The sequence below is a fragment of the Choristoneura fumiferana genome, chromosome Z, assembly GCF_025370935.1.
Source record: "Choristoneura fumiferana chromosome Z, NRCan_CFum_1, whole genome shotgun sequence".
NCBI lineage: Eukaryota > Metazoa > Arthropoda > Insecta > Lepidoptera > Tortricidae > Choristoneura > Choristoneura fumiferana.
In genome coordinates, this window is record NC_133472.1 from 469,027 (window position 1) to 541,115 (window position 72,089).

The 72,089-nt window shown below is 39.5% G+C and overlaps 3 protein-coding genes across 3 annotated transcripts; 1 reads left to right on the top strand and 2 right to left on the bottom strand.

The window, feature by feature from the left end:
- Nucleotides 1–7,070: 7,070 nt before the first annotated feature.
- LOC141434005 (casein kinase II subunit beta) lies at nucleotides 7,071–17,097 on the bottom strand. Its single transcript, XM_074096242.1, has 7 exons — nucleotides 16,996–17,097; nucleotides 16,692–16,767; nucleotides 16,515–16,617; nucleotides 13,765–13,864; nucleotides 11,919–12,010; nucleotides 10,142–10,331; nucleotides 7,071–9,453 (listed from the first exon to the last, which is right to left on the bottom strand). Exons 1-7 carry the CDS (start codon nucleotides 17,067–17,069, stop codon nucleotides 9,345–9,347), a joined length of 744 nt encoding a protein of 247 aa, XP_073952343.1. The 5' UTR covers nucleotides 17,070–17,097; the 3' UTR covers nucleotides 7,071–9,344.
- Nucleotides 17,098–22,062: 4,965 nt separating this feature from the next.
- On the bottom strand, nucleotides 22,063–41,042 carry LOC141433717 (autophagy-related protein 13 homolog). Its single transcript, XM_074095836.1, has 6 exons — nucleotides 40,590–41,042; nucleotides 38,338–38,686; nucleotides 36,798–36,981; nucleotides 33,091–33,253; nucleotides 31,807–31,929; nucleotides 22,063–30,303 (listed from the first exon to the last, which is right to left on the bottom strand). The coding sequence occupies exons 1-6, from the start codon at nucleotides 40,770–40,772 to the stop codon at nucleotides 30,079–30,081; spliced, it is 1,227 nt and encodes a 408-aa protein (XP_073951937.1). The 5' UTR covers nucleotides 40,773–41,042; the 3' UTR covers nucleotides 22,063–30,078.
- Nucleotides 41,043–44,214: 3,172 nt separating this feature from the next.
- On the top strand, nucleotides 44,215–66,421 carry LOC141430346 (uncharacterized). The gene is made up of 7 exons (XM_074091042.1): nucleotides 44,215–44,378; nucleotides 46,003–46,143; nucleotides 49,560–49,638; nucleotides 63,065–63,214; nucleotides 63,691–63,820; nucleotides 64,459–64,548; nucleotides 64,954–66,421. Exons 1-7 carry the CDS (start codon nucleotides 44,233–44,235, stop codon nucleotides 65,148–65,150), a joined length of 933 nt encoding a protein of 310 aa, XP_073947143.1. The 5' UTR covers nucleotides 44,215–44,232; the 3' UTR covers nucleotides 65,151–66,421.
- The last annotated feature ends 5,668 nt before the right edge of the window (nucleotides 66,422–72,089 follow it).

Below are 72,089 nucleotides of genomic sequence, written 5' to 3' on the forward strand. Positions count from 1 at the left end.
GTGCTATACCGCTACACCACTGCTGGTTGACCAGCAGTGACCAGCAGTGTTGACCAGCAGTGGTGTAGCGCTATAGCACGCGGTACGGAATACCGAGGACCTGGGTTCGATTCCCAGTGCTGGTCTTATTTTTCTGGTTTTTCTGTGCATCTTTATTTAAGTTTATTTTCAATTTAGGTTTTACGGGATGACCGTAAAAGTAAAAAATTTGGAATTGAAATAAAAAATACAAAAAGTTTCCAAAAAACCAATCTTAAGCGGATCTGAGACTCCGGAATCTAGGGCTCTTCAAGGCTAGAGTGAATAGGCTGTTACTGAACTAGTGAGATGCACCTTTGGCCTCATCTGTACTTTACATCAGGTGAGTTTTATGTAAAAAAAAAAAAACACTGAACATCGATCAATGTAAACATGTACATTTCAATAAAACAATATCACGGGTCACTTGAACCAATAACACCAATGAGGGCTATCGCGAATGAATTCGCCGCTAGAGGCGCTAGTGTAGCGTGAGGTCTCCGAAATGTCAAATCTCATAGTTTTTGGGTGAGCTACGCGGGTTTATTTATAATTAGAATAATTTTGTGAATATTTTGCAATATCTGAAATTAATTATGGCAAATATGCGTTCCGGGGCAATGAATGTCTGTGTTTTGAGACAGTTTTGTCTTTCGGAAACCTTTGTCCTCCCTTTTTTCCGAACAAAACGGGGACTATGCAACACTGTGGCATGCTCGATATTTTTATGGTACGGTTTTAAGGTGTATTAAATATGATTTTAATCTAAACTTTGTTTTCACGCCCGTAATAACAGACTTTGAAAGCCATACTTAAAAACCTCACGCAACAGTGCGCCATCTAGTGAGACAAAAAACGATAGCCCTCATTGGCCCTCTGGACCCAAAGTAAGCAAAGTTGGGTTACGTGTACTAGGCAACGGATAAACATACATAAAGACATATTAACAGGTTCACAGTCCCAATCCCAAAGCAATGTGCTCTAACTTTCGTATTAACACGTTCGGCCCCGGCAACGATCCACTTAGCTCTCACGCTATGCCTACGCATATCCCACAGCAGTCACTTCTATGCCAGTGACACGTATACGTGTCACAGACGTAACACATCCCGGTGCCAGTGACACGTCTGTGACCGAAAATTCTTACGCGCCGGTGACACGCATGTGTGTCAAAAGAATACGTACCTCCTAAAGGCTGGCATAGCGTAAGGGCTTAGCGGAACGTTGCCGGAGCCGAATGTGACGATACACTAAGCTCTTACGCCAGGCATAGCGCTCCCACAGCAGTCACAAATACGTGTCACTGGCACAGGAGAAAGAACTAAAAAGTCACAGACGTGTCCCTGGGGCCGAACGTGTTAAGGTACGTCGTTGCCATGAGGCACATATGCCGCATGAATATACCAAAGAAAGAAGGAAAAAAAGAGCCGCATGCGCATCGAACTGTGAACCTGTTAAACACTCAAGACTCGACAACAAACATTCGTATTTTTAAATATCAGCCCCGATCAAAACCACAACTAAAAAAATCTAAAAAGGGTGTTCAAACTAACCCAACCAGCTGCTAAAATATACCTGAATACAAGGCACCTTGTACAAGACAGGGATATTTATCTCTTGCGTTATTAATATTGGTAAGTGTCTAAGAAGCAGGAGGAAGAAAAGGCCAATAGCTGTTACAATGTTTATTGATTATTGACACCGATACAGTACGATAAGATAGTGACACCTTAAACAACAAACGCGTACTGACAACATGAACGCTTTATGGACGAACAAAACATTACAGAAACCTCCTAAGGCCCACGTTAACTTCTATGACTTTTACCTAATTTATAACAGTTTTATGTTACTTTCCAAGAAACCGTTATAATTAAGACACGAATCAAATGTGAAAGTTTACGTCATACAATTAAGCCACTAATTAAAAAATATGAGCCTGGTAAGGACCTGGTACCAGTCAATTTGTTAATAAAATTATCAGTGAACCGTAACTTTTGGGAGAATCGAACGGAAAACGATTCTAGCCACTTTGGATTTCGATTATAAAGAAAAAATAAATGAAAAAGCAATACAATACATTAATCGCCGAGTTTCGCGAAAAAGAGAGACGCTGGTGTGTCTTTACCCCATAATCGGTCGTTAAAACTGCCACGTGCCCTAGCCCTATATAAAAAAATATTTCGTAACTCAAAATTATCATCAGACAGAGCAGCGGCGTGAAGTGAACAACCCAGACCCGGTCACCCAGTGAGGGATAGACACGCAAGTTAGATGGTCTGTCTATAATTGACCAAGTCTTTACCACCCTTAGGCAGCCGGTCAACTGGAGCGGAGCGAGGCAGCGGAGCGGTAAGCGAGTTAAAAATCCACCAATAGAATCGCATAAAACCTCCACTCCTTCGGTGAACAGGGAGTTGGTAAAAAGCTAAAAAAAAAAACCGGGAAGCGGACCGAGGAACGGGGAAGCAAGGCGGAGAAACGAGCGCGAGCGGGAAAGCACCGTGAATAGGGCATATTAGGCGAAGCTCTGCGCAGGGGGCGACACTAGCGCAAACCCATGGCAACGTCAGTTCTCTTTATATTTTGTCGCCATGACAGATCATGACCAGAGTATTAGTACCTATAGACAACATGATGATATTTTGCATCAATAGTAGAGCTTTCCAAAAAAAAATATTGATATAATACGATATTTATAGCATTTTTTGTGCCAGTGCTGCATTCTGACGGCAGAAAATTGCAGTAACATTCCCTATGGCAAAACAGTCCGCAAGTCCGCTCCGCATTAACCCCTCGCTCATCTACGTTGCCTCGATCCGCTCCCAGTGCCAATCAGCCTTGTACTTATTTAATGTCATTAAAAAAATAGTATAGCCTTAGAGCACTCACTTGATCAACTATAGACAAGTTTTCTCATATTTGTCAAAACGGAAGATCACGTAAAAAAGTTAAGCAAGTCGGGAATCGAGTTTTTGCTACATCGCGCCACTGCTACCGATGTTTTTTCAAAGCTTCTTTATTTCCGTTGTCATGTTTTATTCGTCCATTTCAGCCCCTAATCGATAACTGTTATAAAATCTTTACTGCTACTTACTTGCTAAATGCTAAACTTAGCTTAAATTCCATAATGCGGTATCAACATTACATTGGCTAGACCTGTGTTTCTAATACATAAAAATGAGACCGGCATTGTTATTGATATATATACAAATCTGTGTACTACGTGAAATTCTATGCAACAAGAAAAGAAAACTTGAGCTAAGTACAGATTCTGACGAAAATGCCGAGCGAAGTGTCTACGTACGTAAAGTGTCGTCTAAAATAGACCGCGGCGCTCTACATATATATATTAAGTCTGGCTTTGTACTGTGCAAACGAAACTACAGATATACAGATTACTTCTAGCGTTATAATGGTAGATCAACTATGTCTTGTTGTTATTTTGTCCCGTTAGCGAGGGGACAAAAGTAGTAGTTTAATGGAAGAAATGTTGTCACATTACACTAACATGCTTATTAGATGACCAATTATAGAAGGGGCTTAAAACCACCACAAAAATACATGTTTGTCAAATTTTAATCCTATAAAATTACGGTTTAAACTTTAACTAACGAGTGACAAGAAAAAGTTGATCGACCCATAAAAATACAGCTTCGTATGCGTTCGGGTGTTTATACTATAGAAAAATTCAGCATCTATTTACTAAAGATGAAAATCTTGACACAACTCGTGTACATACAGTGCTAGAATGACATTAGCGAACGCAGACCGAGTCATACTATGCTGCCACAATCGTCAACTAGTGAACCTCTTCCTCGCTTCCCAGCACTTAGGAATATGAGTGTAGACCAAAAAGTAGGACAACATTAAACGGCTAATACAAAAGTTCCTTTGCGACACGAAAATCAATCAAGTTGAAGCAACTTATAATGCCTTAACACACTAAGCTCTTACGCTATGCCTACGCAACGCATATCCCGCAGCAGTCACTTCTATGCCAGTGACACGTATACGTGTCACAGACGTAAAACATTCCAGTACCAGTGTAACAACGTCTGTAACCGAAAACTCTTACTCCTATGCGCCGGTGACACGCATGTGTGTCAAAATAATACGTACCTCCTAAAGGATGGCATAGCGTAAGGGCTTAGCGGAACGTTGCCGGAGCCGAATGCGATCCACTAAGCTCTTACGCTAGGCCTACGCATATCGCACAGCAGTCACAAATACGTGTCACTGGCATAGGAGTAAGAACTAAAAAGTCACAGACGTTGTATCACTGGGGCCGAATGTGTTCCCGGACCAGATTTCTAAGTTTCCCTGACCAATCATGCACATTTCAAAGCAGTTTATGATTATTTTTTTACTGCCCGAGATACTAAGCTAGACCCGATGATGGGAATTCACTGCACACCAAACGTGCTCACTTTTTCGTTGACTGTTTTTATGGTGCCACTCTTTAATACGTCGCCCAGAACTGGAACGACTGGTGTCAAAATATCGAGCTAAGTTTTGGGAAATCAATTTTTCCCTGACTTTCCCCGACCACCTTGAGCTTCCCTGACTTTTCCCTGACTTATAAGAAAGTGGACACTGTCCAGAAAATAGCTTAGTTCGTTAAACCAACAGCTAGTTAAACCTAAGCAATATAGTTTTTACTAATTTTTATTTATTTTATAAATTAAAGCCTGAACATGCCAGTTATCAAACACAAATACCATTTTTAAGCTACCTTTACATATAACAGTTATAATTTTTGAAATTCAAGATTAGACAGAGATAGACACTTGCATGTGCATGTGGCGTCACACGCAACGCAAGTAGCGCCTACTGGCTACATAGAGAAAAGCGTTTTAGAAAAGACAGATTCAAAAAATCGCTATAAATCCAATTTTCAACCGAATTCATGTTTCTCTTCACTAAACATTGTCTGTATATCTATATTTTCATAATAACATACAGGATATGGCAAATTCTGGTGTTGTCAAATATTGTACTGTACGGTCGATTCTCGTGTCACAACGGAAAACTTTCAAACCAAAACTGCCGGCGTCAAAAACGTGTCCAACCTTGTCAAACTACACTCTTCAGGCAGCGGTCGCGTAAGTACCATTGAATACCCTTGTAAGTTTTTTTTTTAATACATAATGACAATGATGGTTGCCGTACAGTCAAGGGCAAAGATATCGACACGGCCAAAGTTGCAAAAATATGTATACACGGCCTTAATGTTAAGTGCATAAAGTCGTGTATACATATTTTTGTAACTTTGGCCGTGTCGATATCTTTGCCCTTGACTGTACCAGGCCAGTTGGCTCTATACATCGTTTTCTTTAGCATTAGAAAAAGGGTAAACAATCCTGACGAGTCTTTTCATTAAAAAACTTTAAAAAAAAACAGTAATTATTACTTATGATACCAAAAGAATGTAAATGATCATAATGCCCTTGCTAATTGTTTAATATTTGCTGTGACTCATTTTTCAAAATTGTTTTTCAATAAAAAGACACATCAAGATCGCTTACCATCTTTCTAAAGCTAAACAAAACTAAGTATAGTACCATGTGCTCCGTTTGACATAGACCCGCCCGTTTGTGATTGGTCCAAAAGCTAGAGCCAATCGCAGCAAGACCAACGTCAAACCTCGCGACACTAACGCCATCTAGCGATATCTCGCCACTAAAAACCCTGACGTAGACTTAAGGAAATCGGGTGAAAATCTTCGTAGGCGTTCATTTGGACTCACTCAACAACTGGACCGAACATTCGGACTTATTTTGGAACAAGGTATTATTCCCTTGAGCTACCGAGTGCAGAAACAAATAAAAAGCCTCTGGGTGCGCTTCCATTCGGAGTCAAACCGACAAATAACGTTATTCCCCCTCATCTCCCCCTGTAAATCGTCACTACTTTGATAAAAGCTCGTATCTCAAAATAGATAATTTTACTGAGTGAACTTTATGAACATCATTTCAAGAGTCAATTTCGTAGACGTATTGATTTGAGATACGAGATCTCTTCAAAGTAGTGACGAAATACTGCTTCACTTGTAGCTTGGTAAGCATTGTGCGAACTTTTGGTGTGATTCAGAGTAAAATGACGTAATTTTTGTACATAGGATGATTTACGTCGGGTATTCCCAAAAGTTGAAACCCGTGGGGTTGATGTGTATCAAAAACGAATTCCTGTGTTCACACTAGTAGGTGGATCTAACTTGAATACTTAGGTTTTTAGGTAGGAATATTAGGATCATATTTTGATACCTATTTACATTACATTTGAAATTTACCACGAGCTTTGCGGTGAAGGAAAACATCGTAAGGAAACCTGTACAAACCTGCGAAGCAATTCAATGGTGCGTGTGAAGTTCCCAATCCGCACTGGGCCCGCGTGGGAACTATGGCCCAAGCCCTCTTGTTCTGAGAGGAGGCCTGTGCCCAGCAGTGGGACGTATATAGGCTGGGATGATGATGATGATGATGATTTTGATACCTTTGCATACTCAACAAATTAATAGGCTTATGGTTACTTTACTATCAACAGTTAAACGACTTTTTAATTGTAATATTATTTGATTGTAGTCTCGCTGTGGTGGAGATTATCATGTAGGCTAAAATTTGCATAGAGTTGATCGTACCCTTGATTTTTTGACAGACAGCGACCCCAGGGGTTAACACGGCAGTTGCGAAAAATCTGACTACAATAACTGTATACAAAACGTTTTACGTCTTCCCCACAAAAAGTTCGTTCCATAGCGATAAGTAAATTCTACCGATCCTTGTAGCTCCATGGGAACGCACCCACAAAGCTTTATTCACACGATGCGAGAAATAACAGAGTTTGAATACATTGCAGGACCGCGCAGGTGCACTATAACAAGCGATCAGTCATCAACAGCGATGTACCACAACCAGCATTATATTCCTTGCTCCGTCTTAATAAGGCTTCACACTCACTGGTTAGGTTAAAACAGGCATGCTGTTAGCCACCATGGACGTTAAGTAGCAGAGGTTAAACATTTATCTCATACATACAATCCAGACAGTGTTTACTACCTAAAGTGAAGTCACGGGTGATTTACGCCATTGGTTTGAAACCTGGGGGTAATTACGAATCACCAAAGGGGTAAAGCCGTGTTTGACGTGAAGTCTTCGTTAAATGCCGAAATCGTGGGTACAAACGCGATGAGATAATCGCACCGTACTCGTTTTATGGAATAAGCTTTACTAATTTTTTCATGGGCGATTTAAAAATAAAGTGAACTGGCCACTGCCTTTGACCTTTGGTCATTTTATTCGCATTATTATCGTTTATCTCAGGCATAAAGTACACGGAATAAAATAATGAGTTTGGAAGGTCATGTGTCGCGGTTTGTTGACACTATATTTGACAGCGTTAAGCTACATTAGAGCGAGGTGCATTTGTTCTCAAGCCGTAACATGGCATGTGCAAACTAAAATAAAAGTAAACGAGTACGTATCTTTGTTTTTTGTTAAGTATGAAAATTTGGTTCAGTCCGTAGCGTCAGCATAAATTAGAGATATAACATTGTCTAACATTTTGACCTTAGAGCGTTTGATGAAACATCCGATTATAACTTACCTACATAATAAAAAAGTTGCTTCTGAACCTCGTGACTAACACAACGTAAGAAATCCGCTCACATCATAGATAGCTCAGATTGAACATTAAAGTTTAAAATTAATGAAACAACTGTCGAAGCTACATTAGCTTTTCTCTTTGCAAGAATTTGTTTTGATTTTCGTTGCATATTTTTACTTTGCCGTCATAATGTTTTTTCGTTCGTATTTAGGTCCCGTGTACGCAAGATTAGCCAATCTTATTAATATCTTATCCAATAACACTACAACCCTCCTCGACACAGGCATTACTTACTAAAATATAATTCTAATTAACACTTAAAAAGCCAGATAATTATTTTTTGTAATCAAAATTAGTTTTTCAATAACAAACAAGAGTTTAACTTTAAGACGATCTTAGTTCACAAAGGCGCGGAACCAAAAGATGTAGCAAACTCGTTTGGTTTTAGCTGTCTGATTTTAAGACACGGGGTACCTTAACAAAGTCTTAGTTCACGTGTTGTAAGGGGTCAAAGCCAAAATAGCTGTGGCTCGTACTCATGTCAAACGAATCCTACAAATAACAAACTCAGTGCGCTGGAGAGGACCTCGGCCTCCGATATACATTATTTAATAGAACTCGAGACTGCACCTACAATCCACGCCTTGAATTTTCTTTAATTTGATAATAATATATTAAAATCAATAAAACATATTAACTAAGATTACAATGTTGGTTGGTTTTATAATTAACATCATAATATAAGGACATGTCAATTTTGATTTCTTTTTTTAACGTTAAATTTAATGTCAATTCTTCGTTATACAAATTAGAGAATTCAGTACAATTCATTTTTATATTAAAAATTAAAACACAGGTGTAAACTAATCTAAAATTATAGTAATTTAATGAAGAGGTAAACTGTATGTAGGGTATCTTTCACTAATAGACAACAGTATAATGCCAGATGCACATTGGTTTTCTATCCCGGGAGCGAGACACAACAGTTTCCATACGAATTCGCGGGCAATAGCTAGTATTTAACGAAAGTGCTAAAATGCTTACAAGTTGAAAAAAATATACTTCTACTTGATACCGCCCCAGGGCGCCCTATAGTTCAAGGAGGGTTGTTATCCTGACCAGTTGTCTTACTAATTTTCATTTTAAAAGACGCGTATTCGCAGACTTTACGCGAAATAGCACTCGATATCGGTAGTTTAATTTTTCGAATCACAACACCCGAAACCCATTTATTCAGCTAAATTCGAAATAAGAGCAAAAAATTACGGCTCTTAATTAAGCCGCCTTCACATTCCCGTCGTGTTGTGTCGTGACGCATCAGAACGGTATCGGTTTCATACTTTTATTAGGTTGCGTTCACATTTTATTTGATGTAGTGTGTAGTGACGGCTTGTTGTTTTGTCGCATCACAAGCTATAGAGAGAGAGAGAAACGGAGATCATCACAACAAAACACGACAGATAAATTTGATTGCGGCTTTAACCGTGTCAACTAATCGAAAGTCCATAACAATCATTAGGCAAGTTTGGGGGTAAATGCGGATGTCTAAATTGAGATTTTATTTTGTACCGATTTCAACCCCTGGCGTAGGAACCTGCTATCGAAACATAGGGTGAGGTTAGGGGTAAATGCGGATGTTAAAATCAGGGTGTTGTTTGTACGTGTCTAGTGGCGACGCAGCCGGCTCAGCGCGCGCGGCCGAGCCGGCGCCCGGCGCGCCCCTAGCGTTTACCGTTGTTGTACGAGAGGCTCCGGAGCGGCGCTTTGAAGTTCGCCGCCGCCTGCTGCTGGATCTGATAGGCGAGAGGGTGGATCTTGAAGCCGTATAATCTGGAACAAACGGTCGAACGTCATACGTCACCTATCTTATCAAATGGTACGTTGTGTTTTAAGCACCAGCATCCCCCTCCTTTTTGGGAAGGGCGGGCTGATACTCAGCACTTCCAGCTGCTGCTGCTACAGTATATGCACAGTATACTACTGTATACGCAACAACTCATAACGTCCATAACCTCTTATATGCGTGAACTAAAAAAGTACAAGTTTGAACAATATTATCGAGATTAAATTACACACAATTAATCTTGCGACGATTGTTCTAATAATGCGGAGTGTCTCACCTGGGCACGAACTGGACGATGGCGCGTTTGGGGCGGTACTCTGGATACACCGTGAATACCATGTCCGGAGTAAGCGCGGTGGTAGCGGGTCGACTTCGGCGTGTAAACATCCATGCACTTGGGGCAGTAGAGCTTGACCATCGCCTCGCCGGGGACGTCGGACAGGCCAATATAGGTTTCCACATACGAGGGGCTAATGCGGTGAGGGTCTCGCCTCGAGGGGCTATTGCGGTGAGGGTCTCACCTCGAGGGGTTAATCCGGTGAGTGTATCACCACGAGGGGTTAATGCGTTGAGTGACACACCTCGATCGAGGGGTTAATGCAGTGAGTGTCTCACCTCAAGGGGCTAATGCGGTGAGGGTCTCACCTCAAGGGGTTAATGCGGAGAGTTTCTCACCTGGGCACGAACTGGACGGTGGCGCGCTTGGGCCGGTACTCCGGGTGCACCATGAACACCATGTGCGGGAAACCGGTGCCGAAGTAAGCGCCGTCCGTGTGGTGGTAGCGGGACGACTTCGGCGTGTAAACGTCCATGCACTTGGGACAGTAGAGCTTGACCATCGCCTCGCCGGGGACGTCCGACAGGCCTGGACAAAAAAAAACAAGTCTTAACAATCTTTGCGGGTCAAACTCTTTAGTGTATCTTGTTGCGGGTTCTGCCTTTTCGCATTTGCCAACTGTTACATTTAATTTCCCAACTCTAAATTTTCTCCGAAACCAATTTTTTTTTTCACTTTGTTTTCTTATGCTTTTATAGAGCACTGTAGGTAAGGTTAGGTTTGCTTTATGAAAGTTCCGAAAAAAATATCAGTTTCAGAGAAAGTCCTTAGTTGGCAAATGAAACGTTTGTGAAGCGTGAGTTGGGTAAAGGTAGAGAACCAGCTTGTTGCCATGGCAACGTCTCCTGAATTACAATACAATACAACGACACTGTATTGTACTATCAGCCAAATATGTGGTCTACCACCCTAAAGTTGATAATCGTTTGCATGTCATAAAACAATAATGCCAAAAGACGTGTCTGTCAACTTGAAAGTTCGACTTCAGCGACAAATCCATTTGATAGAATCTTGTTTACAAATTGATAGACCACTAATTTGGCTGATGGTACTTTACGAATAGAAGGTGATGCAGAAAAAGGTATACAGAGAGAAAAATTACAAAGTAAGCAATAGGCGCCCTACATGTACAGGGGTTATTGATGAACCAATAGAAACGCTTCATTTAACTATCCTCGCCAAGCATCGCTCTGGTGGAAACAGCTGAGCGGAGCTTCCATTTGAGATTTTCGACATTTTGGAACTAATCTGTTTTGACATTGCGACGTACTAAGAACATATTTGGTTATTGGCTCTGTGCACGACATGAGCGCCACCTAGCGTCCGCAACTTTTATGGCTCTGATGCTCTGACGTTTTGAAATTTCATCGCGACATTGTGACAAAAATCAAACCTATAACGTATTAATTTATAATACAAAATTACTGTGATACCGTGATTTGGGTGGACAAAAGGTTGTGAATTCTTTTTTGGTCATTAAAATTAAATGAGGTAAGTAAAATTTATTCAAAAAGTGTGTTTTATTTTCGTTATGTCAGGGTTTGTTTACTTCATGTTTAGTTGTACTTTTACTGTAAAACGAAAAGATAAAGCTATCTTATTGGTTTCTTTGAATAAAAGTAAAATTATATAATTGTTCTTATATCGCTAGTAATAAATTAAATATCGTTTTCAGATCAAAATGAGTATCATTTTGAAGACCGGTTTTGTGAGTATCACTCAATATAAAATTTCAACCACAAACCGTTCCATAAGGAAAATTGTTGCTGGACATGTCCGAGATGTAGACGAATTAAGAACAAAACAGGGACAATGTTCAATAATTCAAGCTCGCATCATAACACAAACATCTATTACTAAAATTAGGTAGTTAAATTCTATACAAATTGCTTTGTTAATGACAGATTCATATGAGTATGACAGATGACAGAGCCAGAACTATTTCTACTTTTGGCCACCATGAGCGCAGCGATAGATTTCATCACCCCCACCTAGTACTTCGCACCCTCCCAATAGCGGACCGGTAACACTCGGTCGCAACGACCGCACAGTTGGGGAAGTCCTGGGCCAGATTCCTAATACATATGTAATGTATGTACAACAGCTAACACTCACCAAGTGGCAGCATGGGGTGACACTCACAGTACACTCTTGGACAATGGCCAAAGTCACCGGCTTGGAATTTTTCTAACATCTGCCCGATGCCTCTGTGTATAAGAAAAAAAAAGGGGTCATAGAAGCTTGTTGGAGTGTGAACACAACCCCTAAAGACTAACAGCCTTATTCATAAACAATCCTTAACTGAGGTTTGATCGGTCTGTTACTTAGCAGACTGATTAAGCTTGTTAGACGGTTGTCAAGAAGTATGATTCATAAACGCTTGCTAGCAGTCTGCTAGTTGTTGAGCTGCTGATAGACGGATTAGACGCGTTATGTTGGCCATCTTGACAAATCAAAGACAAAAAATGGCCTCATTGATAATTAAAAAAAAAATTGACAGCAGTGACAGCAAATTAGCAGGAAAAAAAAGCGAGATGTTTGTTTTCCCGCCATTTCCGATCCGCATGTTTATGTTTAAGTGCAAAAAGCCGTAATTATGTTAATCATCCTAATTTTATTTTTTTCATATTTATTCTTGTAAAGTAGTAAAGTAGCAGTAATTTTAGAGGATTTTTAAATACAAATTCCTGAAAATAAATTAAAAAAATTAAAAAAAAACCAGGAATGTTTACCAACATCGAGTCTGCTAATCCGTATGTATACACGGATCGGTCAAGCGATAAATCCGACTTTTCGCGTTAACGTCGTCATTGCACTCAGTTGGCAGTTTTGTTTTTGCATGTAAGTGTGCGGAACTCTACATGTGTGCACTTCCCCCAGCAACACCAGAACTATTATAAAGGTAATCTATCCGGCAGAAAGCCCGCGTTGCTCTAAGGGATTATCATATCAAATTATTAAAAATCTACAAAGGTATAGATAGATCATCAAACTTCCGGAGTGGGGGCTTGTGACCTCACTATTAGGTTAAAAACGTACCACATAGTGACTTCACTCGAAACTTCTAAGCGCTGTATCCTCGCCATTTTTTGTTTGTCAAACAAAAGCAAAAATACGTGTACAATATTTTTCATTATCTAACTGACGGACTAAACAGTTTTTCGTCTATCTTAATCTCTCGATGTCGTCTATCCACTAGGAGGGAGGCCTAGCTACCAACACGGCCTAGATACATACATATACAACTATTTCTCTAAACAAAAGTGTCCCATCATAAAATTGACAAGAAATCAGTTTTGTCAAGAAATTATTAACACTAAGGACGATATCATAAAACATAAACTGCATAAAACATCCAACACTTCTTGCTGTCAGGTAAACATCATGAAATCTTGTGAGGGAAAAAATCGTTATTTTAAACTTATTTTGTAACTAAAGTACAATTCAATAGAATCTGTCAATTTTCTACATATTTAAGACACCCTATCGTGGGCACACTTGATTATATATGTCCCTGTTGTTGCAATTATCATCTAAAAGGAATCAAAAAAGAATAATAGTCACATCACAAAGCCTTAGGCAGCCCGGTGTTTATATTAGTAGGCTGGAAGTGTCTACAGGATTGTCAGATTCTATTGAATTGGAGTTTACATCGAAACTTTCTAATGGATCCAACAACAAAGATTATGTGACTTTGTATATATTTAAACACAATATTACTAATTTTTGTGTTGAAACATCAACAGCAACAACTTATAATAGACATGTACTGAGCGTCAGAAAATTTGGCCCGCTCTCCATACAAAATTACCTATAACTGCATACATTTGAGGGCCAGATTTTTTGCCGCTCAGTATATATTTGAGAAACAGTCATACATGAATAGTTCGGCTAAATTATGAACAGTGGCAAATAGCTCATCAATCACAGTTCACGGTACAATAAACAAGTGTAAGCTCACCTGTTTGTCAGTATATAGCGAGCGTGTATCAGCCCATAGAGTATCTCCGAGGCCTGCTCCACGAGGTCTGACTGGTTTGGATTGTCGTCCAAATCATCGTCTGGCAAAATATAATTATATAAACATTAGAGGGCATTAGTCCCAAAGCAAGCAAGGACCTAAGATGTCAAAGGTTTTTTTTTATTATCCAACTGGATGGCAAACGAGCAAGTGGGTCTCCTGATGTTAAGAGATCACCACCGCCCTATCTGCAACACCAGGGGTATTGCAGATGCGTTGCCAACCTAGAGGCCTAAGATGGGATACCTCAAGTGCCAGTAATTCCACCGGCTGTCTTACTCTCCACGCCGAAACACAACAGTGCAAGCACTGCTGCTTCACGGCAGGATTCGCGAGCAAGATGGTGGTAGCAATCCGGGCGGACCTTGCACAAGGTCCTACCACCTGCAAGGAATGTGTTTTTCATGAAACAATAGAAACGCTTCATTTACCTAGCTTTGCTATGCTGTTTCCACCAGATGTGCTGTGCGATAGGTAAATTGAGGCGTTTCTATTGGTACACTAAAATCAAATTCCTTGCAACACCCTCTCACATCTTTGATGGAAGCCTTGTGTCCAAGAAAATAACCATTCATTATACCTTCAACTACAACTTTTTGCTTAATGGCAACCGGTCGCTTTAGGTTAGCAACCATTACTGCCAATGACACCTGACAGCAGCAAAGTATACATGTGTCTGACCGGTTATTAAAGGTTTTTCTAAACGGGGGTTGTGTTTTAGTAGGGAGTTTGTTGCATACCGTTCATTATACCTAGTCGTCCACAAAGACATGAGATATTAAATAATTTATTGAATCAGGCGTTACTTTGCGGAGGTCCATGTCAATGAACTAAAATAATTTCCTTAAAAGGTCGCGGTGAGCAAGGAAATTATTTTAGTTCATTGACATGAGATATTGACAAAATTTGACATTAATAATAATAATGTTTATTGACAAATAGTTACATTAAGAACCAACTCTACCTATATAGAAGTATCATATTATGTCCTTCCTAACAGAACCAGACAGTGTAAGAAATAATAATGGACACCTATACTCACTTGGATTGGATAGGTATTCAACAAAATGTAAACAAAAGTGAATTGGTGTCTTAAATATTGAAATTCCCCATTAAACTATCTAAACATTTACATTTCTGTATTGAAATACACTAGTCTAGTTTGTATTAAATGACAGATAAGTAAAATGTATAAAATCCTTGAATGTACCAAATCTGGCTGCTGAAGTTTGTTTACATTTAGTTAAATACCTATCCAAACCAAATATAGTCTCAACTAAGTAAAGCTTGTACTATGGATACTAGGCAACGGATAAACATACTTATATAGATAAATACACATGTATTATATAAATATATATGAACATATAATTAAACATCCGAGACCATTAGAACAATAATCATATTATTATACAAATGGCTGGAAATAAAAAAATTGCCTCAATCTTTGTAGTTATTCACTAACTATTTGGCCATCTGTTGTCAGTAAATTACATCAAATAAAACCAGAAACAAAAGATTAAAAATTATACCACTATAATTATTTAATCATTAGTTATACTAAATGAATATTAGGAAAAAGAACCATTGTTACATGATATTGTCTTAAAGAATTATACTAGGTTAATTGTCCTATTATCTATTCATGTGAAACATATTTCTAAGTTTGTTATTTCTAGATATGTTAAGTAGTTTATTTAGATATTAATTATATAAAAATTTATATTTCCTTAAACCTCTTCAATACACGAATTAAAATAGCATAATATGTTATGTAAAGTTAATTAATGTAATTAATTTTAAATGAACAAATCATTTTTTAAATTTTTGTAAAAGGTGTTGCAATAAATAAATACTGAATACTGAATGCCCGTGGGTCTGTGTCATTGGATTACTCGCAGTACCTAGTTCCTTTCTTTTCATACTAATAATAATAATTCTCCTTTTTTGCACTGCTATAGGAACTATACCTACTATGAATAAACATAATATGTGCATGCATAATAGAGAGCGGATTTAAAGTAGCGATTACAAATTTAATATGGATAAGTTAGTACCAATATTCATTTTTCATATCAACTGAACAAAAAGGTGCATAATGAATAGGATCTATTGCGTTTGAGCTGTATAAAACTCCTTTGATTAGAATAACTTTATGTTTCTTTACATATAATTATTTAGTTAATTGCAGGAATAACATTTATTGAATTTGATTATGTATAAGATTGCATTGCGGTAAGTTATAAGATAACTGTAAGACCAATAAACAATGTAATACTTCATAAATAAATCTATCTATCTAATCAATTGCACTAGTCATATCCATATTAAACTTGTAATCGCTACTTCAAATCAGCTCTCTAATAATAAAATTGTGTCAACTCTTCTCTTTGCATTGCTGAGCTATTATTACATTCTACATAATCTACATTAAAGACAAACATGGAATAACATCGTATCTAATACACCAGAATATTTTGTAAATAGTAATTAGCAATGGCTACCTAAAAATGAGCTATAAGTAGTTACTAAGTTATACATAGCATTATACACATTATGTGCATGTTATTGTTTCCAGAAACCACTAAAATTTGATCTCTCATCAATAATGAAATTGCCAACGACCAATCGCAGCGCCGAAGCTACGTGAATAATTATTCATAATTCATAAAACAGGGATATTGACTAACCAGGCTCCAAGTCCAGGATCATGTCGAGTGCCTGCCGGTAGTGCGGCACCTGTTCGTTCAGCCCTGTCAGGTTGAACTTGTCGTTTATGTAGTCTTCGTCGACCTGTAAAATCACCACGATCAATTGTACCATCCTCGCACGCCCACTACGCGACGCCACAAGCTCTAGATACTCACCTCGCAAAAGAATTCGTTCCCTCGCAGCCCGCAAAACCATGAAATCCATGATACCTCCTCCGAGCTACTCATTTTCCTAGAACACAGAAAAAATTATCAGTCCCTTCACTCACTGACACACAAAACCAACGCCTGACTGACCACACTTCAACAAATGTGCATTCTTGCGATTACGACGGCGATTTTAACTTTTTAACGGCGATTTACACTTATTATAAAAACACTGAAGTCTCGGTACGGTTCAGTTTAGCGCATTCGTGAATTTAGAACGGATAAAAGCCTTTAAAAATGCTTGATACCTCACCTTTTGGTACCTTGATTAGCCACGCTTGACGATCTCCTCTCGAGGCGAGGACAGAGGGAGAAAATTTCATTCATTCAACATTCAGTTTCGTGTAGAGGTGCGGATATCCAGCTTTGTCTATGGCCAGCACAGATGTTATACGGTAAGGACGTAACGACAAATCAGTTATTTTTATTTATATTAATAATAACGACAGGTTATAAGCTAATAACTTATAACTGTAGTCAAAGAAAGATAATCACATAAAAAAATATTAACGCTTTTTCATTTTAATTTACAAAAAAAAGCGTCTGTGCATTATTTCCACTTTTTCTTTTCTCAGAAATGCCTTCTCTTTACTTATATTTTATTGCTGAACGTTGTTCAATTTTATTTACGCCTGCCTGACTGATCTTCCAAGACTGACTGTGTCTTGCGTCACTTTTAGCCTTTTAGGCACAAAGGTCTGAGTCTGAGCCGTCTGAACCAAAAAGTTATTAAAAAAAACAATTGAGTGAACGTATGAAAGGAATGAGATTGATACGAGGAAGGCGCGAAATTTGAAAATTAAAGGAGGATGGGCAGATTTTATGTACAGCCAAGTGTAAAAATAAGTAGGTATTTATTCGAATAACTCAAAAATGTTACTACGGCCTTATTGCGTCGGAATAAGAGTCTGTGGTACTTATTTTTGAAACTTTGAATAAGTTCATATTTTTACACTTGACTTACTAGGAAGGAACCAATAACGACAACATATCATTGGAAAGGTTTTTTTTATATTGTACCTACAACTTTTTCAATGGCGGGAAATCTCGAATCGCTGAGTAAAAAAAGCTATGGCAAGATAAAAAAAAAACATTCCATTATTAAGATTATTTTTGTTATTATAGGCTTTTAGTTCTTTACAACAATTTTTAAACCTTTTATCATATAAATAAAACACACAATATGTTGAAAATCGCCTCAAGAAAAGTATGGTACTTATGTGCCTTTGTTTTTGGGTTTTTGGTTTGCTGGACTTGGCGGGGGCACAGATAAAGAAAACAACCAAATATCGATACACCAATTATTAAACATTGACTTTATGACTACTATTTTTCAGACAAGGTTTGTCAATTTGTGAGCTGTGTTCAGTGCCCAACTAGAGGAGATGCTTCGTGTCTTCCAGTGTGCACAGTTTCCGATACTCCGACGCAAAAAATGACACAAAAAAAACATATGAAAACGCAGAAAAAAAATCATGGACAGTTATTTACATACAAAACTTTTATAATCTGTATTAGGTGGAGTTGAGGTGGAGTAATTTACGATGACGCGTGCCTCAAAAAAAAACCTAAATAGTAACGTCAAAGAGAATATAACCACTACGTTTTAACGTTAACGTTTAAACTCAGTGACTCAAACTCGATAACTTTTTTCACACCGATTTGAGACTAACCGCCGTAGTAAAAGTTTTAGAACTTAGAATAAGCTATCAACTAAAAAACACGTCTACACTCCTAACTTCCCTGTATCAAAAACAACACTGACACACACTCTCTCTCTCTCTCGAATTGTGAAATGAATTGTATTATTCTTTGCTTGCGTGGTGTGATTGTCTACCTAAACGAGTCGTTTCATTTTGTGGGGTTGCCTACTTATTGCATAAACATTTCTGCAGTATTTTTTTTTTATTAAGTAGGTACTTATTATATATACATATTTAGCCTATAACTGTTTCCCACTGCTGGGCAAAGGTCTCTTCTCTTGACTTCCACATCTCCCTATCCAGAGCTATATTCGGCCACTCTCTCAGTTCCGCCTCCAGGTCATCTCGCCATCTCCACCTCGACCTGCCTTGCCGTCGGTGCCCGTCATGTGGTACCCACCATGTGGCTTTGTGGGTGGATCCGGCAGACATGTCAAATCATTTAGGAGACAGCGATCCTGTTTCACGCCTCGCTGTATTTGGAATGACTGGCCAGTTGACTGTCGCACCCCTGGCTCCAGGATTTCCCTACCGTCATCGTCAGGACTCCCAGAACCGCCGGACACTCCGGGCCTAAACGGGGAGTTACTCATGTCATTAGGATTGGACCGTAAGCCCACCGCGCTGGTCCAGTGCGAGTTGGTGGGGTAGGTAGTTAAGTCATTTTAATTAGGGCTCCGGAGCCAAAATGGCAAAAACGGAACCCTTAGTTTCGCCATGTCTCTGTCTGTCTGTCCGTCCGTCCGCGGCTTTGCTCAGGGACATCAATGCTAGAAAGCTGCAATTTTGCACGGATATATAGGTAAACTATGCCGACAAAGTGGTACCTACAATTAAAAGTTCAAAAAAAATTTTTTAGGGTACCTCCCATAGACGTAAAGTGGGGGTGATTTTTTTATCTCATCTAACCCTATGGCGTGGGGTATCGTTCGATAGGTCTTTTAAAACCATTAGGGGTTTGCTAAGACGATTTTTCGTTTCAGTGATGTGTTTGCGAAATATTCAACTTTAAAGTGCAAATTTTCATTAAAATCGAGCGTTCCCCCCCTCTAAAATCTAAACCGGTGGGTGGAAAAAATTGAAAAAATTCAGGTTGGTAGTAAGTATATCAAACTTTCAAGGAAAACTATAGCGGCCAAGTTTGCTTGAGAATTATTAGTAGTTTATGAGTAAATAGCAGCCTAAGGTATAAAATATACCTAAACTTGGAAGATTCCGTTAAAATACGAAATGCTTAGAAAAATATTACCTAATTTTTCCGTAACGGCTTCGGAACCCTATTTAAGCCGGTTTTTTTTTGTCTTTTCATTCATTATCTTGAAAGCTGAAACTAATAATATTGACTGTAGACGTCTAATCTACACTTAATCATCATCGTCAGCTGGAAGATGCCCACTGCTCAAAAATTCAAAATTCAAATCATTTTGTAGTGTGTGCGCCACACACACTCTCCCACTATGTACTATATAATAGTTGTAAGCCATACAATAAAGGCAGTATTTACTCGTCACTTGTGTTTAACTCAACTCCCGATATTACAATTTAACCAGTAAATAGGCCGCAATGGGCACTTTTACACGTCATTTTTTTAACTACCAGCGCTTTCGGAAAGACCATCATTGCCAAGAAGAATGCGCCGCAAGAAACTTGGCAGACAGTCATTTTTTCACAATACCTAATATAATTACAAATAAAACTGAGCAAATGCCTCCGCCTTAGAACGCCACAATGAACGACAACTCGCCACTTGCATCCAACGGTTTCCCACCACTCACGATGTCAGTCCACCTGGTGGGAGGCCTGCCAACGCTTCGTGGTCGCCACACTCTCGGACTTTTCTCCCCCAACGGTTATCTGTTCTTAGAGCGATGTGGCCCGTCCATTGCCATTTCAACTTGCTTATTATTACAGCTGTCGGTGACTTTGTTCTTCGGCGAATTTCCGTATTCCTCAATCTGTCCTACACCTAATTTAGACTTTTTAATTATAATATTCACGGTAAGAGCCGAGCTCAATTCTGTTTATGTGATTTGTCTGATTTACAGGTCGTCAGTCAATACATATACATAGTTAATACTATCTTACCGACACACTAAGGCAGTTGTCTCACCGCCGGCGAGGAAACGATTGGCTATCGACTATTTTCTCGCTCAAGAAACGAACAAAAGATATAAGATCCTGTGTGAGTAAAAGAGACACATATATTAATAGTTGATCGCTGGCGGTTCACACTGCCGGCGAGAACTCGCTCTTACATCATTTGTCGCAGCGACAAGAGCTATAAGACTCGCTGAGCTACAAAACTAGCTCAGCGATACTCACTCAGCACCGGCCGCCCGGCTCGAGCGAGTAGAGCGAGTAATCGCCCGTCGTGCTCGAACACTCGCTTCTCGGTGCTCGCCCACTGGTTTCTAGTTACTCGCTCTGCTCGCTTCTCGCTCATCGTCAGCGGTGGGACAAGTGCCTAACCCTGCCGCCGTCACCAAGCTGGCTGTCTTCTATCGTTTTAGACTAATATATTTATTCTTCTTTAAAAAACACCGTTTTATTGCGAAGAAATGGTTCGTTCATAAGGTTTCTTGGGAACAGTAGCATTTTCTTAGCGCAACGTTGTACTTATCATTATTTTTTTAGGCGTACCTGCCTCATGTTTGGATAAATCTTAGAAAATATTGCAGTTTTGTGAAAACCACTTTTCGATTCAAAGATAATTTTGCAGATTGGCGTGAATGAGGGCTATCGCGTATGAATTCGCCGCTAGAGGCGCTAGTGTAGCGTGAGGTGTCCGAAATGTCAAATCTCATAGTTTTTGGGAGAGCTACGCGGGTTTATTTATAATTAGAATAATTTTGTGAATATTTTGCAATATCTGAAATTAATTATGGCAAATATGCGTTCCGGGGCAATGAATGTCTGTGTTTTGAGACAGTTTTGTCTTTCGGAAATTTTTGTCCTCCCTTTTTTCCGAACAAAACGGGGACTATGCAACACTGTGGCATGCTCGATATTTTTATGGTACGGTTTTAAGGTGTATTAAATACACTGATGTATTAAACTGATTAAATATGATTTTAATCTAAACTTTGTTTTCACGCCCGTAATAACAGACTTTGAAAGCCATACTTAAAACCCTCACGCAACAGTGCGCCATCTAGTGAGACAAAAAACGATAGCCCTCATTGCGTATCTTCCAGAGGGGGCTACTACGAAATTCGAAGTACGCGTCGTACCGTCCCCTCACTCTCATATTAAATAATATTAGCGTAAGCGGGACGGCAAGATACGAAGGTCGAATTTTGCACTTCGTGGTATATGGCCAGCACTGACTACCCTACTGTCTAAATACTCAATGCACGCCTCTCTTGCGGAATATTGAGCCTTAGCCTGAAGCAGCGTCTCCACCAGAGATCCATTAACCAATAGAAACACTTCATTAACCTCGCCTCGCTCCGCTCAGCTGTTTCCACCAGATGCGCTGCGCGAGGATGTGTAAATGAAGCGTTTCTATTGGTTAATGAAAAACACATCCTTCGCAATGTTTTGTAAGTATAAAATGTTCTCCCAACGAAAAAAAAAAATAAGTAAGGGAACCCAAATAAAACTCGAAATTAAAACAATTTCTTAATAATTTAGCATCTTTTTAATGTAAAAAAACTTGCAATCTCACATATAACATAAAACAGTTCAACAATGAATAATAATACAAGTCCGAAATTGCAATAGAATGAATATAGACATTAATAAGCTAACTACTTTCAATTATGATTATTTAGTTTTAGCAAACGATTTAAGTGTCAGTAAAAAAAAAATGCCCATAAAAAAATGGCGACCGAATTACGATCCCCGCATCTCCACCAGGTACTGTCATACAGTTCCTTTCATTCTAATATTAAACAGGTGTACTAAAGCGTAAGCGGAACGGTACGATACGAAGTTCGAAATTCGGACTCGCGCACTGAGGGTGCCGTAAAAAGAAAGGAAACAGAAAATATTATCTTATAGGCGTTTACTCTTATATGAAAATCATTTTTTTCTAGTGATTTTCAGATTTTTTCAAGAACATCTTATTTTCACCTCGACCGTGGCTTCGGCTAATCTATGGCTGAAACATGATTTTCTAGATACCCAAAACGCCCGAAACCTAAATCTTTCAAAGGTAGGTATAGTAGGAATTTTTTGAGGTGTACCGATCTCGTTACCAGCCAACTTTTCGAACGAAGCCATTGTATTCTATTGTGCCCCCGACCGCATTATACTGAGTTTAACGCAGTCACTGCCGGTAACTTCCACAGGTGCCAGCGACGCACATGTGCGTTCAAAATGTACGAATAATTATGACAGCGGCACTGTGCGTTCCGACAGCGCATATATGCGTCGGTGGCAATAAAATAGTACATTGAAATAACGAATTTATCGCATAGACAGCCGGTGAAATAACTGGCACTTGATATCCCATCTTAGGTCTCTAGGTTGGCAACGCAACTGCAATACCCCTGGTGTTGCAGATGTTTATGGGCGGTGGTGATCTCTTACCATCAGGAGACCCGCTTGCTCGTTTGCCATCCAGTCAAATAAAAAAAAAAATAGAGCAGAAAGTGCATTTTAAAATAAATACACGTTCGCAGATAACACTTTTCCACGAGGCTGCTTGTCTACGACGCATTCAATTTTGAAAAATATTATCTGCCAATAAAGTTTTATTTAAAATGAACTCTCTAAAGTAAATAATATAGTCGTTATTTCAATGAGCTATTTAATTTTATATTTCATTCAATTCCTACTATACAGGCTTACTTTCGAATGGACTCTTCACGGGTGTGATGTGAATAATCGTCCCCCTAGCGTAAGAGAAAGAAGCGATTTACCGTTAAAGGTACCGTAAAGGCCCGTTTCATAAATACCTGATAAGTTTCCGATATTTTATCAGTACATTAACAGTGGTAAAAGCAGGCCCTTGCGAATCAGCGTTACCAAAAAGCCTTAACATTAAAAGTCTCTACCGATCACACCGTATCATACTATGACCGTAGCAGCAACGTGTTAGCCAAAAAATATTTGTATTCAAAAGTATGACACTACGCTAGAGTTGCGCCCGCTCGGTCTTTAAAGGGAGCGCTCCGATCTCGGTCAATCGGTCAAATGAACTAGTTCGGTCTTTTAGTTCCTTTAGTTCCTTTAGCTCCGAGGTGCGGCTCCGACCGAAACAGGGAAAAGGAAAGGGAAGGGAGCGAGTATAGACTCGAATCGGTCATGAACTGAACTGGGAGCTAAAGATCGGAATGTTAAAAAATAAGGAGTATAATAAAAATATAACGTTGTAATCAGATAAAAACAATCATTCATTTGTTGTCGTAGTTTCGTTTAACCGGGTTTCTAATTATGGTTCTTTGGTATCATCAAACAAGCGGACAGTGTGCAATGTAAAATAAATGCGTCTCTCTCGCACATGAGCAGGATACGCTTTGAAATAATACTATTTGTCTCGTTCACATCGACCGAGCGCCGCGCCATGCCGTCCGCTCCGCTCTTTATTACCTATTCCTTTTCTCGTTTACTGTCTCACTCTCAGCTCCCGCTCCGTTTTAGCTCCGGAGCCAAAGGAGCGCGGACCGAGACCGAGACCGTAAGATCGTTTCTTCTTCTTCTTTTCTTTTTCAGGCTTTATCTATCCACTGCTAATCTCCTCCACTCCGTCCTATTCTCCGTCTTCCTGAGCCAGTACGGTCCGGCGTAGCTCTTTGACCACAGCCGCTGCCAAGATCGCAAGATCGCAAGATCGTTTACGAGGAACTAGTTCTTTTCGGTCCGCGATGGGAATTCATTCTTTCTAGTTCTTAGTTCAGGACCGACTCAAGCCTACACTCCGCCCACTAGCACGTTTCCTAACAAACCGTCCCCGTCGCGTGTCATGCATGTTCCTCACACGTTCCTATTACGGTCACTGGCCATGATAGTAGCAGATACCTTATTGATTATTTTTGTATAAAATTACACATATAAGTTACAGAATGCACTTACATTTTTGCAAATTCAAAACCTACCTACCTTCTAGGGGTCTTCGCCCACTGTAAGCCACCAGCACCACCATCTGACACTACAAAGTTGGCACAAACATCTGATACGACTCTATTTCTAGGGCCAAGACGTGTCAGATATTGCTGCACGCTCCGCTGTGGCAGATATTAAATACAGGTGACTGTACCTTTCTGATTAAACACTAGCACTTAATACAGTAGACGATGACATAAAATAATTTCAATTACTCTAGTAAAATAGTAGATTGATAACCAAGGGTGGAAAGTGACCCATTTCACCTGAGATATTTCTGGCGCTCGAACGAATTGAGAGCGCCAATAGTTCGAGGGGAAATGGGTAATTTCACCCGAGTTAGACATTCTACTTTTCATTTCGACTGTAAGGAAAGTAAAATAGTACAAAAATGACAATATCATTAAATTTAATTTCAATATTCCAACGGTACCTTTTCGAACTGGCCACTTGCCTCGGCCGAGTATAAAAAAAAATCGAGTTGGTCACGACCAATGAGTTTATATGTATACCTACAAAACTGGAGGTTGAAAGCCGAACGAAGAAGTTTGACCTTTATTACTTATTTATATATTCCATCTTTTTCTTTCACATTTCACGAATGATATCCATCTCTTTCTTAATCTAACTAAAGAATGAGATGGAATATGTTCGTGACGTAATAAAGATCAAATTTCTTGTTTCAAACGGATGTTCGGCGTTCAACCTCCAATTTTGTATATAAGCTCCTTGGTCACGACGTGCATCTAGATGGCCATGCCGAAATGTGAAAAAAAAGTGTCATTGACGTAACTCAATTATCTTCGACTCCGTGGCTAATCGGAAAATTAAAAAAAAAATACTTTCCACCCTAGAGATGTAAACGCAATTGTCCACTCGGCTATCTACCAATGAAAATTAAACTTTCCGAACAGGAGAGATGAAAAACACTTTATTTTAGCCGTGAAACAAAATCAAAATTAATTTATAAGTTAACACGTTCGGCCCCGGCAGCGATCCACTAAGCTCTCACGCTATGCCTACGCATATCCCACAGCAGTCACTTCTATGCCAGCGACACGTATACGTGTCACAGACGTAACACATTCCGTTGCCAGTGACACGCATGTGTGTCAAAATAATTCGTACCTCCTAAAGGCTGGCTGGTAAGGGCTTAGCGGAACGTTGCCGGAGCCGAATGCAAGCCACTAAGAACCCACGGCAGTCACAAATACGTGCCACTGGCATAGGAGTAAGTAAGAAATAAAAAAGTCACAGACGTTGTGTGACTGGGGCCGAACGTGTTAACTACAAAATTAGACTTTCAATGCTTTAAAGCATTTTTTTTTAATCAAACAGACCGAGGCACCAAACCTATTAATCTCACGAAACGTGTGGTTTGCCAAAATAAAAAAAAAATAATTTATTTTTACAAAAAAAAAAACGGAGTGAAAAAAATATCCATCTATACCTTCCGCCGCCTAACTTTGCCTAAAAGTTCATTGCCCCGACTAGTACCACAAAAACTATATTGTTATAATTCCAATAATTGTATAGGCACTATACCGTTAAGCGATTCGAACACAATCCGGGAGTAACGTAAAGACGTCGCATAAAAAATGTATCTCAAAAATGCGTCAAAACTGTGTATTAAGTAATGACCTTTTAGGCAGATTTATATGGCGCGTGGTATAGAGCCGTGAGCTTACATTATAAGTCTACTTACTACCGATAAGAAATATAATATGGACCATTCTAGAAAACATAAGGTACCCAATTAGTAACTGAAATCCCCATTGTGGCACTTGTCCCACCGCCGACGATGAGCGAGAAGCGAGCAGAGCGAGTAACTAGAAACGAGTGGGCGAGCAGCGAGAAGCGAGTGTTCGAGCACGACGGGCGATTACTCGCTCCACTCGCTCGAGCCGGGCGGCCGCCAAGCTAACAGCGCTGAGCGAGTATCGCTGACCTAGTTTTATAGCTCTTGTCGCTGCGACAAAAGATGTAAGAGCGAGTTCCCACCGGCAGTGTGAACCGCCAGCGATCAACTATTAATATATATGTCTCTTTTACTCACACAGGATCTTATATCTTTTGTTCGTTTCTTGAGCGTGAAAATAGTCGATAGCCAATCGTTTCCTCGCCGGCGGTGAGACAACTGCCTAAAACTGAAGTGCATTCCATACTATCTCGCACGTGAAATATTATGTACATACATATATGTATCGGTGGCATAATAACAAGTGTACATATCATTAAAATTATAACACTGAGTATGCCGGCTTTTTTATTCCCGTTAACTTTCACATTTTACTTGTTATATTTAAATGTAAACATAAAATAAGTATAGTACATGTCAAAGATATATTTACACTTTAAAGTTACAATAACGTTTTTCTCTTTATTTGACCCGATTATCCCTTGTAGTTAACGGAAATGAAAGAGAAACACGGTGTACAGAGGTCAAAGATATCTTTACACTTTAGTACCTTGTATGCCTTCTGACAAATATATACCAAAGATTTAATACGAAGCGACCGCGACAAGGTACTAAAATGTAAAGATATATATGTATTCGACCTCGCTATACATACACCAATCTCAGTAAAACCGAGTTCGGCAGTGATTCTAAAACATTTAATATAATAACTTAAATACACACGTGATTCTTTTATTTTACATTATTTTACAAATGATATAAAAACGCTATGTTTTTTATCAGTCCATCCAATACTATCACAAACTTACGACGGGAGATGCCTCTAGACTTTATACTATAGTTTTATACTTGGTTTGGATAGGTAAACCAAACAACGTCAGTTGGTGTCTTAAATATTGAAATTCCCCCATTAAACTATCTAAACATTTACATTTCTGTTTTGAAATACACTATAGTCGACGCCATAATTGACAAGATTTCATATTTCTAAGACTATAATGTGATTCGTTCTCTGTATTCTGTTTGGAAAGAGAAAAACGCTGATATTTTTAAAATTTCGCTACAACTATTAATTAATTTATTACATTTTTTTTAAGGTGTGCTTATTCTAAAAGGGCATAACTCCAAAACTACGACACAATAGATCCATTACTTTTGTCTAGTCTCTTAAAAAAAAGATCACGTAAATCTGACGTAGACGTTGCATAGAGACGTTGTCAAAATGACGACAGCTCCTTTTTCTGGTGAAAAAGGCAAAGGAAACATATCTATTCTGTGGTAGTATTGGCAAATTCAGACATATTTTTTCAAGTTTATGTATTTTTTAAAATATGGAGAAATAAATTATGATAAATATTTTCCCACGTTCAGGAGGCAAAACTCATTCGATTCCTGTAGTAATTTACAGGTGTTAAAAAAATGAAATCTTGTCAATTCGTGAGACTAAATTGACAAGTCAATGACAGTTAAAGGGTTACCAGGGTTCGACGAAATAAAATAGTGATGTAGCCGATATCGATATTCAGTGTCAATTCGACTAAACGGTGTGCTAAGTGGCATTTTTTTGTACAATTTCGGTAATATTGTTATTGCATGAATCCTTGTAAGGTTTAGCTATTACGTTTTCGTTGATTTTTCGTCTCTTTTGAAGATAATGATGAAACTATTACTTCGGTTAGCGCACTGCGCACTTGGGGACGGCGATGATATCATGCGCATATATTAATATATATCAATGATATCTGCAGGTGGTAGGGCCTTGTGCAAGGTCCGCCCGGATTGCTACCACCATCTTGCTCGCTAATCCTGCCGTGAAGCAGCAGTGCTTGCACTGTTGTGTTTCGGCGTGGAGAGTAAGACAGCCGGTGAAATTACTGGCACTTGAGGTATCCCATCTTAGGCCTCTAGGTTGGCAACGCATCTGCAATACCCCTGGTGTTGCAGATGTTTATGGGCGGTGGTGATCTCTTAACATCAGGAGACGCACTTGCTCGTTTGCCATCCAGTTAAATAAAAAAAAAAAAAAAGAATAAATAAAGGTTCGTATTTGCACATCTTACAATGATATCTTACATTGCAAAGTAAATTATTAAACTAATTTGATATTGTCACCGTAAATAATGGATAAATATCACTAGAAGCCAATGCCGTAATGTTTTATTATATCGACACGAACAGCACTACCCTGACTGTGTATGTATATTTCAGAACTAAATTATTGTTATTATTTTTAAATTTATGACGGTGGAAGCATTCTACACTTCCACTGAACGTAGATATAGTTAGTGTTTAGTATTGTAACTAAGGGACCCCATACATCCCTGTATTTCTTTTATTATTATTTTTTGTATTTTTTTTTCTTTAATTGTATAATATAGTTTTTGAGTATTTTATTTGTAATTATATTTTTATGAAAACATGACTGTCTGCCAAGTTTCTTGCGGCGCATTCTTCTTGGCAATGATGGTCTTTCCGAAAGCGCTGGTAGTTTAAAAAAATGACATGTAAAAGTGCCCATTGCGGCCTATTTACTGAATAAATCATTTGAATTTTGAATTTGTGGCAACACTAGTGCACTATTAATTGTCAATTTAGTCGCACGAATTATGGCGTCGACCATAGTCTAGTTTGTATTATAATGATAGATAAGTATTTATAAAAAAACCTTGAATGTACCAAATCTGGCAGCTGAAGTTTGTTTACCAAGTATAGGCTGGGTCTGCACCCAATGTGTTTTTCATTTAAAACGATTTATTTACCTGTCCTCATACAGCACCGCTCTGGTGGAAACAGCTGAGCGGAGCGAGGCGTAAATGAAGCGTTTCTATTGGTTAATGAAAAACACATTCCCATAGAAGCTCATCTCAGTTTCTATGGGCGTGTACATGAAAATCAGGGTCGGTATTTCCATGTCAGTATTATTCGGCCCGGTAAAGAGTGTCACCTGTCAAAACGATCGAGTCAAGGACACATAAATTCTTTTTTAATGTTTTTTATTGTGGTTAAAACAACAATTTTGGGATTTCCCACGGGGATTATGTAAAATCCCGGAATTTTAATTGTAACAACCAGATCGAATAGTTTACGCGTGCGAAGCCGCGGGTAAACTTTAGTTAAATAATATAAGCGTTAGCGAGATTTTCCCAAGAAAGTGTTCATAAAGGTTCACTACCGATACTCATCCAACGACCACGTCTGTCAGGAGTGTAGCGATTTAGAAAAGAAAGAGACAGACTATAAACAGTGTTCACAATCATAAAGCTGTGTTTCCACCTGATATGTGCGAGGATGAGTCGCGAGGAATGTTTTTAACCCCCCACGCAAAAAGAGGGGTGATATAAGTTTGACCGCTATGTGTGTCTGTCTGTGGCACCGTAGCTCTTAAACCAGTTCTTTTTTATTTGAAAGCAGGTTTTTTAGCGGTGGTTCTCAGACATGTACCATCAAAATCGGTTAAAAACACATTCCGGTGGAAACAGAGCCTACAAAAGAAACTACAAAGCGAGGCCTCTGCTTGCAGTCTATGGTCAAGAGCAATAAAAAATCGAATCACGCGTCACTTCGCTTTTTCCCTCTCCACAAGTGCTCATTTTGAACCACTCACACTCGAGCGAAGCGAGGGTTTCAAACGCTCGCGTTATTCAAAATGCGCACTGTCAAACCTCAATCAGTTCTCGCTAGTGTCAGAGTTGCTGAACATGGATGCGACCATGTTGTCGAACTCCGGCACGGCGTCTTCGTACATCTTCAGTTGCTGCGACAAAGTGTCAGAGTCTGTTGACGTTTCTGTCAGAACGTCGGTCCATTCGTCGCTCGCTGAACGCAGCTGCACGCACTCCTGGTAGAAGTTTGCTAGCTCGGTGATGGGGCTGCCGTCGGCGAAAGGGAAGTCCTGTCAAAGGAAAAAATACTGTAAAATTTAAATTTGTTTACCTTATGATAAATAAAAAATATCACGGGACAATTCACACCAATTGACCTAGTCCCAAAGTAAGCTTAGCAAAGCTTGTGTTATGGGTACTAAGCAACGGATAAATATAATTATATAGATAGATACATACTTAAATACATATTAAACACCCAAGACCCGAGAACAAACATTCGTATTCTTCATACAAATATCTGCCCCGACACGGGAATCGAACCCGGGACCTCAAGCTTCGTAGTCAGGTTCTCTAACCACTAGGCCATCTGGTCGTCCTAGCTAGGACGTGGATAGCTAGGTTCATGCAATAAATGCTCTGAGGATGAACTCTAGTTGATTTCGAACTCAACCAGAGTTAAAGTTACTTAGTTAAAGTGACTTTTAAAGTTAAATATTTCGCAAACAGATAACCGAATCGAAAAATCGTCTTAACAACCCCCCAATGGTTTTAAAAGACCTATCCAACGGTACCCCACACTATAGGATTAGACGAGAAAAAAAACACCCCCCACTTTACTTCTACCACTGTCGGTGTGACTGATGTGTATATTCATGTCAAATTGCAGCTTTCTAGAACTAACGGCCACTGAACTTAGCCGCGGACGGACAGACAGACAGACGGACAGACATGGCGAAACGATAAGGGTTAAGTTGACTACGGGACCCTAAAAAACGGTGTTCTCGTCTAGACCTACTACCCCGCTATGGTGAATTTACTGGTATAAACCCACTGGTACTCACTGTACCCACTGGTACTGGTTTAGACGACCAGATGGCCTAGTGGTCAGAGAACCTGACTACGAAGCTTAAGGTCCCGGGTTCGATTCCCGTGTCGGGGCAGATATTTGTATGAAAAATACGAATGTTTGTTCTCGGGTCTTGGGTGTTTACTATGTATTTAAGTATGTATCTATCTATATAATTATATTTATCCGTTGCTTAGTACCCATAACACAAGCTTTGCTAAGCTTACTTTGGGACTAGGTCAATGGGGGCTATCGCGTGTGAATTCGCCGCTAGAGGCGCTAGTGTAGCGTGAGGTCTCCGAAATGTCAAATCTCATAGTTTTTGGGTGAGCTACGCGGGTTTATTTATAATTAGAATAAATTTGTGAATATTTTGCAATATCTGAAATTAATTATAGCAAATATGCGTTCCGGGGCAATGAATGTCTGTGTTTTGAGACAGTTTTGTCTTTCGGAAACCTTTGTCCTCCCTTTTTTCCGAACAAAACGGGGACTATGCAACACTGTGGCATGCTCGATATTTTTATGGTACGGTTTTAAGGTGTATTAAATATGATTTTAATCTAAACTTTGTTTTCACGCCCGTAATAACAGACTTTGAAAGCCATACTTAAAAACCTCACGCTACAGTGCGCCATCTAGTGAGACAAAAAACGATAGCCCTCATTGGTGTGAATTGTCCCGTGATATTTATTTATTTATTATTTATTTAAACCGTACTCACCATGAGACCGCTGTACCGCTCCCCCTCCTTAGGCCGGGGCACTTCGATGGCCTTGCTCGTGCTGCACTGAGCTTCTTCCGGCTTCTTTTTAAACTTCTGAGCGTCGGCGAGCAACTTCATTCTCTGCAATTAAACAATTGGGATGTCCCAATTTTTGACATATTTTTTTTTTTTTTTTTATTTGACTGGATGGCAATCGAGCAAGTGGGTCTCCTGATGGTAAGAGATCACCACCGCCCATAAACATCTGCAACACCAGGGGTATTGCAGACGCGTTGCCAACCTAGAGGTCTAAGATGGGATACCTCAAGTGCCAGTAATTTCACCGGCTGTCTTACTCTCCACGCCGAAACACAACAGTGCAAGCACTGCTGCTTCACGGCAGGATTAGCGAGCAAGATGGTGGTAGCAATCCGGGCGGACCTTGCACAAGATCCTACCACCTGCAAAAAATAATGATTGGTTATTTGGAGTCTTTTTGTATTTTTTATTTCAACTCCAAATTTGTTACTTTTACGGGTATCCCGTGAAACCATGTCGAAAATACAAACTGAGACATGGATGCACAGAAAAACCAGAAAAAGAGACCAGCGCTGGGAATCGCACCCAGGTCCTCAGCAATCCGTGCTGCGTGCTATAACCAAATGTTTTCGATTTTCATATTTAGCTATAGATGTAACGAGAAGGAAGGGGGATGGGGCTAAAATTGGGCAAAATTGGCGTGACGCATTTTATATAGATGGTCCATTGTCTGACACTGATACTGCCCTCGTCCGACACAGACATTACCCTTGTCTGACCCTAATACTACCCTCGTCCGACACAGACACTACCCTTGTCTGACACTGATACTGCCCTCGTCCGACACAGACACTACCCTTGTCTGACACTGATACTGCCCTCGTCCAACACAGACACTACCCTTGTCTGACACTGATACTGCCCTCGTCCGACACAGACACTACCCTTGTCTGACCCTAATACTACCCTCGTCCGACAGACACTACCCTTATCTGACACTGATACTGCCCTCGTCCGACACAGACACTACCCTTGTCTGACACTGATACTGCCCTCGTCCGACAGACACTACCCTTGTCTGACACTGATACTGCCCTCGTCCGACACAGACACTACCCTTGTCTGACCCTAATACTACCCTCGTCCGACAGACACTACCCTTATCTGACACTGATACTGCCCTCGTCCGACACAGACACTACCCTTGTCTGACACTGATACTGCCCTCATCTGACACAGACACTACCCTCGTCTGACACTGACCGTGTCTGAGCGCTCTTGCTCTGCCAGCAGCCACGACAGCGGGGGCTCCGGCGGCAGCTGCCGGTTCAGCATTTCGTGCAGCTCCCGCATCTTGTCGTGGTCCACGAACGCACCCGCCGTCAAGGGCTTGTTGAGGTCGATACCTTTCTTTTCGTTGTCGCGTCTGCAATAAATATGAGGTAAATTATTTATTTTACACTTGTAATGATCATAAAGTTCGTGTTTATGCTGTATCTATGCGACATAAAATGACTTTTTATGCACTAGTGCAGGGATCTTCAAAGTTTTTGACTCAAGGGCCACACTGCACTTAATGTAAATTCGTGCGGGCCAAGACTTAGGCTGATCAGGGGGGTAATACATTAGTTAAGTGGACTTAGGGGCTGTTTCACCATCCATTGATTAGTGTTAACTGGCGGTTAGGTGTGTTGCCGTCTAAATGTGATGCCGTCTCCGTCTGTTCGAACAAAACAAATAGAGACGGCGTCACATTTCACTGTCAGTTAACACTAATCAATGGATGGTGAAACAGACCCTGAGTCTTCAGGCAGGGGGTACTTAGATACGAGTAACGCATAAGGCAGTAACGCATAAGGAGTAACGCGCAAGGCTTGGTGTTGATTATGTTCATGAGTGGCTATCTATCATTATGACCAATTACCGTCAGTAGCGGGTCTTATAAAACTCTCTCGCTTGCTTTCCGCGGGCCGGATTAGAGGGGCTCGTGGGCCAGACTTGGCCCGCGGGCCGTAGTTTGGCGACCCCTGCTCTAGTGTATAAAAGTAAAATCTTCGTCTAAGACCAAGCTAATCAGGTAACAACAGCCACAAACAAAAAAGTTTCTACATCATCATCATCCCAGCCTATACATATACGTCCCACTGCAGGGCACAGGCCTCCTCTCGGAATGAGAGGGCTTGGGCAGTAGTTCCCACGCTGGCCCAGTGCGGATTGGGAACTACACACACACCGTTGAATTGCTTCGCAGGTTCCTTGTGCAGGTTTCCTCACGATGTTTTCCTTCGCCGTAAAGCTAGTGGTAAATTTAAAATGTAATTCCGCACATGAATTTCGAAAAACTCAGAGGTGCGAGCCGGGGTTTGAACCCGCGATCCACTGCTTGAGAGGCCATAGGTCAAACCACTCGGCCACCACGGCTCACATATACATATTTTTTTAATAATTTTAAATTTATATAAAACTAAAAATCAATCAAGTCAATCAAAATAAATCAATAAAAGTAAAAAAAAAATGTAATTATATAATAATGCATGAAAAATAAGAGGTACAAAAGTGAACAATTGTTTCCAATGTTGCTATTTCATTCCCTCTTAATCGAAGTGAAAAGCAGAGTGTAAAATTCGAGCATTAAACCCATTTTCCCCTCGACGTGTCTATACAAGGTGTCGACGTCGATTCATCGCTCCGTTTTGACGTGAATAACGGACAAACATACAAACACACTTTCGCATTTATTTAGTAGCATCTCTGGTGTAAACACAGTCTAACAGTTCCTTTTATTATGCTTGGTTTTTTGGAGTCTTTTTGTATTTCTTATTTCAACTCCAAATTTGTTACTTTTACGGGTATCCCGTGAAACCAAAATCATAATTTGATTGCTTAGTAGCGACATCTCTTGTCTGGGTGAGCGGTTGGTTCCGAAAGAGTGTGACGTCTCTCGATGAGAGCGGAACATAGATGTCGCTAGTGCTGCTGCATAAGTAGCGTAGTAGAAATAAGCAACCTGAGATATGTATGCATAGGAAAAATTCGTGTCTAGATTCCTGTCCAGCGGTGGTGTAGGGGTTATAGCACGCAGCACGGATTGCTGAGGACCTGGGTTCGATTCCCAGCGCTGGTCTCTTTTTCTGGTTTTTCTGTGCATCCATGTCTCAGTTTGTATTTTCGATATGAGTTCCTTTTATGTTTCATTCGCTTTGCTGCGTATAAAACCATATTATTTTTATATAAGAAGGAAATTTCGCTACAGCATTAAGCTTATCGCTACGGCAGCTAAATATACGTTTATCCAATAATATGCATTAACACCGTATCTTATTGTATTTTATTATTTACTAGATGAAAACCCGGCTTCGCTCGGGTAAAATGTACCTACTCATAATAATGTTTGATAAAAAAAAATTAGCCAGTGTAAAGACTGTCGTACGTACTTATCGAAAAATTTGACGTATATTCCCAGCCTTAATATTATCGCAAACACTTTCACATCTAACCTACGTATCGGTATTTCACCAGTAGATAGTTCTCCTAAATCTTAGTTGCCCAAATAATTATGATGTCTCTGTCTCATAATCAAAGAAATTAGAACAAAAGGGCCCCATATACGGTACGATTCGTCTGTACGATCGATCTGATGAAAATCGAGGAATCGTACCGTGTGTGGGGCCCTTAAGAGGTCCCAATAGAGAACGAAATGCAAACCTGTGACACCTGTGACATGTGATGACGTGACACTTGCGTGACACTAACGCCACTTTGATGTGATGACTTTGACATGTTTACTTCGCAACGCCATTATATACTTAGTAATTTATTCAAGTTTATATTGAAAATACTCGATAATCCGAATTTTCCGCCTACAAGTTGTCTACTCGGATTGACTAATTTTTTACGCTCTTCAATTTGATGTGCATTTCGTTCGAGTCTACCGTAGACCGGTACGAAATTATTAATATAGACTAGCTTTTGCCCGCGGCTCCGCCCGCGTGGTATTCGGTTATCGCGCGCTGTTCCCTCGGGAACAAAAAAAAAAGTAGCCTATGTCACTCTCGGGCCCATAAACTATATCTATGCCAAGAATCACGTCGATCCGTCGCTCCGTTACGGCGTGAAAGACGGACACACACACAAACACACTTTCGTATTTATAATATTAGTATTGATTTAAGTAGTTGTCAATAAAAAAATTACACCATCACAGTAAAAAAACCACAAAAAAAATGACGTCACCTTTTTAATTGGTTATTTTAATGAATCATTAACAATAAACGTCCAGATTTGTTTATTATATTTAATACCTGATTTAATCTAATTAAATAATCTAGTCAAATAAGACATTAAACACAACAAGCTATGTTTTTCTTAATTGTCAGTTACTTAAATAAAACCCACAGAAACAAAAGACGATTTCTGTACTGGCCTTGGCCAGCAATGTTGTATGAAATTCTATTACTGTTCTCTAATTTGACATTAGAACGAATCTTCAGTCAGCGGTATCGGCAATTTTTGAAAAAATATTAGTTTTTCATTTACAAATATACAATTTTACTCGCAAATGTGATGAAAAACATTGTATGTCGCACGGGCGGTACTGGAATTACGAACATCGACTCATTAAATCCTTCAGTCTTCGGACTTCTAATTCTAATTTCCGGTTCGTAACTCCTTATTTACCTTAACGCCGCTAGCGTCGCTGCTTAAGTGACTAAGTAAGAAACACAAGCTGAGATATGAGGTGCATAGGGAAATTCGCGTCGGTACCGTTGACCATCAGTGGTGTAGCGGTATAGCACGCGGTACGGATTACCGAGGACCTGGGTTCGATTCCCAGTGATGGTCTTATTTTTCTGTTTTTTCTGTGCATCTATATTTCAGTTTGTATTTTCAATTTCCTTATTTACCGCCGTTAAGACACAATGTACTATTTAATCATGCAGTTAATATTTCCAGCGTATTGCCTTACTCACTTCGGGCTCTCTGTTGGGAAGTGATCGCTCTTAACCATGATGCTACTGTTGCTGTTAAGTATATCCGCCGGCTTGAGCCTGTCTCCGGGCAGCATGGTCATCTTGGTGCGGTACATGACTTCAATCAGGATCGTGCCGATCGGCGTGTGGAGCTCGCTCACTTTGATCTCCTTGTGGTTGCCGCCTAGAATGTTGATGCAACTCTTTATTGTACATAAAACATATGAAAATTACAATTAACAAGAGGAAGAGATGTACAAAGGCGACCTTAGCCCTTGAAGGGATCTCTTCCAGTTAACCTTTGAACGATTGAAATGACAACTGAAACAAGAGTAGACACTACAATGGAAAGATGAAAGGATCAAAAAAATTAAATTAACCTAAACAATACATCAAAAATAAGAAATAAATACCTACACATACATACATATATGTGTACACACTAATACAAAACAATAAATAAACAATAAACAATAAGATTGGTTTTTTGGAATCTTTTTGTATTTTTTATTTCAATTCCAAATTTTTACTTTTACGGTCATCCCGTAAAACCTAAATTGAAAATACAAACTGAAATAAAGATATAAGACCATCACTGGGAATCGAACCCAGGTCCTCGGTAATCCGTACCGCGTGCTATACCGCTACACCACTGACTGATGGTCCACCACCAGTGCCACACCATCTAGTGCGCTAGACCATCAGTGGTGTAGCGGTATAGCACGCGGTACGGATTACCCGAGGACCTGGGTTCGATTCCCAGTGATGGTCTTATTTTTCTGTTTTTTTCTGTGCATCTTTATTTCAGTTTGTATTTGCAATAAACAATAATACATATCAATATCAATAGACTACATATAAACTACAAGTAAATAAACATACATACGCATACACAAAAAAAAAACAGAGAACACAGAATTATTGTACAAAGGTTCCATCCTGGTACGGACAGCATCAAAAGTAGCTGCATACTTTTGTACTTTGTCGTTTTGCATCTACATACTTATCGAAAATACAAACTGAGACATGGATGCACAGAAAAACCAGAAAAAGAGACCAGCGCTGGGAATCGAACCCAGGTCCTCAGCAATCCGTGCTGCGTGCTATAACCCCTACACCACTGCTGTACAGGAATCTAGACACGAATTTTTCCTATGCATACATATATCAGGTTGCTTATTTCTACTATGCGATACTATGTGATATGGTTTCACGGGATACCCGTAAAAGTAACAAATTTGGAGTTGAAATAAAAAATACAAAAAGACTCCAAAAACCAATCATAATCTACATACTTAACACCATACAAATTTGACAAATGACAACCGATTATAGTTTCACATTACTCTGTGGATAATGTCGTTGATTGTACATAGAGTAACACTTTATTGTAACTTACACTGTAATATATTATGTACAATTGTTTATTATCCCTAAAATAAATAAATAATACAACAGAGTAAAAAATTGATCTGCTACTTTTAATGCTGACTGTACATGATTCAGCTTGTTCAACTAAATAAAAACTAGTCAAACTAACCTAACAAATCCACATTAGGCTGTCCACCGTAGATCTTATGGTAGATTTTATAAGTCTCATTATTCTGCGACCGGGCCATCTTGTAAGCGGGTGTTATCCTGGATATGCTCAGCGTAGACTTCAGCATCACACTCATCCTGTAGTATATCGTGGAGACGGAGGTTATGGGGGCTTCGATGCACGGTGCCAGCTTAACGGTCCATAGTTCCAGGACCATCTCGTCACCGTCTATGGTTTTGAGCGATATTTCTATGCACAGGATGTTGGTTAATGCAGTGACCACTTCGCCGTTGAGGATGCGTTTGGTGTCATAGTTTACTTCGGGCTCGTCCGGGATTGAAAGGTTGAACTGTGAACAAGGGAGCGATATAAAATACTAGACTATACGCCCGGCTTCGCGCGTCAGGTCCGGCTGTTGAATTGAATTGTGGGAATTCACTATACGTCGTTTTTTAGGGTTCCGGAGCCAAAATGGTAAAAACGGAACCCTAATAGTTTCGACAAGTCCGTCTGTCTGTCTGTCCGTCCGTCCGTATGTCACAGGCATTTTACTCGAAAACTACAAGATATATCAATGAAATTTGGAGCACAGATGTCTTGTAAAAGGCGCTATTTAGGGGCTGTTTCACCATTCATTAATTAGTGATTTCTAGGAAATCACACTGGCATAGTAAAATCTGGGAAATTAAATTCAACTGCCTGATCTAATGATTTATGCATGCAAAGCCACTGGTTAAGCCTAGTATAAAAAAAGTCAAAAAGTCAAAGATTTATTTGTTCAAAAAGCAGGTTACATGGTTAACAGGTGTTATGCCAACATTTGAAAGTTCACCACTTTTTGCCGCTTACATGGCATACAAATATTATAACAAGAGATTTTCATCTACATGTAGGGTACCTACCTTATACTTACAAAAACTGGGAAAAATAATGAATGTAGAACCTGCATACATACATATACATATCTACAAGCTACTTTAATGGCATACAATTTGCACTTAGCAGCTCTTGTCCACTGTATGACTAATTAATAACACTATTGATTATGAATTGAATTCTCAAGCTTATGGAATTCTTGATTTGCATTAGTCACTCCACAGATAGAGTGACCGAACGGATACCTTTGTTTCTTTCTTATAAATAAACCATCAGAAAAACGGAAAAGAAAAAATAATAAACCTTTTGTTTATTTAACCTTAAATTTAAATTTAGTTTGAAGTCGGTACCTCAGTACTTATTTTGTATAGTGTACACGTTACTTATTTGCATATATAAATAAATAATACTTTATCAGAAAAAAAAAATCTGGACCTTGATGAAATTTTAAACAGCATTCTCTGACCCTCCTTGGTTGGTTTTTTAGAAAAATATAGCTCTGTCCATTGGGGGACAATTTTGCCAGTGTTTAGTAGGTTTTGCCGTTGTAAGGTAAAAAAAATCTATAAAACAAAATATGAGAGGTAATGGTGGATGAACGATGACAGCGCAAATCTTTTACTCTGACCCTCCTTAAAACTAATTGTCAACCCCTGTCATAGATCAAGCTTTAGTTGTTTCCTTTTTTTTAATCTTGTTCAGACAAGACCACACTTTTTTTAATTGGTCCGTTCAAACAGGCTAAGGTCTGGGACCATATTGCCTTGTCGCCTGTTAATAAGGCTACATACAATTGAAGCCACAGAAAATACCTCCATTACAATCAAGTTCTTATACTTTTGAGCAAAAATTCAATCAAAAATATCTGAACACAATTCTAAGTCTTCAACAATAGAGTTGTGTTCACATATTTTTCACAAAATTTTTGCTCAAGTATACTGTACATAGTAACAAGCTGTTATATTGGTTTTGATAAAAAATAAACAACTGTATTTATCACTAAAAGTCTCTTGTTATCAACTAGATATTTTTGTTCAGCCTGCTGATAAGAGAATCTTTGTTATTTATTTTATCAACACAACAAATTTTACAAATAAGCTTATCTTATTAGAGTTTGTAACGAAATTTCTGAATTAAATAAAAAAAAAAAGCTTGCATGAACAAATGTGACCATTCAGCCTCACGGGCAGCCAAGCCACAGAAAAAGTAAAATAAAAAAAAATTAAAAAAAAACTCATTCATGTTTCCAACTCTACAGTTACCTACATAGATGTTGAGCTCTCTCTAATTGGGTTTTAAGAAGGATGTGATGCTCATGTTATCTTTAATATAGGTTATGAATGTAAGATCATATAATTAACAAGAATCAGTGTTACCCATTGTAGATTAGCCGGCGAAGTCGACAACGGTCCATTGTCCAGCGTTTTGGACTCCTGACAACCACGTGTAACCTTTTTCCCTTCTCGACTTTGTACCACAATCTGTGCCACTTTCAAAGTCAATATTTTGGTAAACTTGTACAAGCGGGAACGCTCGCTCTCCGCGCTTTGCGCTGCCATGCTGCGAGGATTTAAACTATCATTGTTCAATCATTCATTAATCTATTTACGCAGTAAACGTATGTTAGCACAAACACAGCACTTTTAACTGAACATTCTCACGATAAACCATAACGAATAAGTCACACGTGTCTGCGTAAACACATATTTTATCCCGTCTGTTCCTTCGAAACATAAATGTAATCAAAATAAGATATCTAAAAACAATATAATCGTAAGCAAAAAAATCACGAGGGACCAAGGGCTAAAGAGAGGTTACAAATTTGTAGAAAAAAAAATGTTTATGTAAAATAAAGGCTTGTCATTGGCTAGATTTGATAAGAAAAATTGTAGGTTACAACGTGATTGGTGTGAATAGGACAGGGAAACATGCAGCAGTACAAGTATCTACTTTAACATGCAATGTTTTCAAAGCATAATGGTCCTTATTTTGACAACGACATGGTTTAATTTGATACGAATATGAACGGAACAGTTGTTTGACGTCGTCAAAGTTGCCTATTGTACGATCTAGTGGTTTTGTTCGAGTAGCACACTTAATTTTATTTCAGTGTAAAAAATACCCATTGTGATATTATGAAATATGATAACATTGATAATACATCGAGTAGGTATCTAAGACTAGTGTAAACAAGTAGTTTACCTAAAGTTTATTGTAAACAAACAGATCTTAGTTATTTTGACAACATTCTTTCAGTTTCAGCACCTAATTCGTTGATCAGCAGTTTCCTCCTTTTTTCGTCTGATTCAAGTCTGATTTTTAGCAACTATGTAGATATTGAATGTCTCGAGTAATGTATACAAAAGATGGCATTAGGTTTTTTTTAAGGTTCCGTAGTCCTACAAACAACCCTGATTATAGAAGAGACGTGGAAGATCGACCGACCTTCACCCATCTGATAGTTTCGCATTTGGCACGATTACGTTATGTAAGGTAAGCAGAAAAAGTGGTTAGGTATAATAAAATTATGAAAATACTTATTTTACCTAGGTAAAATTGTAATTGAATATTTTTTGAATACCTACATAGTTAGTTCCCACGCGAGCCAGTGCGGATTGGGAATTCGCTGGTTGTACTGTGCAGGTTTCCTCACGATGTTGTCCTTCACCGTCATACTCGTGTTAAATTTCAAATGTAACTTCGGCAAACTCAGAGCTGCGAGCCCGGGTTTCAACACAAAATCCTCTGCAATATCTGCCCCGGCCGGGTTCGAACCCGGAACCTCAAGCTTCGTAGTCGGTTCTCTCCACTTGGCTGTCTAGTCGTGTAAAGACTATGACCTATACTTTGACAAGCCGTGCGCGCGTGACACTCGATAGGACCCTTGATAAACGCTAGACTAGAGCCCTCTCTAAGACAGTATTCTACTGAGTGTCACATACGAACTTGTCAACTATACCACGCGCCATATAAATCTGCCTAAAAGTGTATTACTTAATACTCAGTTTTGACGCATTTTTGAGATACATTTTTTATGCGACGTCTTTACGTTACCTACTCCCGGATTGTGTTCGAATCGCTCAACGATAATAGAGCCTCTTCAATTGAATTATTGGAATTATTACCTTTATAGTTTTTGTGGTACTAGTCGGGGCAATGAACTTTTAGGCAAAATTAGGCGGCGGAAGGTATACCATTTGTCTTTATCCACACCGGCATGCCATCTCGACTCGAGGTTGCTTTTTTCGCAATACTTACTTACCATTTTCAAGAACACAGATATGTCGTCTCCTTTTCTATCTTTACATGCAGCCAGTCTTCACCATAAACCACCTTAGCCTCCAAGTTTTAAGGTCGTCAGTGTCAGCATTGGCAAGTGTCAAACCCGGTTCAGGCATGCAGGAAAAAACGTGCAAGTTCCAGTCCACTGCGGCTTTCCATTGACGACTTTAAACTTGTTATCTTTACTGCCCCGCAATGTAATGCGATTTGGTTATTTTTTCTGGTTTTGAGATGGTCCGCGCAAGTCGGTCTACTGCGCAAGCGTGGCCCGGCCGGTTCGCGGATTGCTCCCGCCCGGCGAATGCCGTGTGCTCTAGTGATGGGACGATGTCTTGCGGATCCTGATTGAGTATGTGGCGTGCTCAACTTCTCCACCGCTTTTGGTAAGTTCTTTTCTATACGCTTTGGCAGTTGACGCTCGAAAATGTAGTCGCGAAGAGAATAGAGATTGTAGAGCCACACACACACACACACACACACACACACACACACGACACTTACAGATTTATTGATAATGTTTTTCCATCGTATTTTGTCGGGTAAGTCCGTATTTATCCTGCCCATATAGGTACTTATCAAAGTTCAGTAAATAGGCCGCAATGGGCACTTTTACACGTCATTTTTTTAAACTACCAGCGCTTTCGGAAAGACCACCATTGCCAAGAAGAATGCGCCGCAAGAAACTTGGCAGAAAGTCATTTTTTCATAAAAATATAATTACATTGAATAATGAACATGATATAGTTTTTCCACAATCGCGAGATAAAAAATAAATTTTTGGTAAAAAAATCATTTTCAATACAAGCTTTTTTTGCTGACTGTACTTTTTGTTGACGTACTTGTATTGCCACTCGAACTATAAATACCAAATTTCAAGCCGAGCCATTAACCGTTGAAGAGTTCCGTCCTCTGGAGACGATCCTGGCCGGACTAGTCCTGTCACTATTAAAAGACAAGATTTGACCCAAATAAAAATAAACTAAAAGCTTATAAAAAACAGGAAGGAGCTTTGGCTAACAAACTTTCTACCACTCCTCACATTTAAAACTTACCTAGCTCAAGTTATTACTACTTTCGAATGCTATTTAGCGTTATAAACATACGCTACATAGCGCTTAACGATTTTTATCTACATGCATAAATCATAACTTCCCTATTATATGTTCAGAAACGACTATCAAATGGCCTTTATTAAGAAACCTGGTATCTGTGGGTGCATCATCTTAATGTTTACATTAAAGTATCGGTAATACTTTTTTTAACAATGCATATCTGTACATATTGTAGAAAACTTATGACATGCATGTAGATAATAATTATTGTTATAAATAAAACTTTAGTTTTTTATTATCTGTTTTATTTAAGCTTTGGTAGCTACTTCAAACTAGTTATCAGTAACACTAACTTAAAAATACAGGCCATATCTGAACATATTATAGAAAACTTATGATATGCATGTAGATAAAGTTATGTATGCGGCTATACATAATTAGGCATTAAAACACTCGTGTGATCTTATTATGAAACTCGCCTTCGGCTCGTTTCATAAAACCACTCGTGCTTTAATGCCTCTCATTATGCACCAGCCACATAAATAACTATTAAATCACACCATAAACTACATGAAGAACATCCTCACATCGACGACGCTCTTCCGCGGATACATCCGGCCCATCCCTCGCGCTGCGCGCTGCAGCTCCCAGTTGGCTGCAAGCCGCCGCCGCGGAACCATGAGCCATGTCGCGCGACGTCGAACTCCTCCCGCTCAAGTCCGCGCTCGTCAACAGCCGCGACAGCGAAGAGGCCTATTACCCGAACAACAACCCTCCAGGCTCTAGCCATGACTACACGCTGCTGTCCAAGAGAACGCCAGCTTCTAAGCGGTAACACCAACTTTATCTTACTTCTACGATACAAAAGACTGTTGCCCCAACAACGGTAATAACATGCCGGGCTCTAGTCATGACATGACTACTAATACACTACACGCTGCTGTCCAAGAGAACGCCAGCTTCTAAGCGGTAACACCAACTTTAGCTTACCTCTACGATACAAAAGACGTTACTCCAACAACGGTAACCCTCCAGGCTCTAGCCATGACTACACGCTGCTGTCCAAGAGAACGCCAGCTTCTAAGCGGTAACACCAACTTTAGCTTACCTCTACGATACAAAAGACTGTTGCCCCAACAGGCTCTAGTCATGACATGACTACTAATACACTACACGCTGCTGTCCAAGAGAACGCCAGCTTCTAAGCGGTAACACCAACTTTATCTTACTTCTACGATACAAAAGACGTTACTCCAATAACGGTAACCCTCCAGGCTCTAGCCATGACTACACGCTGCTGTCCAAGAGAACGCCAGCTTCTAAGCGGTAACACCAACTTTATCTTACTTCTACGATACAAGACTGTTGCCCCAACAACGGTAATAACATGCCGGGCTCTAGTCATGACATGACTACTAATACACTACACGCTGCTGTCCAAGAGAACGCCGGCTTCTAAGCGGTAACACACTTTATCTTACTTCTAAGATACAAAAAACGTTACTCCAACAACGGTAACCCTCCAGGCTCTAGCCATGACTACACGCTGCTGTCCAAGAGAACGCCAGCTTCTAAGCGGTAACACCAACTTTTCTTACCTCTACGATACAAAAGTCTTTTGTATCGTAGAGACAGACACTGATTATTTATTAGGTAAGGTACTTGTCAATTTAATTTGCTCTACATTGCTGGCAATTATAATTTTGTTAGAAAGTTAAGAAATTCATAAATTTTAATTTATTACTTAAATGAATGTTATGGTTAAGTTACAGAAATACGTTACTTTAACCTCCCTTAAAAAAAGCTTGGCTGCCGGTAACACACTGTACGTTACATCTTGTTTTGAACGGGACAGTACTTACTATTTTCCAGAAGTCTGTCCCCTGTCTCTAGAATATGTACAGCCAAGGGCAAAAACATGTATACACTTTAGTACCTTGTCTATTTTCGTCATATTTAAACTGCCATATATGAACTGTCACCGTGCTTAAAGTGACAAGGTACACTAAAGTGTATACATATTTTTGCCCTTGACTGTACGTGACTGTACCTACCCCTCGTTCGCCACAAAATAAGTAGGTATTCAGTCCGACCTCGCTCTTAGACAGCAACCCTCCAAATCCAAGTCATTTAGCATTTTGAATGCAACGCCATCCTCCAAGGCCGGCCGGGCGAGGCCGTTCGGGCAAAAGCTGCCAATTCCGTTTCCTGGCCTTGGAATAATAATAATTGGCAAGGAAAACAGGCTGCCTTCTTGCTTCCAAGACTAGATATATACGTAGGTATACGATAGATAAGAGTTCAAGGGCGTACCGGAGATACAGTCGAGTTCTTAAGCTTCTGAGCAAAAATTTGATCTTAAAATTATGTGAAGTTATGAACAAGGTCCGCCCGGATTGCTACCACCATCTTACTCGCTTGGAACCCTAAAAATCATTGCTGTGTGTTCCCGCAGGCTGCAGCCGGCAAAGGCAGCGACACCGACGCCGATGCTGACGCTGTGCGGCGCCCCGCCCCCCTCCCGCCGGCGCGAGGAGCTCACTGCACTCGCCAACCTGAGGAAGAAGGTTGCGCCGGCGATGATGCACTCTGATAGGTCAGTAGTCCGTAGCCATAGAAGGCCGCAGTGACGATATTACACTCTGAAGCTTGTAACACACAGAGAGCGGTGGCGGGGCGGTGCGGTGCGGCGCGGAGGCGGTACCGGTTGTAATATTCGATTGGTTTTATGACCGGTTTCGAGTTTTGTAGTAGCCCTGCTGGTAGGAGCCGTAGGTCACAGCGGCCATCTTTTTTTAAGGCTGCCTGTTCACTGGAGCGGTGCGAGCAAAGATATACAGGGTGGAAAGTTGAGATAGGGCAGCAATACTGTGTTAAGACACTAACTTTAGTTAAAATGTTCAGTTTTTAGTTGTCTACATACTGTTTAATTTTCTTTAACCATTAAAAAGGATTCATGTTCGAAAAAAAAAACAACATGCGAAAGTTTCACTTTGCAAATTAGTGTCCTACGAACTGTATGGAAAAAGTTTTCTTTGATTTGTGGGTGTTCTAGTACTCTAACCTTAGTTGGTCTCAAAGAGTGTTTTAGTCCTTGATAAAAATGGGACCGATTGGCATTTAAAAAAAAGTCAAATCAGTCGATTTTCTCGCTGACTGTACATTTTATTAAAAATCAGTGAATGTCGATTGTCATCACTTAAAAAGTTAGAAAAGGTATCCCTATGAGCATTTTTGCGTAGCAGCAAGGGATCTAGTAGCTGCCCTTGCTGCCCCATCTCAACTTTCCACCCTGTAGGTACACGAGGCAGCGGAGCGCATCACCCATGCGGAGCGGAGATGCGGTCTTTTTCTTTATTCACGCACGGAGCTTCTTCGCTACCCCGCTCGCTCATTTCTCCGCCCCGCTGCCCCGCTCTCTTCCTCGCTCTGCTTCCCGGTTTTGTATGAGTTTTTATCTAGTTACCAAAGAACTCTATCCACTGGAGCGGAGATTTTATGCAATTCTATTGGTGGATTTTTGATCATGCTCACCGCTCCGCTAACTCGCTCCGCTCAATAGTTGACAGGCAGCCCTATTGTTCATCCCAGCCTATATACGTCCCACTGCTGGGCACAGGTCTCCTCTCAGAACAAGAGGGCTTGGGCCATAGTTCCCACGCGGGCCCAGTGCGGATTGGAAAGAAAGAAAGAAAGAAAGAAAGAAAAGAAAAACAACAACTTCAAACAAAAACAAAAAAAAAAAAAACTTCACACGCACCATTGAATTGCTTCGCAGGTGTTTGAGCAGGTTTCCTCACGATGTTTTCCTTCACCGCAAAGCTCGTGGTAAATTTCAAATGTAATTCCGCACATGAATTTCGAAAAACTCAGAGGTGCGAGCCGTGGTTTGAACCCACGACCCTCTGTTTGAGAGGCGATAGGTCAAACCACTAGGCCACCACGGCTTCCTATTGCCCTAGCCCTATTGTGTTACAGACTAATAAAGCATTTTTACAAAAATCGAAAAACCACAGGCATAGAAAATATAATGAATATCTTGATTGTAAAATATCATTGATTTATGTGCTATACTTTTCGTATAATATGAGGACAACGAAACCCAAAATTCAACCGCCCAAATCTTACCCTAGCCTACAGCTATCTCGATAATTACGGACGTCGTTGCGGAAGGCATGGGGGGAGGGCTGCGAGCGCTTATGTCACGAGCGATAAAGACAGCAATATCCCAAACGAATAAATAACGCGGCCGGCAGGGAAACTTCTCTTAAGTTATTTGCCTGCAAGTAGGTAATTAATCTAAAAATTAGACATCGACAACCCTAAGCGACCGCGCCGGATTCAAAATTCAAAAATTCAAATGATTTATTCAGTAAATAGGCCGCAATGGGCACTTTACACGTCATTTTTTTAAACTACCAGCGCTTTCGGAAAGACCATCATTGCCAAGAAGAATGCGCCGCAAGAAACTTGGCAGAAAGTCATTTTTTCATCAAAATGTAATTACAAATAAAATACTTAAAAACTATATTATACAATTAAAGAAAAAAAATACAAAAAATAATAATACAGGAAATACAGGGATGTATGGGGTCCCTTAGTTACAATACTAAACACTAACTATATCTAAACTATATCTACGTTCAGTGGAAGTGTAGAATGCTTCCACCGTCATAAATTTTAAAATAATGATAACAATAATTTAGTTCTGAAATATACATTTCAGGTCAAGTAACCATTAAGCTTTTGGATTTCGAAGGCAAGTTCACGTCTGCCGCCCCCAAAGTTAGCTCACATTAGATTAGGCAGCTAAGTCTCCTAAAGGGTCGGAGTGTGCATACTTCTCTTTTACTATGCTAATGTGAATCGAGCGGTTCCAACTGAATGACTTTACAATTCCATAACTGTAAGTAGTTAGGGCTAATGTTTTGTCAGGTGGGCGGTTCGTATGCTAATCTCGCCCGAGGCCCGCGAGCAAATTGATGGCAGAAGGCCGGGGCGCTAGGGCGGACCCAAGACGACGCTATTTATAGAACATACGGGCTTTTTGGGGGCACTTTTGGTATCACGTCACTCGGAAATGCTTCTCGATAGTCGTCTGTGAACTTATTGCAAGTGCCGGCTTTAGGCAGCGTTTCCACCAGAGATGTGCGAGGATGTTTTTCGAGGAATGTGTTGTTCATGTTCATGAACCAATAGAAACGCTTCATTTGCCTATCCTCGCTCTGCCGAGCTGTTTCCACTGAGATGCGCTGAGCGAGAAAAGGTACCATCAGCCAAGTAAGTGGTAGGTATATCAATTTTTAAACAAGTTCCTATCAATTTAATATGTCGCTAAAGTCGACCACCCTAAAGTTGATAATCGTTTGCATGTCACAAAACAATAATGCCAATAGACGTGTCTGTCAACTTGAAAGTTCGACTCTAGGCAGTTGTCTCACCGCCGGCGAGGAAACGATTGGCTATCGACTATTTTCTCGCTCAAGAAACGAACAAAAGATATAAGATCCTGTGTGAGTAAAAGAGACACATATATTAATAGTTGATCGCTGGCGGTTCACACTGCCGGCGAGAACTCGCTCTTACATCATTTGTCGCAGCGACAAGAGCTATAAGCTCAGCGATACTCGCTCAGCGCTGTTAGCTTGGCGGCCGCCCGGCTCGAGCGAGTGGAGCGAGTAATCGCCCGTCGTGCTCGAACACTCGCTTTTCACTGCTCGCCCACTCGTTTCTAGTTACTCGCTCTGCTCGCTTCTCGCTCATCGTCGGCGGTGGGACAAGTGCCTTAGGGACATATTCATTTGATAGGAACTTGTTTAAAAATGGATAGACCACTTATTTTGCTGATGGTACAAATGAAGCGTTGCTATTAGTTCAGCATGATAAAGGAACACATTTCTTTCAACACATCTTCGCACATCTTTGGTGACAACGGAGCCTAAAGCGTACTTACACCGGATATCCATAGACCCACCATTATTTTGAATACTCATTTTCCATTTGTTTGTTTAGGCGGTCGTCGCGCAACAACAACGAACAAACAGACAACGAACCAGCACCGCTGGACAACAGACCGAAGCTGCTGCAAAAGGTACGTGATACATTGTGATACTATGAGTGTGGACCACAAAACAGATACCGTAAACTGCTTCAACTTTGCCCTCTGGCCCCAACATTGCCTGAGTTGATTTAGAGTCGATAACTTAGCACTCTTATAGGTTTTAAACTTTTATCTACACGGGAATTATTATTACGGGGGGATAAAGGTTTTAAAACCTAAAGGGTGTTAAGTTATCGACTCTAAATCGAAGCAGGCAATGTTGGGGCCAGAGGGCAAAGTTGAAGCAGTTTACGGTAGGTTACTGAAATCAATCTACAAGCGAGAGAATTCGAATTTATTACACTTTAAAATATAACAATCGTGCATTTCGCCAATGTCGAAATCGTCGCAAGATATTTTCTGCGACGTAATATAACAATGACATTAACATTAAAACATTTTAGTTATTATTAATTAATTTATGTTTCCATTTTTCGCGTTACATTCTCAACAATAAATTTAAATACGAGGGCCCTACCACAAAATTTTACATGACACGAACGTCGAGTTTGGTTCCGATAAAGGAGGGCTCTCCTTTATCGGAACCAGTCAGGCGAATCGGAGCGAGGGGGTAATACCGGAGCGCAGTTGCATGCTGTGTCTGTCCATAACAGGCATGGAGCTAGGAAGTACTTAATGCGGAGCGCAGTTGCGTAAGTGCGAAGCTAGCTAGCGGAGTCACAGTGTAAGATAATGTTCTTAGACTTTGGCGGAGTGGAGCGAGAATATAATCCGAATTTCCATTCGTGGATCTCTGTTCCTAAGGGGTGAAACTTCCGCTGCTGCGGGTCAAAGCACCCAATTTAGCCTGTACTATCACTGTGCAAAGCGGCTTGCTTTCTTCACGAAGTGCAGCATTTTGACTCTAACAAGTATGACTATTCCCCGCTTCCATATGCTCGTCGCGGCTGCCCCACTCGCGCTCGTTTCTCCATCCCGCTTACCCACTCCTCTTGCTTTCTTCTCTTTCTGATTTTGTATGAATTTTCAACATTTCAACATTATTAAAGCCTGACCAGAAATATATGACTATTCGCCATGCTGCGTAATTTCATTGGAACTAATTTCTTACACTGGCAATAATTTTAATGATTGTCAGTGTCACTGTTGCGGTTTCTTTGAACAATAACAAAAATGCCCAAAACGATTCGTAGTCAACAACTGATCATTGTAAATAATGTTTCTAGTTTTCTCCGGAGATTCGCGCTGTCATCGTTCATCCACCATTACCTCTCATATTTCGTTTTCTAGATTTTTTTTTACCGTACAACGGCAAAAACTACTAGACACTGGCAAAATTGTCCTCCGATGGACAGAGCCATATTTTTTTAAAAGAAACAACAATAAATAATGTTTCTAATAAACTACTGGAAAAAAATACGCTTGGGGAATGAAACTATTTCGCTACAAAACCTTTCCAAATTAACATCAGAGCTAACAGGTAAAGTCAAGATGTCATTGTTCCGACTATACTGAACTATTGCCATATAAATAAATAAGCATTTTTGGTTTACCTTTAGTTTATTACATTTGAAATGCCTGAATCGCAATTCAACTGCCAAAACCTATATTTATATCCCTTCTATCGGATGATATCTCAGGGCTTCTATCAATACACCGGAAGCGGGCCGCGGCCTTGACCCGCCCGCGACCCTCGTTTGCAACCCCTGTAAATGAGACAAGGCTCACCCTGAGCTCTCTGACTAAACCAATTAAGTCTACTTTTGAACGGCTACGGGAAATGAGGCAAATTGCACTAATAGCGAAAGCTGGAGTGCGACCTTGGCATTTTAATTATTTAGGACTAGCGTTTACCCACGGCTTCGCACACGTAAATCATTACATCCAGCAGCTAAATTAAAATTTCGGGATTTTAAAAAATTCCCGTGGGAATTCCCGAAAATTAAATCGTGGTTTTCATTGACGTTACATAAAAAACAATCATGTCAAATTTCATGACTCTAAGCCCAGCGGTTGTTATTTCAAGATTTTATCCCTATCCCGAGGGAATATCGAAATAAAAAGTAGCCTATGTTTTATTTTAGATGTTCAGCTATCTACATACCAAATTTCATCCAAATGCGTTCAGCCGTTTCAGCGTGAAGGAGTAACAAACATACTCACTCACTCACTCACAAACTTTCGCATTTATAATATGTAGTAAGTAGGATTCCGCAGGCAGTCAAACTCAAACTCAAACTCTTTATTGCGCTAAATATTTACTGAAGCTATTAAATTTGAGATCGCAAGATAAAACCGAGATAATGCGATGGAATAAACATTATTCAATCGAGAACTATACTGCACAGAGCTCTTACGGGTCTTCTTGGCCTACACAAGGACGAGCCTTTCTTCTTAGGCCGCGGCTCCACTAAGGCGGAGACGAGCGGAGCGAAGAAGAGACGTGTAGAGATCGACCAATCCCTACAAGATTAGATTATTTATTCATTCAGTATAAAATTACATCATAGTTTGTACATGTCAAAGTTACGAGAATTTATACTGAAATTGTCAAGAATACACAAAATATTAAATTGGAAAACAATTGAATGTCACAAAATGTTAAAATTGAATAAAATAATAAAAAAAGGAATAAAACAATTAAAATTCAAAACAGGTTCTCGTAAAATAAAAATAAAATTAAAATTACAATAATGTCAGGGGATCGTCCAATTAAAATTCATAAAATAATTTGAAAAATAAAAATGACAAGTAAAAACTGAAAACAATTATCAATATTGAAAATAGTCAGAAGATAAGTCTGATGATAATGAGAAGGAGACGAGTCTTTCTTCTTAAGCCATGGCTCCACTTAGGTGGAGACGAGCGGAGCGAAGAGGAGACGCCTAGATATCGACCAATCCCTATACGTCTGATGATAATGTGACGGAGACGAGCTTTTCGTCTTAGGCGAGCTCCGCTAAGGCGGAGATGAGCGGAGCAAAGAGGAGACGTGTAGGGATCGATCAATCCCTACAAGTCTGATGATAATGAGGCGGAGACGAGATGTGCAATAATATGATTGGTCGATCCCTATACGCCTCGTCTCCCCTCCGCTCGTCTCCGCCTCAGTGGAGCCGTAGCCTTAGAATGAGATAGTAGATAAACTTCAGTTAAAGGCAAATTCTAGTCCGAAATAGGTTGGTTCCGTAGCCATTACGAAAAAATTAAGTTATTATTTTTCTAAGGATTTCGTATTTTTATACGGGAATCTTCCAAGTTTAGTTACATTTTATACCTTAGGCTGCTATTTACTCTTAAACTACTAATAATTCTCACGAAAACTTAGCCGTTATCCTGAATTTTTTCAATTTTTTCCACCCACCGGTTTAGATTTTAGAGGCCCCCTTTTAATAAAAATTTGCACTTAAAGTTGAATAACTTGCAAACAGATCACTGAATCGAAAAATCGTCGTAGCAAATCCGTAATGGTTTTAAAAGACCTATCCAACGATAAACCACACTATAGGTTAGGCACTAAAAAAAGCACCCCCACTTTACGTCTATGGGAGGCACCCTAAAAAAATTTTTTTCCCATTTTTTATTGTACCATTTTATCGGCATAGTTTACATATTATCCGTGCAAAATTACAGCTTTCTAGCATTGATAGTCCCTGAGCAAAGCCGCGGACGGACAGACAAACAGACAGACATGGCGAAAATATAAGGGTTCCGTTTTTGCCATTTTGGCTCCGGAACCCTAAAAAGGTTTATATTTTATGCTTTTCAGTTTTTACATCGGTTTATTTTTTTGTTAAAAAGTTTTTATTTCAAAAGCACTAATGAAAAAATAAGCCTTGGTAGAGTGTATAGCCACCACGCTCGTTCAACAAAACTTGGTTTGGCAAAAGGCACTGCCCGTCCGAAGCAAATATATTGCATCCCACGTTAGCAGAACCACGCTTGCTAAATTGCAAGGGCAATGGGCCAAATGAATACATAAGAATCGTGATAAAAAAAAGTATAAATACCATTTTTGTAGATAATTTTAAGATCTGCCTCGGCTACTTTTTGATAAAACTTTGGCAGACTTATATATTCCGGAAATGAAGGTTCATACCTACCGACTGGAATTGGTTTCATGCTGGTATCAGGTATATTTAGGGGTCGTGGTCCTTGAGAGCGTCTGCGACACTTCGGCAAAAAAATACTGACATATTTCGCTTTTCTGTATCTACCAGTAAATTCCTTGACTATTATTTCAGTTCGAAAATACAAACTGAGACATGGATGCACAGAAAAACCAGAAAAAGAGACCAGCGCTGGGAATCGAACCCAGGTCCTCAGCAATCCGTGCTGCGTGCTATAACCCTACACCACCGCTGGACAGGAATTAGACACGAATTCCCTATGCATATGGTTATTCAATATAACCAATCATAATTTGATTGCTTAGTAGCGACATCTCTTGTCTGGGTGAGCGTTGTTCCGAAAGAATGTGACGTCTCTCGATGAGAGCGAACATAGATGTCGCTAGTGCTGCTGCATAAGTAGCGTAGTAGAAATAAGCAACCTGAGATATGTATGCATAGGGAAAATTCGTGTCTAGATTCCTGTCCAGCGGTGGACCCCCCTACAGGGGTTATAGCACGCAGCACGGATTGCTGAGGACCTGGGTTCGATTCCCAGCGCTGGTCTCTTTTTCTGGTTTTTCTGTGCATCCATGTCTCAGTTTGTATTTTCGATATGGTTTCACGGGATACCCGTAAAAGTAACAAAGTAACAAAATGCCTATGTACATCAGTTACTGCTCGGATATTAATAAGCAAGTAAAATTTTCGTCTTTAATTTTTTTTTCGTCCAATACTAATGGAAAATATAAATTTCTACTTATGCAGGCACCCAAAATGACACAATTTTTTGTATTACGTTGGGCAAATGCTCCGGAAGCTATATGCGAAAAAGAAAAAACTTTAATATTTTTGAAGCCTCAAAACCTAGTCCTACGGGTCTACATGTCCAGCTTAGTTCTCTTCACATCCGAATGGTATAACCACAGATGTCATTTTAAAAACACCCGAGATGTCAGCTAGAGGCCACAAATAAAAATAGGCTTTTAGTATAATGAACGTACCCGCGTCTCGTGTGAGGCCGGATGGCGTGGTGTAAGTCAGAGGCATTTACAGTGCAGTGACTTATCCGTTGTTATTGTACGGTCAGCATCAAAAGTATTATTATTATTATTCCCTCAATGACGGCCTTAAGGCTTGGGCCAATGTCAGTTGCGATGAAAGGGTTGCGGTTGATTCTGCAGAACGCCAACAGTTTGACAGCAGCAGAAAAATATTTTGAAAAGAGAAAAAAAAAATCCTTTTCGGCCGAACGCTGTTGGGAGTCACGTCACTGCGACAAAGACAAAAGATGTTGTTATTGATTAGATAGAACTATAGTCTTATATTATTAGAGGATATAAAATCACACAGAATGGTAATAAAAGTGAATATACATAACGAAGGAGGGATTAAAGTTAACAGGCGAGAATATAAGGGGTCATACAAGGAGGATGTCAGCTTTGAACATTCGAAAAATAAGTGGTCAAGACAGCCTTCGTCTAAACCACATTCACACAAAGGCATCAAAAGTAGCTGGTTACTTTTTTACTCTGTCGCATTAACACATTTTTCAATCTTGTTTGGCGCTAAGCACGCGGCTGTAAAACGACGAAGTACAAAAGTAACCAGCTACTTTTGATACTGACTGTAGCTACAAAACTATAAATCCAACTATGCCACAAATCATAGTGGTTTCACCTATCGCCTCTCAAGCACAGGGTCGTGGGTTCAAACCCCGGCTCGCACCTCTGAGTTTTTCGAAATTCATGTGCGGAATTACATTTGAAATTTATAACGAGCTGTGCGGTGAAGGAAAACATCGTGAGGAAACCTGCACAAACCTGCGAAGCGATTCAATGGTGTGTGTGAAGTTCCCAACCGCACTGGCCCGGTGGAAACTATGGCCCAACCCTCTTGTTCTGAGAGGAGGCCTGTGCCCAGCAGTGGGACGTATATAGGCTGGGATGATGATGATGCCACAAATATTATAAATGCGTAAGTTTGTAAGTTTTGTTTGTTTTTTACTTCACCGCGTCTAAACCGCTGAACCGATTTAGATGAAATTTGATGAGTATTAAGAAAAATAATTTGAAGGTAAACATTGATAAAACTAATTATATTCAATTTCATACAGACATGCGTAGTTCACAAAATTTAAATGTACATTATAATAACGATCCTATTGAAGAAGTAAAACATACCAAATTTTTAGGACTAATATTGATTGTCACTGCAAGTGGAGGGAACATGTGAACAAGGTTTGCTCCAAAGTCAACAGTTTTGTGTTTGCTTTAAGACGGATTAGCCAGACAGTTTCTTTGCAAGCTGCAATAATGGCTTACCACGGCTATATTGGTTCTACTCTAAGATATGGTATGGTAATATGGGGTAACTGTACTAAAGTGACCAATTATTTATTGCACAGAAGCGCTGCATTAGAGCCATTTTCAAAATTAAGCGTAAAGGGTCCTGTCGCCCATATTTCATCAAATATAATATACTAACAGTCCCATGCATGTATATATCGGAGATCTGTTTATTTGTGCACAAATATAAATGTCAGTTTATAGAATATCAAGAGATGTGCCACCATAAAGTAAGACAGCTTTATAAATATAAACTTTACAAACCACCTGTAAAACTAGCATTGTCGTCTAAAAATACCTACGTAATGTGTGTGAAAATCTATAATAAGTTACCAGATACATTTAAGAGTGTTGTCTATGTTTTGTTTTGTCAAGAATAGATGTCTGTCATATAAAATAAATTCTTGCTTTTATTACTGCATTTATTGCTTTTTAACTGGTTATGGGCCCAGCGGCTCAAATGTTGCAGGAAAACCGTGTCGTAACGCAATTATAAACGAAAACGACTTGTAACGTCGTATTGCGACCGGGTGCTATTCAGTAAAAAAATAACAAGAAAATGGCGACGTCACTTTCGGCTACAACGGTGAATAAATTAAATGGTGAAAACTGGTCAACGTGGAAATTTGAGACACGAATAATTTTAAATGGCCAGGGATTATATGAAATTGTGTCGGGTGAAAAACTAAAACCAGTATCAAAACCGGAATCACTAGACGAGGTGATCGCATGGGTCCGGAACGATGCTAAAGCACAAACCATTATTGTCACCCGTATGGAGCCAGGTCCACAAGCTCATATTCTATCTTGTGAGACTGCATATGATATGTGGACGAAACTGAAGTCTGTTTATGACAAAGAATCCACTGTCAGCATTCATCTTCTACAACAACGTTTCTTTACAATGCAATTCAACGAGGGCACCGTATCCGACTTCTTGTCGAAACTGGAAGATATCCGTGTCAAGCTTAAACAAGCAGGAGAAGCCATTTCAGATAAAATGATTATAACCAAAATCCTCATGTCACTTCCCGAGCAGTACAAATATTTCCGATCTGCATGGGAGTCTGTCCTGAGTGAGAATCAAACGTTAGATGAACTGACATCACGACTCCTACTTGAAGAGGAGCGAAATAGAAGTAGCATTGAACAAGATGTGGCGATCGCTCTCGTCACTCATGGAAGTACTGCTAGCAAGTGCTTAACATGTGGCAAAGCAGGACATATGAAGAAAGACTGTTTTAAAAACAAAACCTGCGAATTTTGCAAGAAACCGGGTCATATAGCCAAGTACTGTTTCTTCAGGAAAAACAATAAAGCTAAGAAGCAAGTAAGTCCTATTGCTTTGGTGGCAACTGAACTGAATCAAATAGAAGACTTCTGGTATATGGACAGCGGATGTTCACAACATATGACTCGAAGGAATGATATAATGTGTGACTATGAAGAGCTTCAAGACCATCCGGTACAGATGGGAGATGGGGCAACTATAAACGCTATGGGTATTGGCAATGTGAGACTAGAAGCATTTGACGGACAGAAGTGGCAAATAGTTGAGCTGAAACAGGTTCTCTATGTACCGAATCTCAAGGTAAATCTATTTTCTGCTGCTAGTTGCCTAGATAAAGGTCTGCAAATGGTCTCAGATAATAACCTTTGCAAGTTTATTAAAAACAATGAAATTGTCACTCTAGCCCGTCGTGAAGGTCGATTGTTTAAAATGATGTTCAAAATGTCACAACCGTCACAAGCAACTATGGCGTTGTCAAGCAAGTCTGACAAAGTTGAAGTATGTAATAATAATAAATGTGAAATAATGTTATATCATCAGAAATTTGCCCACCAAAACTTCGTTTATACAAAAAGAATACTCCAATATAATGATGTTAAAATCACATGTACAAAGCAGCATTTCTGCTCAGCTTGTATTGAAGGCAAACATTCGAAAACTCCGGCCTATTCAAGTATTAACAAGACAAGCTTTCGAGGAGAAATTGTACATGCAGATCTATGTGGACCCTTGGAAGAAGAGTCTATTGGAGGTTCGCACTACTTTCTCTTATTAAAAGATGATTTTTCTCGTTTCCGCACTGTTTACTTCATCAAACATAAGAGCGAAGTTATATCAAATATAAAAATATACCTCGCACAGAGTGATAATGAGGGTAAATCGGTGAAAACTCTTCGCACGGACGGTGGAGGTGAGTTTCTTAACAAAAATATGAAAGAACTCTTAGAATCAAAAGGAATTAAACATCAAATTTCAATCGCATACACGCCAGCTCAAAATGGTAAAATTGAACGCGAAATGCGCACTGTAATGGAGGCCGCTCGCACGATGATGAAAGCAAGCCAAGTTAACAAGAATCTGTGGGCGGAAGCTGTAAATACGGCCGTGTATGTCATTAATAGGGTAGGGACGAGTCCTGAAGAAGGCAAAACTCCCTATGAACTGTTCTATGGAAAAAAGTTTGATGTTACCCATTTGAAGTACATTTTCGGCACAGAAATGTGGGTTCATGTCCCGAAACAAAAAAGGAAGAAGCTCGATAGCAAGAGTAAGAAAGGGATGTTTGTGGGATATGGTGAGAACACAAAAGGCTACAAGATTTATTATCCAGAAAGCAATACCTTCTCAATTGAAAGAGAGGTGATAGCATCACCTACTATGTTAATGGAGAGCTCTGTGGCAGATGAAGTACAACATATCCCAGTGTTGCTTGAGCTCACCGACACTGAATTAAATAAACCCACAACAAGCTCTGTAACTGACAGCGTTCAAGAATCTGAAGACGAGTTTGTTGACACTTGTGAAGTAATATCGTCGGAAGAAGTAATAGAAGACCCTAATAATCATCCAGTTGCTGGTAACACTAGGTCTCTACGGCCTAGAAGTACGCTGAGGCCACCTGTCAGTCTACAAGACTATGATACGTCCTACTTCACACTTCTAGATACAGAAGAGCCGACGTCTCTGAAAGAAGCGCAGACGTCTCCAAATGCCTGTAAATGGGAGGAGGCAATGAAGGCTGAAATGAAAGCTCTTACTGAAAATGACACTTGGTCGTTTGTTGAAAAACCTGACAATAAGATTATGATAATAGACACTAAGTGGGTTTTCAAAATTAAACGAAATAAAGATAATGAAATCGATTTGTATAAAGCTAGATTAGTTGCTAGAGGTTTTATACAGAAAGGGTTAGACTATTGTGACGTATACTCGCCTGTTGTAAAAATGGCTACAGTAAAATCATTATTAGCCTTGTGCAACAAAAACAACTGGCCAGTATACCAACTCGATGTTTGTAGCGCTTTCTTAAATGGCATAATTAAGGATGATACTTACGTAGAATTACCTGACAACTTTGTGGTACCTATTGGAAAGGTATGTAAATTAAATAAGGCGCTATATGGCTTAAAAAGCGCACCTAGGGCTTGGTATGAGCGATTTAATAACTTCATGTTAAGCCAACAGTTTTCTAAAACGAAAAGTGACCATTGTGTATATTATTATGTCAATGACAGTAGTAAGGTCTACATATTAGTTTTTGTAGATGATATTTTGTGTACTGGTTCTGGTCCAATGTTGAATAAAATTATAACAAGCATGAAAAATGAATTTAAAATGAAAGATCTGGGACTTGCTAGCTTATATCTTGGAATTCTTATTCAACAAGACTTACAGAATGGTATCACTACTCTGAACCAATCGCAGTATCTAAAAAATGTTTTAAATAAATTTAAAATGTCAGATTGTCATAGCGTGACTACTCCTATGGATCCGAAATTTGATTTCTCAACGCTACAAAAAGAAACGTCTGAAAGTGTCGAGTTAGAGCATAGGTGTAGGCAGCTAATAGGTTGTATAATGTACGCTATGATTGGTACCAGACCTGATTTGTGTGTTAGCATAACTTACTTGTCGCGATTTCAAAACTGTGCAAGTAATGAACTTTGGACTTGTCTAAAACGAATACTGAGGTACATACAGGGTACTATAGATTTAAAATTGATATACAAAAGAAATTCAGGTGAAAAACTATTAACTGCTTATGCTGACGCTAGCTGGGGAGATGATACTCTAGACAGAAAGTCAACGTCGGGTTTTTGCTTACAAATCTATGGTAACTTGGTATCTTGGACCTCAAAAAAACAAACCACAGTTGCACTTTCTTCTTGTGAGGCCGAATATGTATCTCTCACGCATTGTATTAGTGAAGTTTGCTGGTTGAGAAATTTGTTATCAGAATTGCAAATTCATGAAAATTATACTGTAACTGTATATGAGGACAACCAGTCCACTATCAAAGCTTGCAATTCGCATGAACAGCTGAAAAAGATGAAACATCTAGATATTAAGTATCATTTTATTAATGAAAAGATTACTCAAGGAATTGTTAACATTCAGTATGTTCATACGAGTGTACAGTTAGCCGATATATTAACTAAACCTCTGTCTCGACAAAATTTCGAAATGTTGAGAGGACTGTTAGGGTTAGGCTAGAGAGTTAAGTAAATTTCCTATTTTTATTATACATCTTTTGATTGAGGGTGGGACAGATCTAGCATTCAAAATATGAGAAATTTACTATCATAATATCTATTTGTATTAATTAATGGATCTTTAATGATCTATTCTTGAGGGTGGGTGTTGTCTATGTTTTGTTTTGTCAAGAATAGATGTCTGTCATATAAAATAAATTCTTGCATTTATTACTGCATTTATTGCTTTTTAACTAAGAGCAGGAACTTAAAGGCATTTAAAAGAATATTAATGTCATGGCTGTCAGAGAAATGCTTTTTATAGTATTAGCGAGTTCTTAAACGAGTAAAAGGCGTTGTAGATTGTGATTGTCATTGAATTGTCGTATTGTCATAAAAATGATTTGAATACAATTATTTCAATTATGCTTATAATATTATGATATGTATTTTTAATTCAAATTGAAATTTGTACGCCACTTAGTGGCACTGAGTGGCGATCTTATTATAATCGGTTAAATTGAAACCACTGTACACCCACTTATGACAAATAAATTCTATTTCTATTTTTTCTATTTCTATAGTTCTGGGGAAGGACATAGGATAGTTTTTATCCCGGAAAATTGCAGTTCCCACGGGATAGCGATAACCGAATTCTACGCGGACAGAACTCGGGTAACGGTTAGTATTAATTAATTACTTCTGCCAACCGCACTCGCAGAGAGCCAAGATATAGACTTAGCCTAGTTTGGCCTCTGAAGGTGATTTTCCACCCGCGGGGCGAGACGAGACGAGAATTTGAAATTTGTAAGTATGCATTCTCGCGCGCCCGCCGCGAGCCGCCACGGGCCGCCGCTGGCACCGCCATACAAATTTCAGTTCTCGTCTCGCCTAGCCGTCGGAAAATCACGTTGACGGATATATAATCATAATCATAATCATTTATTCATTTGTCCAACATAGGTAACATTTAATTGGTCTTAAATTATGTTTTTTGAGTTTTACTATGTGGTGCCCCAGGGCATACAAATATTGCCTTATATTAAACCTATTTACTATGTCTATGTTGTGGTTATAAATAAGATGTATAAAATATTATTTCTTTTTGTGAAAGAGTGCGAAGGAATGTTACAAATTTTTATTTAACTTGCCTGTTTGTTGTTTTTTTTTGTCGGGTAAAATCTTACAAGTTCATTTTGGCCCATTTCCTGTGGTCTGATTTACTTAAAATTTGGTATACCTTATTTAAATTGGATGACGATGCAAGTACAGTCAACAAAAATATCTTGTGTTAATATTTTTCATTATTTGATTATCGCTATCTTCCGTACAATTACACCCAACCAGCCTCAGCGCACAAGTTGAAGTTTTTTTTTTTTTTTTTTTTATTCGACTGGATGGCAAACGAGCAAGTGGGTCTCCTGATGGTAAGAGATCACCACCGCCCATAAACACCTGCAACACCAGGGGTATTGCAGATGCGTTGCCAACCTAGAGGCCTAAGATGGGATACCTCAAGTGCCAGTAATTTCACCGGCTGTCTTACTCTCCACACCGAAACACAACAGTGCAAGCACTGCTGCTTCACGGCAGGATTAGCGAGCAAGATGGTGGTAGCAATCCGGGCGGACCTTGCACAAGGTCCTACCACCTGCAAAAGTGCCATTCTTTTGTTTTCCTTGAACTTTTCGCGGATAACTAGCACACAGTAAATACCCGAGAGACATTATCCAAGTTAATATAACAAAGAGGTAAAGTTTGCTTGTTTATGTTTATGTGCTAGCAAATGTAAGCTTCCACTCTGCGTCAACTTCCGTCAGAAGTGTCTCCATGACATCGGGGCTTTCAATAAAAGGGCCTAATACTTTCTTTAAAGGCCGGCAACCGACCAATGATTCTTGAGATGTTGGTGCTCAAGGGCAGTGGTGATTATTCGGCCTATGACGCGCATGCTCATTGGACTTGAAACCTTTAAATAATATAAAACAACACTATTCACGAACCGCAAGCAATATTAGAAGTAGCTAGCTATACCTAGTGCCATCCACGAAGACGCGTGATTTTGTCAAAATTTGACATTATTGTAATAAAAACCACGGCACGCGTCATCGTGAATGACTATTTATATAGCTGTATCTCTTGTTTGGAAGTTCAGCAATAAAGGGTTTCCTATGTACTGAGTCGAGTCTCGCGTCATTTGAGTTCAGAGCCGTAACCCGTGTGGTGTCGTGTCGGGTTAGAATTACACCTCTCCATTTCTTCCGTGGCTGTCGTAAGAGGCGACTGAGGATACCTATAGGTTAAGGTATATCGTAGGTGACAGGCTAGCAACCTGTCACTGTTGCACCGGTTTTGTCAAACTTAAAACCTAAAATTGCTAAAAGTGACTCCGAAGCGGTAACGTTTCGTGTGCTCTGCCTACCCAGTTTGGGAATATAGGCGTGATGTTTGTGTGTGTGTGTTGTATGTCTGTGGCCAAGCATGCTCTTAACGGCTTAAAAACTCTTCAATTTGCAGGTTCTTCAGAACCGTCCCGTGACCATGGTGGTGCAGTGGAGCGAGGTCCGCACAGCCTGGCAGGACAGCGACTTCATCACCGAGTGCCTCTGCTGGCACAATGTGTATCGGCAGCGCCATGGGGCACCCCAACTGTACATGGCCCCCGAAGTGAGTAGATTCGAGGCTTCGGTTGGACCCCAACACCGATTCCCTTTGTGACATTATTTAAGCGTTTATTCCTAACCTTATTCGTGTACACTTTTTCGTTAGTGGTAGAAAATTCTTTCCGGTTCTCTAGTAGAAGTAACTCTAGAAAATAATTGAAAACGACATCAAGATCTACAGGCAATTCGTAGTAAGACCACGAAAATGAGTCGGTTGAAGCTGAAACGCTCCAATAATGACCCCTTTGCTGGCCCAATTTGTACCGGCAGCGGCATGGGCCCCCCCAACTGTACATGGCCCCCGAAGTGAGTAGAGGCTTCGGTTGAACTTCATCACAAAGTGCCATTGCTGACACAATGTGTACCTGGTGGGGGCCCCCAGCTGTACATGACTTCAGTTTCCTCGACTGTACTCATACGAGGATTACAAGTTAAAAAGGTTATATGTATATAATAATTGAAAATATTTGTCCCTTTCAGTTATGTGATTACGCTCAAGCCTGGGCCAACCATCTCGCTCACACAAACAGGTTTTACTACAGGAACGACAGGGACGTCGGCCAGAACCTTTACCAGCGCCCTGTGAGCGCTCTACAACCTGACGTCACAGGTAATCTCATTTAACCTGTTTTTCAGAGTAAACTCGTTTTATCTTACTCCGCAAACACGTGCAAGACAGCTGCGTCTGTGCCACACATGTGTTTTCATGCATAATACCTTATTAATATCGTATTATCGGAGCACTTTGGAGCGATTCCGTTCGATGGCTTTCTCGAGATATTGTACTGCGTGTGCTAAGAGCAGGAAGGAGATGGTAAAATAGCTCATTCTAGTACAGTGTCAAGAACCGGTTCCTTTTAGTACTTAGTAGGTACCTACCTACACGTACACACGCATCCTAATTTAATCACTGTCTATAGTTAGGTACAGTCGAGTTCATAAACTTGTGAGCAAAAATTTTATCAAAAATATCCAAACACGCTTCTACACCGTTAACAATAGAGTCGTGCTCAGATATTTTTGATCAAATTTTTGCTCACAAGTTTATGAACTTGACTATACCTACTTACACTTATTCCTGGTACAGTCACCTGCATTAATATCTGCCGCAGCGGATCGTGCAAAAATATCTGACACGTCCTACCGGCCCTAGAAATAGAGTCGTGTCAGATATTTATAGATATTTATACACGCTTTATTGTGTCAGATTTTGATGCTGTGACTATAGTTACCTATTTCCAATGGCAGGACAAGAAGCATCATCTTATTGGTACGCTGCTGTCCGTCAGTACAGCTTCTTCAAGGAACCTGACATCTTACACGCCAACGTCAATGCAGGTGAGTAAACTGGGCCTGGCAGCACAAAAGGGTATTTGGATTCTGATACAAACCTAGCTCTTTGTAGGTATCTGTTTTTATTTTTGGTTCGTGGTTTTTAGTTTATATTTTAAGATTAAGAAATAAATACAGACCTATATAAATAACTGCTCACCATATGTGGATGATGTGTTCGCTTTAGAGTATCCACACGAACAAAGTGGAAAAATAAACTCATAAACAAAAACTTTCTTTTGTGTAGGTAGGTACAGTCACCTGTATCTGCCACAACGGAGCGTGCGAAAATATCTGACACACCCTACTGGCCCTAGAAATAGAGTCGTATCAGATATTTATTCACGATTTGTTGTGACAGATATTGGTGCCGGTGACACATACACTGTTTTAAAAGTTTCTCCGTCTCAGGCCACTTCACTCAAATGGTGTGGGTATCCACTCGCTTCTTCGGCGTGGGCAAAGCACGCTCCCGCGCGGGCAAAGTGATCGTGGTGGCTAACTATTCCGCCCCCGGAAACTGTTCCGGCCAGTTCGAGACCAACGTGCTCCCGCCCCTGCCGGAAAACTTCCCGGACATCCCCGTACCACCGCTTCCGGAACATTAAGCGCGGTTTTTTCCGGTGCGTATCGTCGTCAACGCGTATCAATCAATGAAAAGAGAAAATTTTCAAGCATTGCTATTTACTTAAGGATGGGTTTATCTTATGTGCGCGCATTTGTATCATTTAAAGATCAAGTATGTACTTATATCCTTAGATTAAGACTCACTTTGGAATTTGATTTAACTCGTGGGATTTTCAAGTCAGTGACATCTATGGACTCATACCTAAACTAGGTTGATCAGCTTGGTACTGTTGGTGAATTTTTAACACGAATTTCTTCCATGTTTTTTACGTTCGGTCTATTCTATTTGCTGTTCATAATTGAGATGATACGCGTTGAAGACATGATACAGTCACGATTTTTAATTTGGGACCCTCTCAAGACCTAAGTAATATCTGACATTAAAAATCGTTACCGTACCATCTATCTGTCAAATAAGTGGTCTAGGCTACTTTAAAGTTGGCTATCGTTTGCATGTCGTAAAGCAATAATGTCGTAAGACGTGTCTGTCAACTTGAAAGTTAGAGTATAGCGACATTATTTATTTGATATAAAGATGTTTAAAAAGTGGTACACCACTTAATTTTGGCTCAGCGTAAAGTAAGGTACGCCGTAGAGATCGTACATTACATAATTTCATACTTACACGGCTTTTTTGTCGCGACGTTAATATTTATATATATATAATCATAGCAAGAAGTTACAAACAATATTGATTCTGATTATTAAAAAGAAAACACCATATGTAATTTTAGTTTTAGAAGTGCTAGATATTTTTATTGCACAATTAGGCATAAAATGCAAGATAATAGGCAATGCATAGGTGTAATTATGATTTTGCCTGCGGTAAAACCTAGGTGAAATAGTTAGATTTGTATAAAGTGCATCGTGCGTAAGCAAGAGCTTATTTATTATTTTACAAAAGACACCAGTACAGAAATCTGCATGCCACAGCAGAGCGTTCAAAAATATCTGACACGTGCCACCGCCCCTACGGACGGCCCTAGTCGTGTCAGGTATTTATGAACGCTTTTTTGTGTCAGATATTGGTGCTTATGACTGTACAGCCTGCGGCACGGAACTGTAGCGATGGGTAAACAGCAAAAGTACGAATTAACGGTATCGTGGGAAGAGTTCCCCGGTCCAAAAACACCAAAGCCAGCCTTGGCGCATAATTTGGCCGGGCAGACACGCATTTAATAGCTAAGTAATCATCGCTTTTTAAAGCCCAACATGTATTTTTAAAAAGTCTGGCAATATTTTATAATAAATACTTAAAAATAACATTTCTGTATTTCTCGCCCTCGAATCGTGCGGCAGCTAGAGAAAAAGCCTAAAAATATCCCAATGAGAAAATATTTGGTCGGACACATTCGTAATAAGTCAAAGATGTCAAGCCCCGCCAGGTGTCCGGCAAAATCTTGGGTGGCTGTGTGACGCGCAGGGCAGATAGCGTACGTACATCACCTGCATTAATACATTGCTGATTTTGACGCTGTCATCGTTCATCCTCCATTACCTCTCATATTATCGCATTAATATCTGCCACAGCGGAGCGTGCAAAAATATCTGACACGTCCTGCCGGCTCTAAAAATAGAGATCAGATATTTATGCACGCTTTATTGTGTCAGATATAATGCTGGTGACCTTTAAAGCGCAAGTGTGTGGCGTACGGGGCTGTCACATGCGCTGAATTTAACGATCAACCATCGCTACATACGTGCCTCCGGCTGTTATATACCTTACCTAAGTAAATATTTGGTAAAAATTTCAGTTCCTACAACCGTCCGTTTAAAATGTAATTAGTTTACAATATTAAAAAGCTCGACAGAACACTTATGACCGGAGTTGCATTATATTTAATTTTATTTGTGCAAAACTTTTTTCTGGCATTTTTTACGGGGGCGAGTTATATTAACTATATTTCGTTTTTTTAAGTAATAGGAATAAGGGAAACAATCTTGAGCTGCGTCTTTTTAACCCCCGACGCAAAAAGAGGGGTGTTATAAGTTTGATACGTTATGTGTGTCTGTATGTATGTCTGTGTGTGTGTCTGTCTGTCTGTGGCACCGTAGTTCTTAAACTGGTGGACCGATTTGAATGCTTTTTTTTTTAATTGAAAGCAGGTTTTTTAGCGAAGGTTCTTAGACATGTTTTATCACAATCAGTTCAGCCGTTTTTGAGATATTGAACTTTGAAGTGACAAAGTCGGGAGTTTTCCAACTTTTTGTTGGTAAGGTTAGGTTAGGTTATTACTGAAGAATAGTTATAAGAAATAAACAACAGCTGGTATTATGATGATTTTTTAAAAGCGTTTGTCGGCAAAATTACATGTCAAGATTGTTTCTACTTTTTGTAACTACTTCCAGAAAAGTGAAGTAATTATTATGAATTAAAATATTTTTAACAGTCACTAAAAAATCGCACAAATTCGAAACACGCACACCATTGAAACTTTTCACGTGAACAATGTGACCAGAGGCCTAGCATTGTCTAAAACACTTGGAATCATAATCGTATTCGCCACTTCTTTCTTTCACGGCGTAAGACGAGGTTAGAAAGAGAGGGGGAATGCGATCGCGAACGTCAGCGCGTTAGACAATACTGCCTCGTGATTTTTTTAGCAACGGGTAATACAAGTGACCATCTCCAGTCATAAGTATTTGGTCAAGGGGCCGTCATAATTGGAGGGAAAGGTGTGGCCATTTGTGGCACGAGAATAATTTATATTTTAATAAGTGTGACAAGAGTCTAAAGTGATTTAATTTAGATTGCTCCTAACATATAGCTCTTATACAGCTTGTATTTTTGTTATAACTACAAACTTTAAGGGTATTAAGGCCCTTTTTCCTTATAATTCGCAAAATCCCTTAGATATAGCCGTTTCTTAAAAGGATAACTCGAAAAGTACAGTTAATTTGTCTTCCCAATAGCTGCATTCGTACATGGAACCTTTTTACAGTAATTTCATGATGATTACAGATTTACAGTAATTACTTTGGCAGATGTATGGAATGTCAGCAGGACATTTGCAGCGAAAAGGTTCCACCGTACGACCATACACATCCTTGAAAGGAAAACTTTCAAGTTATATCTTCCCACAAAAGGCATACCCTTTAAATGTACAGTCACCAGCACCAATATCTGACACAATAAGCGTGCATAAATATCTGATACGACTCTATTTCTGGGGCCGGAAGGACGTATCAGATATTTTTGTACGCTCCGCTGTGGCAGATATTATTGCTGGTGACTGTACAATGAAAATATTTTTTTTTTCGTAAAACGATCATTATTGGCTAGTTTTCCGTTCTTCCATTTCTGTCCGTCTGCTTTTCTAGATGTATCTAATTATAGGTAGGCATTCCGCCCTAAGCTGGACCCGTATAGCGCAGTAGAACCTTTTCCCATTAAACGGGCCATACTTTGACGAGTACGTCACCTGCATTAATATCTGCCACAGCGGAGCGTGCAAAAATATCTGACACGTCCTACCGGCCCTAGAAATTAAATCGTAGGTGTCAGATATTTATGCACGCTCTGTAGTGTCAGATATTGTGTTGCTGAGTGTACTATAGTGGATTACTACTGAAAGCGGTCGAGCTTAAGGCAGTTTACCTGTAGTACGTAATTACAGTCTTCCCTAATGGTTGTTTTAATATATGTTCGCGAGCTTCCTCATAGGTTTAAAGTCACCTAAATTAATACATAATCCTCGTACATCAGCACTGGTAGGGGTCAAATTATTACCTTACTGAATTAGGTCCTGGCGTCATCAAGACAGCTGCTGCGGTGCGCTCGCTTCGCTCGCTCGGCTCGCGCGTTTTGTGGTCGCAATTATTATAGTTACCTATAATAGCACTCCTCGCTTTGCTCGTCGTCGTACGTACCTAATTTAATTTTCCAATAAGTACCTAAATTGACGGCAAAATTGACCAATTACATTATTATACCTAATCTGTTTTAAGAGCATTTATACCTGCTGAGCTGGCAACGTTGCATTTTTTTTAGTTTTTTTTCGATTATTCCATAAAAAATTAATGAAAATTAAAAATGTGATCTGATAGAACTTGCTGATAGAATTCGTGATACTTTATATTCTTTAAAAACGAACAAATGTTCATTAAGTAACGGTTTTTAAAGATAATAAAAGTCTATCACGAATAAGTATTGCAGTAGACACATTAACTTATATGTTAAGAACAGTTCTATCAGATCACATTTTTAATTTTCATTCAATTTTTATGGAATAATCCAAAAAAACTAACAAAAATGCAACGTTGCCAGCTCAGCAGGTATAAACGCTCTTAAATAGAAGATATGCAAAAAATCTGGCCCTCAAATGTGTGCAGTAATAGGTTAATTCGTAGAGTGGGCCAAATTTTGTGCCACTGAGTATATTTGGCCCTTTCCAGAGCTGGTTATGTAAGATAGTTATCAGGAGGGAATAAGGTGAAAAATACTAGTTATGTTTCTTTTCGATTGAATATGGCACGAATGGTACAGTCAACGTCATAAATATAGTCATCTTAGACCTCTAGGTTGGCAACGCATCTGCAATACCCCTGGTGTTCAATCGATTCAGTTTAAAAAATGACCCAAAAAAAATTTACAGTTTTGTGACGTTCTTATCAAAACTGCCTCAGAAAATTTTGTATGAAAAAATTAAATACACTTTGAAAGAAAAGGGTACACTTTTTTATGCAAATATTTATTCATGAAACGACGCATATGAATGAGTAAGTGTATGTAAACAGGAATTATGTTAATTAATTAGTTTCACAAGTAAAATAACTTATTATTACTATATAAGAAATAAACTAACCAACATAAAGTTGGAACACCCCCGACTTTGAAACAAAGAAGCATCGCTAGAAATCCTGATTGCAAATAAAAAAACCGCACTCAAATCGGTCCACCCGTTTACGAGCTACGGTGCCACAGACAGACTCGCATAGCGGTCAAACTTTAGCACCTCTTTTTGTGTCGGGGGTTAAATATTATACACATTTTTTCTTTTGTCAGTCAAACAAAATACGACAAAGACGAAGCGCGTATAAGTTCGGGAATGGGAGCCTGTGATGTCACGCCGTGCTAGTGCCGCACGCCGTGACGTAACGTGCGTCCGCTAGTGATATAACGAATATTCGCATTCGCGAATATTCGCATATTTTTCCGTATTCGCATTCGCATTCGCAAAATTTCTGCGAATGTTTTACGAATATGAATATCAGAAAAAATACAATTATTAGATAAAAGATGGGTTAATAAAATCAATTTTTATGTTTTTTATAGGTACAAAAAAATTACTTAATCTCATAATCACACTATCAGTCTTCACATAATCTTTGGTATTATTCATTTATTTACTTTGCGATGCGTTCGTATAAACTGGGTAATTCTCGGAACAAAGTGCAAACGGAACGCACTTCGTTCGAACGAGACTGCCATAGACAATTTGGCGCCAAAACGAAAAACTGAATATTCGCATTCGCATTCGCGAATGTTCAAAAAATGACATTCGTTACATCACTAGCGTCCGCGCAGCTTGTGGCGCCAGCTAGCGTGGACCCTATATAATATGTCAATTTAGTCGACTTAACATATCTCAGAATAGTTGTCCTAACAGTTTTAGATAGTGCCAAATTACAAGTAGGATTCAAAATGTTTGAAACGATTTTACACTTAAGGTGGGGCCACATGCTGTCGCTAGCCGCTCGTTTGCAGCGATAAATCTGGTTACGTGACATTCAAAGTCAAAGTCAAAATATCTTTATTAAATTTAGGCTATAACAAGCACTTATGAATGTCAAAAAAAATCTACCACGTGAAGAATCCGGCAAGAATCTTTTTTCGATTTGTAGCATTCGAAGATGGCGGATGTAGACAATATCTAATTTTGCTATTTCTGTTTCTTTGGCTAGTTGAAGTATAATTTTGATAGTGTTTTATGCGGCGATTAACCTTAACAGTGAACAGTGATCCCAAAATTCTATATTGCTCTCGTGTCTAACATTTTTTAATGCGGAAGTGGTCTCCACGGGTTTCTGGAATTTTACTATACAACGTGCCTCTCAAAGAGAGTTTAACTTGACACTGGCGAAATTGTCCTATTAATTAGGACAGAAAAGCCATATTTTAAAAGAGAAGAAGAAGAATCCGGCAAGAAACTCAACGATTCATATTTTTTTTAAACAGACTTACAATATTATTAAATGATATCTATATATAACAAGTATTTAGCGATAAAGCTGAAAATGTTGAGTTTAATCGCTGGAAAAAAAACCTCTTCAATTTCGCCAAAAACAGTGTAGTTTATTTCTTTCATTCACTCCAATTTCTTTTATTTGTACCAATGCCACGATTGCTACTAAATGAGATTAAGAAATCAGCTTCCAAGGCCAAGAGCAATCCTGCAAGAAGCCATCTTGTCGCTGCTGCTCGACGCGGCGACTTGACCATTATATATTCTGTGACTTGACGCTAATTTTTTGAGTCGCGGCAAATTCAAAATCACCTTCAAAATGGGGTCACGTGACCAGATTTATCGCTGCAAACGAGCGACTAGCGTAGTAGAGACCTTTACCCCCTTATTCATAAAACTTAACAAGCCTATGTTAACTAGCAAATGCTTTGTCCCTTTCTAACAAATACAAATGTCGAAGTGACAGATAAGGACAAACGAATTTTAGCGGCATTTTAACTAAAATAGGTTTGATTGTCGTTTATGAATAAGGGGGTTAGACTTTAACTTGGCTTCTGCAGTAGGACAGGAATTAAAGGCTACTTAGCGTAGGTAACTTTGCATAATAATTTGAAAAGATTTTTGCAATGTTATTCATTATTTTAATGTGTAATTACCGTAAACTGCTTCAACTTTGCCCTCTGGCCCCAACATTGCCCGAGTTGATTTTGATCCGAACTTAGCACTTATAGGTTT

Coding starts and splice junctions, on each gene's coding strand:
- LOC141434005 (XM_074096242.1), bottom strand. CDS start 17,069: ATGAATGAAATTTTCTCCCTCTGTCCTCGCCTCGAGAGGAGATCGTCA. Junction 12,011..13,764: donor CGCTATATACTGACAAACAG/GTGAGCTTACAC, acceptor TCTTATACACAG/AGGCATCGGGCAGATGTTAG. Junction 9,454..10,141: donor ACCGTCCAGTTCGTGCCCAG/GTGAGAAACTCT, acceptor CGTTTGTTCCAG/ATTATACGGCTTCAAGATCC.
- LOC141430346 (XM_074091042.1), top strand. CDS start 44,233: ATGTCGCGCGACGTCGAACTCCTCCCGCTCAAGTCCGCGCTCGTCAAC. Junction 46,144..49,559: donor GCGATGATGCACTCTGATAG/GTCAGTAGTCCG, acceptor TTGTTTGTTTAG/GCGGTCGTCGCGCAACAACA. Junction 64,549..64,953: donor ACACGCCAACGTCAATGCAG/GTGAGTAAACTG, acceptor TCTCCGTCTCAG/GCCACTTCACTCAAATGGTG.
- LOC141433717 (XM_074095836.1), bottom strand. CDS start 40,772: ATGGCAGCGCAAAGCGCGGAGAGCGAGCGTTCCCGCTTGTACAAGTTT. Junction 38,687..40,589: donor CGCCGGCTAATCTACAATGG/GTAACACTGATT, acceptor CCTTGTTCACAG/TTCAACCTTTCAATCCCGGA. Junction 30,304..31,806: donor AGCGGTACAGCGGTCTCATG/GTGAGTACGGTT, acceptor TTCCTTTGACAG/GACTTCCCTTTCGCCGACGG.